Source organism: Musca domestica, unplaced genomic scaffold (genome assembly GCF_030504385.1).
Source record: "Musca domestica strain aabys unplaced genomic scaffold, Musca_domestica.polishedcontigs.V.1.1 29, whole genome shotgun sequence".
In the NCBI taxonomy this organism is placed as follows: Eukaryota; Metazoa; Arthropoda; class Insecta; order Diptera; family Muscidae; genus Musca; species Musca domestica.
This window is the reverse complement of record NW_026712296.1, coordinates 4,183,592-4,255,680: the sequence shown is the minus strand read 5'-3', so window position 1 is coordinate 4,255,680 and position 72,089 is coordinate 4,183,592. Positions and strand designations below refer to the sequence as shown.

At 36.1% G+C, this 72,089-nt stretch overlaps 4 protein-coding genes across 4 annotated transcripts; 2 read left to right on the top strand and 2 right to left on the bottom strand.

Annotated features, from left to right (window-relative positions):
- The first annotated feature begins 16,028 nt into the window (after window positions 1-16,028).
- On the top strand, window positions 16,029-16,966 carry LOC101895908 (pupal cuticle protein Edg-78E). The gene is made up of 2 exons (XM_005184939.4): window positions 16,029-16,211; window positions 16,308-16,966. Exons 1-2 carry the CDS (start codon window positions 16,200-16,202, stop codon window positions 16,719-16,721), a joined length of 426 nt encoding a protein of 141 aa, XP_005184996.2. The 5' UTR covers window positions 16,029-16,199; the 3' UTR covers window positions 16,722-16,966.
- Window positions 16,967-33,163: 16,197 nt separating this feature from the next.
- LOC101896074 (SANT and BTB domain regulator of class switch recombination) lies at window positions 33,164-47,758 on the top strand. The gene is made up of 10 exons (XM_005184940.3): window positions 33,164-34,078; window positions 34,149-34,440; window positions 37,324-37,595; window positions 37,663-37,906; window positions 37,958-38,095; window positions 38,157-38,379; window positions 39,306-39,546; window positions 39,615-39,953; window positions 46,073-46,193; window positions 47,131-47,758. The coding sequence occupies exons 1-10, from the start codon at window positions 33,213-33,215 to the stop codon at window positions 47,539-47,541; spliced, it is 3,147 nt and encodes a 1,048-aa protein (XP_005184997.2). The 5' UTR covers window positions 33,164-33,212; the 3' UTR covers window positions 47,542-47,758.
- A 2,512-nt stretch (window positions 47,759-50,270) lies between these two features.
- Window positions 50,271-50,822, bottom strand: LOC101896230 (pupal cuticle protein Edg-78E). Its single transcript, XM_011294817.3, has 2 exons — window positions 50,811-50,822; window positions 50,271-50,753 (listed from the first exon to the last, which is right to left on the bottom strand). Exons 1-2 carry the CDS (start codon window positions 50,820-50,822, stop codon window positions 50,397-50,399), a joined length of 369 nt encoding a protein of 122 aa, XP_011293119.2. The 3' UTR covers window positions 50,271-50,396.
- A 7,442-nt stretch (window positions 50,823-58,264) lies between these two features.
- On the bottom strand, window positions 58,265-58,977 carry LOC101896401 (pupal cuticle protein Edg-78E-like). The gene is made up of 2 exons (XM_005184942.4): window positions 58,822-58,977; window positions 58,265-58,761 (listed from the first exon to the last, which is right to left on the bottom strand). The coding sequence occupies exons 1-2, from the start codon at window positions 58,831-58,833 to the stop codon at window positions 58,405-58,407; spliced, it is 369 nt and encodes a 122-aa protein (XP_005184999.1). The 5' UTR covers window positions 58,834-58,977; the 3' UTR covers window positions 58,265-58,404.
- Window positions 58,978-72,089: the final 13,112 nt, after the last annotated feature.

The following is a 72,089-nucleotide window of genomic DNA, read 5'->3' as shown; positions in this document are numbered from 1 at the left end:
TCTGTCTGTCTGTCTGTCTGTTGTAATCACGCTATCTTTCGAACAAATTGAGATAGAAGGCTAAAATTTTGCACACATGTATATTTTTCCAGTAGGCAGGTTAAGTTCGTAAATGGGTCATGTAGGTCCAAGTTTTCATATAGCCCCCATATAACGGTACCTCTCGATATTCGGTATTTTGATGATTTTAGCGACATTATTCACCGGAATTGTTTCAAATTTGGCATTTGAAGTTCGTAATGGATACTACAGCCTAAGACAGAAAATTATCTGTGCAGGTCCACGTCTTCGTATAGCCCCCATATAACGGTACCCCCCGATATTCGGTATTTTGATGATTTTAGCGACATTATTTAACGGAACCGTTCCAAATTTGGTATTTGAAGTTCGTAATAGATACTGCAGCAGAAAACAGAAAATGGGCCATGTAGGTCCACGTCTTCGTATAGCCCCCATATACCGTACCCCCCGATATTCGGTATTTTGATGATTTTAGCGACATTATTTAACGGAACCGTTCCAAATTTGGTATTTGAAGTTCGTAATAGATACTGCAGCAGAAAACAGAAAATGGACCATGTAGGTCCACGTCTTCGTATTGGCCCCATATACCGTACCCCCCGATATTCGGTATTTTGATGATTTTAGCGACATTATTTACCGGGATTGTTTTAAATTTCGCATTTGAAGTTCGTAATGGATATTTCAGCCCATGCCATAAAATTGTCTGTGCAGGTCCACGTCTTGGTATAGCCCCCATATAACGGTACCCCCTATATTCGGTATTTTGATGATTTTAGCTACTTTATAAACAAATTTTTCTTCATGTTTCGCATTTAAATGTTGTAATAACTTATGACAAAAGTTGCCTATGCATCTATACGTCGTCGTATAGACATTCGGTATTTTTAAGATTTTAACAGAATTTTTAAAGGATTTTTTTATTTTATTTATTTATTTATTTTATTTTTTTGGAAATTGCCAAATTTGTACCAAATGGTGGAGGGTATTAAAAGTTCGGCCCGGCCGAACTTACAGCTTTTTTACTTGTTTTTTTTGGAAATTTCCAAATTCGTTCCGAATGCTGGAGGGTATTCAAAGTTCGGCCCGGCCGAACTTACTGATTTTTAACTTATTTTATTTGATTTCTTTGTAGGACAGATGGACACATAACAATCCCTTTTCAAAACATTATATGGATCTACGTTTTTCTGTAGCTCCCATACAACGACACCTCCCAATATTCGGGATTCTGATTAGGGCATATTAACTTTGTCATTCCGTTTGTAACATCCCTAAATATTCGTCGCAGACCCCATAAAGCACATATATTTGACGTAAAGCTACAAAATTTGAAAGAACAATTTTTAATGTGTTTAGATACTGGGTGTATGTTTTGGAATAACCCTCATATGACGGTACCTCCCGATATTCGGTATTTTGATTATTTTTCCACATTTTTTTACGGGTTTGTCCAAAAATTGGCATTTGTAGTTCGTGATGGGTTTTAGCTTCTGTGGCGGAACATAGTATATATAGGTCCACGTTTTCGTATAGCCTCCATAAATTGTACCTCCCGATATTCAGTATTTTGAAGATTTTTGCTGCATTTTTTCTAAAAATTGGTATTTGTAGTTCATAATGTGTTCTAGCTCCGATGGCAGAACTTTGAATATTTAGGTCTGTATCTGTATCTGAATATTTAGGTCTGTATTTTGATATTCCTAGTCACATTTACCCACGAAATTGTTTTAAATTTGGAATTTTAGATTATTTGGTAGATGAAAATCCTTGGAGTATAAAATTGTCTATAGAGGTTCCCGTTTTGGTATGGCTCCTATATAACGACCTAACCTATTTTATGGCTTTCTGAATAGTTTAACAGCATTATGCAAACGGTCTTGCTGGTATTTCTAGTTTAAAGTGGAACACGTTTGAATTCAAATACATTTATATAAAAATGTTTTCTTTACCCGAAAATGGAAGGTATTAAAAGTTCGGCCCGGCCGAAATTAATATTTTTTTTTTTACTTGTTTTTCAATAAAATTGTTTTTATATTTGCAGATGTTTTGCCTGTGTAATTTATCATCTTATGGTATTTTGAAGACCTTTACTGCAATTTCCTACCGATAAAACTGAAATTCGCTCGAATATCTAATCCCGAGAAATTAATTTTTAAAGGTGAAGGAAATTAAAAGCTCGGCCGGCCATTCTATTCGATTGCTTTATAAAATTGAAAAGTTTTTTTTTTCACACGGGAAGACACACATTATTGTAAAACAAATATCTATATAAAACAGTAGCTGATTCAGACAAAATTTTTTGAAATTTGGTGCGTAGGCGTGTAATGAGGCTGGGTAGCAGAGCTCCCGTAACAAAAAAGTTTATACTGGGAATTTATTTAAAGTGGAGCATACCATCTATGAAGAAAATAACTTTCCTGTATAGTGCATGATATGATTTCGATAAGGATTATATTAAAAAATATTTATTGGAACAATATATGTACCGGACCGAGTTTCGAGCTGATATTGAGCAATAACCATTGAATCGGATGAAGATGTATATCGAAGCTATATAAAAATCTGAACCGATCTCGATTAAATTTGGGAGGTATTGGGTATTTTCGGGCAGTATCAGATGCCCGGTATAAAATATGCTTGCTGTGGAGTGCATATTACGCATGTGAGGGACCTTAGCATGAAATCGGATGAAACGTATATATGGAAGATATAGCTATATCTGAACCGATTTTCACCAAAATTCAGTCCATTTGAGCTAATGCTAGACATTTGGATTTAAACCTGAAATCGGATAAAGATATATACAGGGTGAAATAAAAAAAATTCATTCGCCATAATTTTTATTTTTTTAATTTTTTTTTGAATGAAAGTCGGAAATAGCATCAAATTTTAGAATAAGTTTAGATTTGTTCGAATTGGTCAGCTTTGGCCTTTAAACGGCCATTGAAACCGTCACACGCTGCCCGAATGTTGCTACGCGGTATTTTGGCACGTTCCCAACGAAGCGATTGCTTAAGGTGACCAACACTTTGGTATTTTTTAGAGTCAACCATGCTTTCCAAAATACTCCAGACACAATAATCCAACGGATTGGTATCCGGAGATTTTGGTGATCATTGTGCACTGGAAATGAAGCGAGGAACCTCATTTTGTAACCATTCTTGGGTGGCGCGTGCTGATTGCGAAGGTGCTGAGTTCTGTTGGAATGTCCAAGGTCTGCGGCCAAAATGTTTGCGTGCCCAAGGCTTTAATACACCCTCCAGAATATTTTCGCGATAACATTCGCCATTTATTCTGATGCCATGGTCGATTAATACAAGCGGCTTGAACTTGATACCATGGCTTGAACTTGAGTTCTGGTGGCCAACCGAAGGTGAACATTTTCAGCTGGCCTCTTTGGTAAGTAAACACGATCATTTTGTTTGTTTACAAACTACTGGACAACAAATGTTTTCTCATCGGAGAAAAGCAAATCCGGCCACTTTTGCCGCAACTTCACCACTCTTTAGCTCTTTTGAGTCTATTTTCTTTCTGTTGCGGTGTAAGTTCTTGCACTTTTTGGAATTTCAATGGCTTTACCCCGAGCTTATTTTTCAATATTTGCCGAATGGAATATTGTGATATGTCCGGCTCACGATCCATTTTTGGGCCACTGTGACGTGGGTTTCGATCAACTTTCTTCTTTACTTTTCGAATCATTTCGGTTAATGTTGCTGTTTTCTTCCGTCAAACTTCCTTGACGTCAGGCTACGCTACCAATATCACGGTGACGAGCGATGTTACGAGAAACAAAAGATTTATTCACATTTAAATGCTGTAGTGCTCTAACGATAGCCACTTGTGGTTTTCCAGCCAAATACAATGAAATACTTATTTCAGAGCTGTATCTGATATCTTGTACCAAAGATCTTTGTTGTGGAGTGCATATTACGCATGTGAGGGACTTAAACATGAAATTGGATAAACCATAGATATGGGTGATATAGCTATATCTCAACCGATTTTCACCAAATTTGATGTACTTGCTTTTAGACTGAATTCAATCGGATGTGCCAACATTCATGTTATTTGGACTGATATTGGCCATTTGGTGCACAATTAACCCGAAAACGTTTAAAGATATATATGGGAGCTATATCAAAACTTAAACCGATTCTTACCAATTTCAAAAGGATTTGTCATTGGCCCAAACAAATATTGTTTGGAAAATGTTTTCTCAATCATATAATAAATGCGACCTGCAAATGAACAGACGGACGGATTGAGAGACTGAAATGCATAAATCGACTCAGAAAGTGATTTTATAAAGATCCCCAAAAGTAACTATGAGTCTATCTCGCTTCCTTCTCCATGTTACAAACAAATGCACAAAGATAAAAATACATATATATATCGCTTCGAATTTATCAAAGAAGGACAAAACTCAGAGCTGGGAACTGGGGAGTTGAAGTCCAACGTGACTGTAAATGGAAATGCCACTTTACATTAATTCAGCATGTTTTGATCCTGATAAGTAAGCGACAACTTAAATAAGAAGCACTTAAAAAGTAAGTACAAATATAGGAATTCAAAACTTTATTGTTTCCAATATTTGCACAATTTTGTTGGACACTTTTTATCGTGAACATAAAACAAAAAAAAGCAGAGACAAAATCGCACGAATATCCCAAGGAAAGAGGTAAGCCTAACTTCCTGGAATCTCTCTCAGTATACATTTTTTATTGGAAATAAATGACTTTATCTCCGTTTAATCTCTTCTACACCGCTGTCATTAAATCCTTGATGGCTACCTTTGGCAATAAAAATCGAAAGTAAACCAACAAACACTTTTATTAATTCTCAAATATTACGATTACCCATAAACACCTTCTTTCCGCGAATAATAAAATACAAATGAGCGGCAATTACCCATTTATATCAGCAACATCAACAACAGATAGATTTATGAATGAATGAATGATGGAATAATAAAACCCCCTCAAGCCATTTGAAATAATCGTTTAATTTCTCATATTACCAGGCGTACGGATGGATGGCAACTTTTTCGGGAAGATGCCAAGGCAGACAAATAAAACTGCCTGCCTGAGCTGGAAGGCTAAACGTTTTGTATATGAAATTTAAATGTCTAATTAATCGAGAAATGTTTTTAATCCAATTCGACATTTCCCAGTTTTACAGGCATTGACTTATAATGTCTAACTAATTATGGGGTATCAGCTTCAATTAAGCCAATTGCCAACCGAGAAAATTGAAGGTAAAACAAAGAGTTTTTATTCGAACCGAAAGAAAGGAGAATGTTTCAAACAGTTGAAATACCGAAACATAAAAATGAATGAAACGACTCAAGACCCCCCCCCCCCTCGAATGAAAAGGTTGCTGCGAAAATGTATGCCAATGTTGGTGAGTGAAAATCCATTAAAAACCGAAACAATGTACAGAACTATGTGAGAGCTGCAGATGGCTGATAAATGGTATCTGACCATGGCATTCGACCGGCAGTAATGATGATGATGAGAAATCGAAGATGTTAATGAATGATGATGGCATATTGAAATTGTATGTCAATAAAATTGAAAGTAAATAGCAGAGATGGAAACGCGATTTTTCTCCATGTGGGGGAGATGTGGCAATACAATCTCGGGGAGAAATACAGAAAAGGTGTATTTTTCGAAAATTAATGAGAAAATTACTGCTTTAGAATCTCTGCCATGGGAAACCTTAAATTATATCCAAAACGTTTGGATATTAATTCTAAAACTTAAAAAATGTTTCAAATATGAAGTAACCGTTACCTGAGTGATAGGTCGAAACTTACACAGGTCTCATAACACGGTGCAACACAAAAAATCATTACATGGAAAATCTAGCAGATTATGAAAGTAAAGCTAAACAGGTTATATGAAATCAGTCGGTATTGCCCTCAACCAATTTTCGGTTAATTAAATATATTTTGACTTGCGTTATGATTATTCAAACCCTTCATAGGAGAGGTTCCAAAGGAGTGGACCAATGTTTTTCATTTTGTATCTGACATAAGTCTCATAAAAATATTAGAACGTATCAGATTTGGATTAATATTTCGAAAAGTTCGCGTTTTATGAGAGTTATAATTATTTAAAATTTTGACCCGTTGTGGGGGAGGTACCAGAAGGAGTATTCCGATATTGTCTATCTTCACAACACATCTTGTGTTTAGGATGTGTCGAGTTTGAAAGTAATCGGATGCTTATTTCGTGTTTTATGTGCTTAATGATTATTCCGAATTTTGACCCTTTGTGAGGAAGTTACTAGAAGGAGTGGTCCGTTCAATCCGTTCTTCATCCTTTTGTTAGTGGAAATATTGAAGTGCGCAAAATTTGAAGATAATCGGACTCTTAGTTAAAATTTTATAAACGTTGTAATTATTCAAAATTTGGACCTTTCGTGTGGGAGGGACCAGAAGGAGTGGACCGATATATCCCATCTTCACACCAGATCTTGGGCAAATAAAAATATTTTGATGTGTGCAATTTGAAGACAATCGGACTCTTGCATCACATTTTAAAAGAGTTATAATTATTCAAAATGTTGGCCCTTTGTGGGGGACGTACTTGATGGAGTGGACCATTTTCTCACCTGACTTAGCGGTAATGTAAATATTTCGATTTGTATAGTTGGAGCAAAATCGGATTATCCTTTCTCTTGCTGTACAATATTTTTTTTTTCTTCTTTTTGTAGGAAAAAAGTGGATCGATGTTTCCCATCTCCAAACTCGATCTAAGTTTGATAATAATATTACGATGTACCAAGTTTGTATCAAATCAGATACTCCCTTCCCACAACCATTTGGAAGAAATTGCAAAATTTTAAAAAATTATGTTGAAATCTGCGCATATATTTTTAAAAAATTCATTTATCTGCCAGAGAAGGTGACATGCAAATACTTGAATTTATGTGGGCTCTTTTCTGTCATAGCGGTAACCACAGCGAACTCCAAATTTGAAATAATGCTGGTTAAAAGTGTGAAAAACATCATCAAAATGTCATATTGAGAATTTTCCAGAAAAAAAGTTATTCGTGATGGAATTCCATCGTGATTTCTTTATATTTACCTGGAAAACCACAAGTAGCTATCGTTAGAGCACTCCAGCAATATTCCATTCGGCAAATATTGAAAAATGAGCCATTGAAATTCCAAAAAGTGCAAGAACTTACACCGCAACAGAAAGAAAATAGACTCAAACGAGCTAAAGAGTTGCTTCGCTTGGGCGAAAGTGGTGAACTGCCGAATTTGGTTTTCTCCGATGAGAAAACATTCGTTGTCCAGTGGTTTGTAAACAAACAAAATGATCGTGTTTACTTGCCAAAGAGGTCAGCTGAAAATGTGCACCTTCGATTGGCCACAATAACTCAAGCGGCCATGGTGATGGTGTGGGCCGCCATAACAGCCGATGGTCGCTTTCCACTCGTTTTAATCGGCCGTGACATCAGAATGAAAGCCGAATATTATCGCGAAAATATTCTGGAGGGTATATTAAGGCCTTGGGCATGCAAATATTTTGGCCGCAGACCTTGGTCATTGCAACAGGACTCAGCACCATCGCCATCAGCACGCACCACCCAAGAATGGTTACAAAATGAGGTTCCTCGCTTCATTTCCAGAGCACAATGGCCACCAAAATTGCCGGATACCAATCCGTTGGGCTATTGTGTCTGGAGTATTTTGGAAAACAAGGTTGGCACTATAGTTTACCGCAATCAAGCGCTTCGCTGGTAATTGACCACAATACCACAGATCAGCATTCGGGCAGCGTGTGACGGTTTCATTCGTCGTTTGAAGGCCACAATTCGTGCCAAAGGTGACCACTTCGAACAAATCTAAACTTATTCTAAAATTTGATGCTATTTCCGACACTCTTTGCTTTCATTCAATAAAATCTAAAAAAAATGTAAAAATTATGGCGTTTGACTTTGTTGCAGTAGTTTTTTCTCACCATGACGGACGGACGGGCGGAGCTAAATCGTCTTAGAATTTTACGCTGATCAAGAATGTATACTTTGTTATGTATACAATTATTATTTCGATGAGTTACAAACGGAATTACGAACTTAATATACCCTCCATACTATGTATGGTGAAGGATACAAAAAGTATTCGTTGCCTTGTCCATACCCACCTTGCATATGTTATTATCTAGTGTAGGAACATCTAGTTCTTATCACTGAAGCAATCGGATGCACGCTTTAAAGGAAAATATGCCACAATCTATTATCCCAATGCTTCCTTTGACAATATTACCCCCAAATAATAGCTAACCACGTCCCTGCCTATGATCTATAAATAGTAATGAACTTTCAACTTGCCACTAAAACAAATTTGAAACCATGTCAAAAAAAAAGAAACCAACAAAAAATGACAATGACTAACTACCACACACAGACTGTTTGAATGAGTTTTAACGATGTTTCAGTTAATTTACGAAAATATTATTACTTTTTTTTTCTTCGAAATTTTGTTGTGTGTCTCATTTGCACCCACCAATTAAAATAACAAATCATTTCGATGTTGTTGGTGGCGGTGGTGTTAAGTTTTAAGGGTAAAATAAACGTAACATAATCGTTCATTGATTTGTTTTACTTTATTTTTTGTCTAACTTGCGTTTTTGGTAGACCAAAATACGAGAATATGCCAAACATTGAATTAGTGGTGAAATATCGTTGAAAGGAAGGAAGCTGATATAAAAGAGCAACATTTTCGACTGACATTGTCGTTGCTGTGGTTGTTGTTGTGTTTGTTCGTTCATGTGGCTTTGCTTAAAGTTTAAGCGGGGATTATTAGTTCAAGCAATAAATGCAATAAAAAGGGGGTTAGTGTTAAAAATGGGGTTTACTTTGTTTTTTTTTTCTCCACCATACTATGGAGGGTATATCAACTTTGTCATTTCGTTTGGAACTCTTCGAAATACTCATGTCAGACCCAACAAAGTATATATATTCTTGATGAACGTAAAATTCGAAGTCAATTTAGCGATGTTTGTCTGTCTGTCCGTTTGACTGTTGCACTTATGCTATATTTGGAAAGAATTGAGATAGAAGTCTAAAATTTTGCACAAATGTGTATTTTGCCAGTATGAACTGAATTTCACCAAATTTGATACGATTTCTTCCAGGCTGAAGTCGGTCGTATGTGCCAAAAACGATTCAATTTCGGCTAATATTTACCATTTGGTGCACAATAAACTTTAAATCGGTTAAAGATATTAATGGGAACTATATCTAAATCTGAACCGATTTTGATAAAATTTGGCAAAGGAATTTCTGAGCTGTTTTTAATATCTTTTCCCGAATATCTTTGCTATGGTGTTAATATTACGGCTGTGAGAGTAAAAAATGACAAATCGGATGAACAATATATATGGTAGCTATAGCTATATCTGAACCGATTTTCATCAACTTTGATATACTTCGTTCTTTGGTAAATTTAGTTGCATGTGCCGAATTTCAATTTATTTGGGCTAATATTACGCATTTGGTGCACAATAAAAAACAAATCGGACAAGAGATATATCGAAGCTATATCTTAATATTGACTGATTATCTGCAATATCAAAAGGTGAAAATGATCATCTCTGTCGGGCAATAAATGCGACTCCTTGTTTTAACGCCTCGCAATTACAGGTATCCTAATAACAAAATTCAAAATGCCAGCTATTTCCCATGCTATACTCAAATTTAGTACCATTTAGTACTTTTCGAGCACCAATTGTACGCATTTCTAGAACGACCGTTTTCTATATCAAATTTCAATATGTAACCTTTCTGCATTCACCCAAAACCATATTGCACCAAATTTATTACAATTTAGTATAGTTCTTACACTTAGTACCCATTTCCAAAAATACCTCAACCCTACTTTTAAAACTGAATTTTCATATAAAATTTGAATATCTTACCTCTGTCTCATCATTATGCCATTACGAATTGCACCAAATTTAGTGTATTTTACTACTTTTGGTACACTTATTATGTAGCCAATTCCAAATTTCAGATTCCAATCTCAAATTTAGTACTCCTTGTACATTTTAGTATCAAGCCAAATATCAAGCCTAGATACCAACCGAGACCCTTATGATAAATTTCAGATTTTAAGATAAACGTTCACCCAATATACCAATTGTAGTACGATATAGTACTTTTCATATAAGTGTAGTACGCATTTTCAAAATTACCTCCATATCTCTATACCAGATACCAACAGGGACCTCAATATCAATTTTCGGGATTCCAGCCCTATTCCATCAACCAATGCCCAATTGAGTACCGTTTAGTACTTTTCGTACAAATATGATACAAATTTCCAAAACTACCTCCATATCCCAAATACAGATACCAACAGAGACCTCAATATTAAATTTCCGGATCAGCCCTACACATTAGTCCAATACCAAAAGTAGTATAATTTAGTACTTTTCATACAAATATAGGACACATTTCCAACCCACTGCCAAATCTCAATCACACATACCATCAGCGATTTAGATATTAAATTTCAGAATTGTATCTCTATCCCTTCGCCCAGTATCAAATTTAGTACTTTTCGTGAAATTATAGTACACATTTCCAAACCACCGCCAAGTACAGATAACATCGGTAATCTAAATATCAAATTTCAGAATTGTATCTCGATCCATTCAACCAATACCAAATTTAGTACCATTTAGTACTTTTCGAACAATTATAGTACATATTTCCAAAAACTACCTCCATATCTTAACCGCAGGTACCAACAGTGACATTTAAGGATTTCAGCTCTATATTTCTTCACCTAATACCAAATTTAGCACTGTTTAGTACTTTTCGTACAAATATTGTACACATTTCCAAAACCACCTCAATTTCAAATAACAACAGAGACTTTAATATAAAATTTAGGGATTCCATTAAGTACTTCTATTATTATATATATAATTATACAATTATAGTACACATTTCCGATACCACCTCCATATGTTCAACCTACACATGAACAGAAACCTTGATACTAAAGTTAAGATTTAAAACACTAACTGTTCACCCAATACCAAATGTAGTACTATTTGTTCGTACACTTGTTAAACACATTCTTTAAAACCACCTCTAAATCTCAACATCAGACACCAAATATAAAATTGCAGAATTTTACATCTATTCATTTACCCAGTACCAAATATAGTACCATTCAGTACTTTGCTTAGTACACATTTCGGAAACCACCTCCACGTGTCCAGGCTGGGTATGATGAGCGACCCTAATGTCATATTTAAGATTTCAAGCACTTTCCGTTTACCAAATCCAAATTGTAGTAAATATAGTACTATTTAGTACTTTTCGTACAGTTATAATTACCACAGCCAATCTCAACTGCAAATACCCACACACACTTCCTAACCACCGCCAAATCTCAAACAATGATACCATCAACAATTTAAGTATTAAATTTCAAAATATTACCAGTATTCCTTCTCCTAATGTCAAGTATAGATTTCCAAACCAAACCGCCAAATCTCAAACACAGATGCCATCAATGATCTAAATATCAAATTTTAAAATGTTATTTCTATCCCTTTACCTAATATCAAATATAGTTTCATTATCAACACTATCTCTTAGTTCAATACCAAATATAGTACTATTTAGTACTTTTCGTGCACTTGTGGTACACATTTCCAAAACCACCTCTTTATTACACACCAACCACCAAAAGGGACCCAAATACAAAATTGCAAATGCAAATTCGAGCTTCACACTTAACCAAACTGTTCCAAATTGAGAACCATTCAGTAAAGTATTTACACTTAGTACGCATTACAAAAACCACCTTCATACATCAAAGTTACTTTTCAACCTTGAGCTAAACTTCTTGAGGTAAAAACTTGGAGTTTGGTATGAAAACTTCAAGTTTTTAGCTCTATCCGTTCATCCAATACCCAATTTAGTACCATATTAGAAGTTTAGTACCATTTTAGAACTTTTTAAGACTCTAAGTTCTACTTTTCGAAATCCCTTTGGTACGTTTATTCTGCATTACATCAGTGACTCTCATTCCAAATTTGTGGATTCTTCGTAATTCCGTTTCTTCTACGCACCAAGACCAACATGGAGAAGAAGGCGAGATAGACCCTTAGTAACTTTTGAGGATCTTTATAGAATCACTTTCTAATTCGATTTATAAATGTCAGTCCGTCCTTCCGTCTGTCCATTTATATTTGTGAACAAAATGCAGGTCGCATTTATTAACCGATCGAGATGAAAATTTCAAAACAATATTTGTTTAGCCCGAGGACGAGCCCTATATAACTCCCATATATATCTTTATCCGATTTCGGGTTAATAGGGCACCAAATAGGCAATATCAGTCCAAATGGCCTGAATTTCGACACATCCGACCAAACTTAGTCTAGAAGCAAGTACATCAAATTTAGTAAAAATCCGTTCAGACATAGCCATAGTTCCCATAGATATGTTTCATCCGATTTTGGGGGTTTAAGTCCCCCACGTTCGTAATATGCATTCCACAATAATGATATTTTGTATCAGATATCAGATACAGACTAGAAATAACTCTGCCAAATTTTATCAAGATCGGTTCCGATTTGGATATAGCTCCCATATACATCTTCAACCGATTTCAGGTTTATTTTGCACCAAATGGCTAATATCAGTCCAAATGACCTGACTATTGGCAATTTCGACTGAATTCATCCTAGAAACAAGTACTTCAAGTTCAGATATAGCTTTAGCTCCCATAGTTATGTTTCATCCGATTTTGAGATTTTTAAGTCCCCCACATTCGTAATATGCATTTCACAAGAATTATATTTGTTATCAGATACAGACGAGAAATAACTCTGCCAAAGTTTATCAAGATCGGTTCCGATTTGAATATAGCTCCCATATATACCTTTGTCCGATTTCAGGTTTACTTTGCATTAAATGGCTAATATCAGCCTAAATGAATTGAATTGTGGAACTTCCGACCGAATTTAGTCTAAAAGTAAGTACTTCAAATTTGGTGAAAATCGGTTCAGATATAGCTATAGCTCCCATGTATATGTTTTAACCGATTTGGTGTTAAAGTCCCTCACATGCGTAATATGCACTCCACAACAATGATATTTGATACCGGGCATCAGATGCTGCTCGAAATGACCTCTGCCAAATTTTATCGAGCTCGGTTCAGATTTTCATATACCTTCGATATACATCTTCATCCGGTTTTATGGTTATTTTCCACAATATACAGTGGTGGCCACAAATTTAAAACATGACATTTCATTTACATATATAAGACAATTTTTAAATCTTTTTAAAAAAATAGGTCCATGTTACTTTTTTTTAAGATCCTTGTAATGTAATGAAATAAATTTCACAATGGTTTGTTACCTCCATTTCGATAGAAATTTTTATTTACATTTTATACAGCTTAATACAAGTTTAGCCTGGCCACGAATTTAGGACATAGGCAAAATAAAAGAAAAATTAAAAATTAAAATAAAAACTCAACTTAGTAAAGAAACTTTAGTATTTAGTTGGGAACCCTTTATTTTGGATCACAGCTGCACATCTCCTTGGTAAACTTTCAACTAATGCCATACAACGTTCCTTTGGAATCTCATACCAAGCCTTTTGGATTTCTTCCCATAAATCATTAAAATTTTTTGGTTTTACTGCACGTACATGTCTCTCAACATCATTCCACAAGTTCTCAATTGGATTGAGGTCTGGAGATTGAGCTGGCCACTTTAGAACTTTGATATTGTTGTCACCTAAGCAACTCTTCACTAGGCGTGAAGTGTGCTTAGGGTCATTATCGTGCATAAATCTCCACATTAGAGGCATGTTTTCTTCAGCGAATGGCATCATTATGCTTGTCAATATGTTTTTGTAAATGTACTGATCCATTTTAGTGTTATGCTTGTGAATGGGTCCCACGCCATGCCAAGAAAATGCTGCCCACACCATAACATTCCCACCTCCATACTTAACCGTTTTAAGGGTATACTTTGGATGATGCTGTAGGTTTGGAGGACGCCATACGTATTGTTTTCCATCAGAACCAAATCTGCAAAACTTCGACTCGTCGCTCCAAAGTACATTTTTCCAAAACGTCATCGGTTTTTTAAGATGTTCCCTTGAAAAAGCTAGACGAGATTTAATATTCTTTTTTTGACACAAGTGGTTTACGTTGTGCTATACACCCATGTAAGTTTTTCTCATTCAGACGTCTTCGTATTGTTCTGGACGATATATTGATGCAATAATCCGATGATATTTCTTTTTTTATTTTACCAGAACTTGTGAAAGGTTCTTTAACAACTACTTTATATATTAAGCTATCCTCCCTGGGTGTAGTTTTTCGGGCTCAAGGGCGCTGTTTGACATTTTTCGTTGTACCAAGTTGCTTTATATGTTCCAGGGCGTTGTAAATTTTAGATCTTGAACATTTCAATATATTAGAAATCTCCAGAATTGTTTTCCCATCAGTTTTCATTTGGTGGATTAGTTTTCGATCGGACTCCGAACTCCAAGTACCTTTTGCCATTTCTAACTAAATATGTTGATCTATTACAACATAAAATTACTAAAAACATTCTTAATTTACCAATTACCTTCAAAAAACTCTAAACAATTAATTAAAAAACAAAAACTTCTAGATGTTTTAAATTCGTGGCCAGCTTCAAAAGCACGTTTTTACAATATATAACAAAAAAAGCAACAATATGTTAAAAATAACAACATCAAATAACGGTACTTTTTCTTAACATCACAGGGTGCACAGAAAAAATTAGAAAATGTTATTTCATATAACAGGGTTGTCAAAATTATCATAACAAAAGTCACTAGATGTCGTGTCTTAAATTCGTGGCCACTACTGTATGTAATATCAGTCCATATTGAATAGATTTGTTCGTATTTTTTGGTACATTTTTTATTGTTATTTGGTACTAGAGGTACAAAAGCCTCGCCCAAATTTATTGAAAATGGATTCAGAGTTGGATATAGTTCCCAAATTGTGACTACGCATTAAAATATGGTTCATAGTTTTTTTGTTACGGGAGACCTACTATATAGGTGTAGTTGTGTAGGGTATCATATAGTCGGCCCCGCCCGACTTTTAACCTTACCTTACTGGTTTATATATATAACAACAACAACATATACTAGGAAGTATTTACTTTAAATGACATCCCAGATTAAAAATAATGACTTTTTGATCGATTAGTAAGCAGTTAAGTGCTATAGTTACTCATTACTAGGTAAAGAGTAAAATAAGTTATATCACCTTGAGAAATCTTAAACAGACAATTCATTATTCTACCATCTCCTGGTAATGCAAAATTTAGTCTCCTTACATTACGTTTTGACGATCCCCTCTTGAGGCTCTCAAATTTTTGCTGGGCTACATGATTGGGATAATCTAAAGACCATTCTATCGAAAAATATACAATTCTGGAAAGATTAATTCATCCATTAAAAATTCCTCTTTCAGATACATAATTCGCATACAACCCTCGTAGTTAAATGAATATCGCAAAATATGATAATTTTGTAATGACTGTCGTTTGTAGGTTTCTAGTGTAAATAATAATTATTATTGGATGTTAAATTATTCAACGGCATGTGGATGTGTTGGCTTTTACACCAGGCCGGGCCGTTCGAACCCAACATCATCATCAGCATCTGCGTCGCCGTCTTCATGAGCAATAAGCAAAATCCGATCATCTACATCATGTTCATCTCTTTAAAAATTGTTAATTTTTTCGTCACAGTGCGTTAAACCGACAGATTGCTTTGCCCTCCTTCAGCACACCTCATCGAAATTTGCTTAGCAACAACAACAACAACCCACTGTACCCGCTTAACGGTAACTAACAGCTATGAGTCTACAATTACGTTGTCAGTTCCAAAGAAAACCAAGTCAAAAATTATTTTTGGTTATGTCGCTGTCACTGTTGTTGTTTTTGTTTTTTTTTTTTTTTATTTGAGTCAGTTGCTTCCAACTATTAGTGGGGGGGGCTTTTTGGGGAACTGCAATTAAATTCTTCGCATATAAATATTCGGAGGTTTGCCACAAATGAACTATACTCACTTTAGATCTTTAAGATTTAACAACTACTTCTAGGAAAGCATCTACAACCAACCCAAGCCCAACAAAAATGTTCAAATTTGTAAGTCCGAGGATTAAACGATTGCAGGATATTTGCAATTAGCCGACATGGCTCACCGCATCGGCCTCATTTTCCTTTATTTGTGTGTCTTTACAGTTCGTAGTGTCTGTTGCCATTTGCGGTCTTGCCATGGCTGCCGATTACCAGGCCGAGGTACGCAGCTACGTTAATGAAATCAAGGGGGACGGTAGCTACAATTATCAATTCGATACCACCAACGGCATCGCCCAACAGGAATCGGGTGTTGGTGGCCACTACGCCACCGGCTCGTCCCAATTCTACACCCCCGAGGGAGAATTGATTCAATTAACCTACACTGCCGATGCTAATGGCTTCCAACCTCAAGGTGCTCATTTGCCCACACCCCCACCAATCCCAGAAGCCATCCTCAAGTCTTTGGAATACATCCGCACCCATCCCTACCACGAGGAAGAGCACCAGGAACAATATCGCCATCAAGCCGCCGCTGCTGCCAAGCAACAACAACAAGGTCCCTACCGTAAATTCTAATGGAACGATGTAACAATTGGACGTGATTGCGATACTGTGATGCCATTTCTCTCCTTCAATCGCAACACAATTTGTTGTTATCAGTTTCATCTTTGCCTTTGTTACCATCATCAACCGTCGCCTCCTTCTCCTTCTTCTCACATCGCTCATTGGAATTCAATGGTGGATTCATTTATTGTTGACTATTAGTAATTCAGTTGATTCGTTCGCGCTTTTTTACGTTGGCAGAACAACAGTGAAAAATTCCGAACATATTTTTAAATTTTTTTTTTTTGTTAAATAAAATTTAAAGAAAAATGTATAAAAAATGTTTTTAATTTTCCAAAAAGAAAGAAACTTTGAAATAACTGAAATTAGGAGGTATGTGCTGTATTCCGAAACTTGGACTTACAATGAAAAATTTTTGCCTGGAACTGTTTTACAATCTGAGAAACATACGAAGACCTGGACCTCCATATGCACATCCAATTAAAAGTACAAGCTTTAATACAATTCCGGTGAATAATGTCGCTAATATGGTGGCTATGTAAAGACGAGGACCTCTATGGGCAATTTTCTGTCATAGGATGTAGTACCTATCATGAACTTTAAATTCCAAATGGTACATAGAATACCGAAAATCTGTAGGTACATGGGGACTATACCAAAACATAAACCTATATTAACAGTATTATGCAGGGATATTTCTTACGTAATGGGAACACATGCTGCCAGTCTACAGCAAATGCTGGCTAAAATTGTTACTAAAACACCCGAAACCCTTCAAATCTGTCGGTACCTTCGTATGTGGGTATACCAAAACGTGGGCCTATTTAGCCCTGCCGACTTAAAACATATCATCCTACTTCATATCGTTCGGAATCTAGAGTGATTTCCACAAATGGACGGATATAGCTAAATCGACCTAGAATTTTACACTGATCAAGAATATATACAGGGTGAGATAAAACAAAACTGCAACAAAGACAAACGACATAATTTTCACATTTTTTTTTATTTTTGTTTTTTATTTTATAAATGTTATTATAAATGTTATTAAATTTAAGAATAACTTTAGATTTGTTCGTATTGGTTACCTTTGGCCTTCAAACGGCCACTGAAACCATCACACGCTGCCAGAATGTTGCTCTGCGGTATTTCCTGGCGAAACGCTTGCTTGAGGTAATCGACATCTTGGTATTTTTTAGTGCCAACCTTGCTTTCCAAAATACGCCAGACACAATAGTCCAACAGATTGGTATCCGGAGATTTTGGTGGCCATTGTGCGCTGAAAATGAAGTGAGGAACCTCAATTTGTAACCATTCTTGGGTGACACGTGCTGAGTGCGATGGTGCTGAGTCCTGTTGGAATGTCCAAGGTCTGCGGCCAAAATGTGTGCGTGCCCAAGGCTTTAATACACCCTCCAGAATATTTTCGCGATAATATTCGGCATTTATTCAGATGCCACCGTCGATTAATACGAGCGGAGAGCGACCATTGGCTGTTATGGCGGCCCACACCATCACCATTGCCGGCGCTTGATTTCTGGTGGCCAACTGAAGGTGCACATTCTCAGCTGAACTCTTTGGCAAGTATACACGATCATTTTGTTTGTTTACAAATTGCTGGACACCGAATGGTTTCTCATCGGAGAAACCCCAATTCGACAGTTCACCACTTTCGGCTATCGCTTCGCTTGGTGAAATAGAAAATAGCTCTTTTGAGTCTATTTTTTTCTGTTGTGGTGTAAGTTCTTGCACTTTTTGGAATTTCAATGGCTTTACCCCGAGCTCATTTTTCAATATTTGTCAAATTGAATATTACGATATGTTCAGCTCACGAGCCCTTTTCCGGCCACTGCGACGCGGGTTTCGACCAAGTCGCTTCTTTACTTTTCGAACCACTTCCGCTGGTGTTGCTGTTTTCTTCCGTGTACTTCCTTGACGTCGGGCTACGCTACCAGTATCACGGTAACGAGCGATAGTACGAGACACAAAAGATTTATTCACATTTAAATGCTGGAAGTGCTCTAACGATAGCCACTTGTGGTTTTCCAGTCAAATATAAAGAAATCACACTATCACGCTTGAATTCCTTCACGAATATATTTTTTTCTGGAAAATTCTCACCAAAATGCTTTTGTACGCTTTCAAACAATATAATGAACTGTCAATGGGATAATTTCAACAGTTGTCTGACGAGTGGCTTAGAAATGACAGCAGTCTGAAGTTGGTTGCAGTTTTTTCATCTCGCCCTGCAAGTATTGGAAATTGTGACCCTTTGTGGGTGAGGTACTAGAAGGCTTTCGCAGATATATATCATCTCCAGAACACATCTTGTGTTGGCAAAAATATTTGGAAGTGCGAAATTTGAACAGAGTTGGATGCTTATTTCGCTTTCTTTGAGAGTTTTGTTTTCCAAAAGTGGTGATCCCTATATGTGGAAGAAACCAGAAGAAATGGTCAGATCTGTACCATATTTATGACAGATCTTGTGTTTATGGAAGTATTGAGATGTACCAAGTCTGAATGGAGTCGGATATTAATTTCGTGTTTTATGAGCTTCATGTATATTCAAAATGTTGACCCTTTGCGGTAGGACTGGACCAGACCTTGGCTTAATAAAAAAAATTGCGATGTGTGTAATTTGAAGAGAATTAAATGCATATTTGAAATGTTTACCCTTTGTGGGGAAGGTACTTGATGGAGTGGACCGATATGGTTGATTTTCACACTGATGCAAATATTAGGATTTGCGAAGTTGGAACAAAATCGGATTATCCTTTCTCTTTCCGTGCAGTAAATTATTTTCTTTGAAAATGTTGACATTTTGTGGGGGAGGTATCAGAAGTAGTGGACCGATATTGGCTATCTCCGAACTCGATTTAAGTTTGACAATAATAATACAATGTACCAAGTTTGGATCAAATTGGATATTCCCTTCAGGAGTTATTGTGCGCACCAGCCAGACAGACAGACAGACATTCTAGATCGACTCGAAATTTCCTGAAACGGATTTGGTCCTCAGAGACCTAGGGTCCCAAAACCCTTATTTCAATGAGGCACGTTTTGGCCGTGTCAAAATATATTTATACCCTCTCTAGCCATGTGGATGAGGGTATAATGAATCGAAATTAAACTAACTTAACCCAAAACTCCTCTACTCCCTTTACGAAGAAGTAAACCCATTAAAATATAGGTTTTCCTCAAAATTAGTATATTCCTCGATACTGGAGGTTTCAAATAAACTATCTGAAATTATGAAATTATTATTCCCTTTAAGAATCGCTTCACATCCTGAGAAGTGCGATTTTTTACATTTACTGCAGTATCATAAAATATATATAGCAACAAATTCAACCATGTCTGCTTTCCATTAAATTGAATTGTTTAAATAATTAATTTATCTCTGTTGTTGAATAGAGCCAATTGAGTGGAAAATTGTAAACATTCAAACATCCATAACAAAATTTTGTATTCAATACTTGAAGAATAAAACGTTGGCAAGCATGCCTTCATTCAATGTAATTATAATTACCATTGAATATTTTTTGTTTGTCTGCAAATGTTATCATTGGCACTAGAATTAGCATCGTAACAAAAAAATATAGGTTGTCATACTAAGGAGTGAGGCTTGAAAATGGCAAAATATTGGAAAAAAAATGGACGTGTACCCCACCCTATTTCCGTTTATTAAAAAAAATATGTACAGGGTGAGATAAAAACACTGCAACAAAGTCAAACTCCATAATTTTTACATTTTTTAGTTCTATTGAATGGAAGCAAAAAATGTCGGAAATACCATAAGATTTTAGAAGTTTCCCGGCAGAGCGCTTTTTTTGAGACGATCGAAACTTAAGTTCTTGCACTTTTTGGAATTTCAATGGCTCATTTTTCAATATTTGCTGAATGGAATGCGATATGTTCAGCTCACGAGCCATTTTTCGGACACTGCGACGCGGGTTTCGATCAAGTCGCTTCTTTACTTTTCGAACCATTTCTGCTGCTGTTGCTGTTTTCTTCCGTCCACTTCCTTGACATCGGGCTACGCTACCAGTATCACGGTAACGATACGATAGCCACTTGTGGTTTTCCAGCCAAATATAAAGAAATCATGCTATCACGCTTGAACTCCATCAGGAATAACTTTTTTCTGGAAAATGCTCACCAAAATGCTTTTGTACGCTGGTGAACAATGTAATGAGCTGACACTGAAATAATTTTAACAGCTGTCGGACGAGTGGCTTAGAAATGACAGCAGTCTGACGTTGGTTGCAGTTTTTTCATCTCACTCTGTAAATGTAATGCATTTTTACCACTTAATTTAAACAAGCTTTGCAAAAAAGGAGTTTTTGGCATTGGTTTTGAGAGCCATGCTATTTTTCGCAAACCTTGAAAAGGTAGAATGGTAAAGACAATAAATTTTGATCCATTGAGAATTGTTCTTAATGATGCACCAAGGTCAATGCCGAGCGAATGTCTTATACCACCGAGACACAAAATCAAGCCTGGGGTTGAGGATAATAGTCCTTTGAGAGTATATTAATATGTTGTCAGATCTTTTAGCGTCTTTCACTACTACCTACTCTCTGCATTGCATGACACAATGCTTATTTTAATTAATAACAGCGGCACAGAATGAGTACGTCTCACAGCAAAGCCTGAGTAATTGAAAGTCGCCAAAGAAAAAACCAGTAAAGAATGTCCTAAAGCCGGGTGGGGCCGACTTTATGATACCCTACACCACTTTGCTAATGTAGTAGAGCTCCACATAACAATTAAAAGTTTTTATGTGAGAATTCAATCATACACGATATGATTATAATTATAATTTAAAGTTGAAAGGACTAAATATGCCGAAGCATTTGTATCTTTTAAATTCGGACTTGTATTGCCCATTTGGTGCAAAATTAATTTGAAATCAGATATAGATATATATGAGAGCTATGTCCAAATCTGAACCGATCTCGAAAAAATTTTGCAAAGATATTTCTGAGCTGTATTTGATATATTTCCCTGAATATCGTTGTTACGGCGTGCATATTACGCCTGTGGGTAACAAATACAATAAATCGGATGGTGCACAATAAAAGGCAAATCGGACGAAGTTATATGTGGGAGCTATATAATAAATGCGATCCGCATTTTGTTCACAAGAATACATGGACGGACTGACATACATAAATCGACTCAGAAAATGATTCTATATAGATTCTCAAAAAAAAAAACTATGTGTCTATCACGCTTCCTTCTCCATGTTACAAGCAAATCTCCATACCCAAAGATTGCACGAGCGCATACATTTAAGTCCAACTCAACCTCATATCCGTTTCCATTAAGTTCTCTGGGTAGTAGGATGTTGCGGCCTCGAATATGGCATGCTACATTATGTGCGCTAATTCGATTAATGTATGCTGATGACTGCCTTTGCCATGCCATATCCTTGTATTATGTCATGGCCTGTTAAATTTATTAATCAGAAGCTTTTAACTCTCCTTGAGCGAATTATTAATCATTGCCTTGTTCAGCTGGAAATACATTTCTTGCCTACGTGGGGTACGTAGGCCTCTTCATGTGGAAGTAACCTTGAAAATGGACTGCTCAACATTCATGCGTAAGAATGCCACTTTAGAAGATGGGAAGAAGCTCTTGGACGTTATATGTGTTTGATGCAGCCTGCCCACACGCTAAGTGGAGATGATGTATTTATGAACCCTAAATAATACGTGAATTGCAACGGTACCAAATGCACAGCATCAAACAAGACATTGGTGTGCGTGAAAAGGTTTAAATCTTAAATTACCAAAAAAAAGTTAAAAAGTAGCTGTCGGTTTTGTCGCCAGATATATAAATATGGGAAATTGTGAATATTTGTGGGGGAGATACAGGAAGGGGTAGGCCGATATATAGCATCTTCACACCAGATCTTTTGTCAGCAGAAATATTGGGATGTGTGAAATTTGAAGCAAATCGGAAGCTTACCAGGCATTTATAAGCGTTTTGGTTATTAAAAATTTTTACCATTTGTGAGGAAGTACCAGAAGAAGTGGACCGATATATCCCATCTTCACATCTGATTATATGTTTATAGAAATATTGGGATGTGTCAAATTTGAAGAGAATCGGGTGCTCATTTTGCGTTTTATGAGCTTTATAGTTATTTAAAAATTTGACCCCTTTGTAGGGGAGGTAACAGAAGGAGTGGACCGATATATTTCATCTTCACACCAGGTCTGGTGTTAGTAAAAATATTGGAATGTGGGAAATTTGAAGGGAATCCGATGCTTATTTCGTATTTTATAAAAGTTATAATTATTCAAAATTTTGACCCTTTGTGGGGGGAGGTTTCAGAAAGAGTGAACCAATATATTCCGTCGTCCACCAGGTATTGTATTGTTAGAAATACTGGGATATGTGAAATATGAAGAGAACCTGGTGCTTATTTTGGATTTTATGATCGTGTTGGTTATTCCAAACGTTGACCCTTTGTGGGGGAGGTACCAGAAGAAATAGTCCGATCTCTACCATCTTTATAACAGAACTTGATGGAAATATTGAGATGTACCAAGTCGGAATGAAATCGAATGTTAATGTAACGTTTTATGAGCTTCATAGATATTCAAAATTTTGACCCTTTGTGGGGGAGGTACTGAAAGGAGTGGACCGATATATTCCATCTTTGCACCACACCTTGGGATAATAAAAATAGTGAGGTGTATAATTTGAAATTGCAAATATTTTGAACTTTTGTGGGGGAGGTACCAGAAGGTGTGGATCTATGTTGCCCATCCCCGAATTTGATCATAGTTTTACAATAACATTACGTTGTACGAAGTTTGAATAAAATTTGATGCTTCCTTCGAGGGTTATGATACGCACCAACCAGCCAGACCGACTTACGGACGGACACCTTTAGATCGACACCAAATGTCCTAAAATCGATTTGGTCCAAAGGGACCTATGCTCTAAATCCGTTATTTCGATGAGGCTCGTTTTGCTCTCTCTAACCATATGACTAAAGATATAAAAAACATTAAAAATTTGGATAAATTTCGAATGCAGGAAGCAGCCGATTTTTAGAAAGTTTTGAGAGGGTTATACCCCTTATATACTCCAAATGCCAAAAGGTCGATCAATTGCCCATATTTTTGGGCGTTAAGTCGTAAAAAGCACACCCGTAGTATCATTTAAAATACTCTGCTACCAAAACTAGGCAACCCAATGATTTTGTGCATCAGTCGTCCTGCTTTGGGCTTAACGAAATTATTGAAATAATATATTCTGTCTGCTTCCAACCGCAACATAAGTTACGCAATGCCAGAACATGTTTAACATCACCACGTAACAAAAAGTATTCTACATTTACTGAGAAAAAAAAAACACACACACATACCCACATGCCCGTTTACAAGCTAGACTTTTAAACGCCAGCATATCGATTACCTGCAAAACTTTTGTATTTTGTTTTAGCCAGTTTCGCAGTTTCGTATCATCTTCATACGATTCAATTCAAACCCAAACACATGGGGGGAAAAAAGTTACTTCCAGCATGACCTTGCAGCCGGCTAAAACAATGACTGTGTTCGTTTGCAGCATTCATCCTCATCGGATGGCTGTCCACACACACACACACGGAGGGATATAAACAACAATGATTCTCGACAGGTGAAGTTTAACAACTTTTATTTTTTCTTTTAACTGCCGTAACTTGCACAAACTTTCAGGCAGCACAGCATGCAAAATTTGTCCTCCGCCGAGCTTTCCTCTACCCTCCTCGATTGTGTGACATAATTTGCAAAGAGGTAACTTGCAATTTATTCTTCGTTAAACATGAAATGCCAGCGAAAAAGGAAAATAACACGTGAGTTATTTTTAAATTCAAAGGATTTAGGGTAAGTAGAATTCTAGAGTAGTTTTTAAAATTTTGTGACTTAAGGCTATGCAATTACACATCAGGTCAGTAAATCAAACATCAGTGAATAATACTGGGCAACACAAAAAATAATTACGGGGAAAATCCAGAAGATTATTAACCTAACAAAGAAGACACGTGTATCGGCGTTTTGAAACCTTACATTGAATAGTAACCTAAATAGAGGGCACGATCTACCACCCCCCCCCCCTCTCCCAACCTTTTGGACATTTTCAGATTAAGATTTCTGAGAATCCCTGCATTTTAAGTATATAGTGCCTTCGACAATGTTGCTGATAAAGGTCGAGGAATCTCAATCCGAAAATTTAAAAAGTGTTGATGAGGGGTTAAATTGCGCGGGTAATTTTAGTTACTTTTCAATTTAAACTTTCAAAAACGCCGATACACCTGACTTTTTGGCTCTAATTTTATAATCTGCTGGATTTTCCCCCTAATTATTGACAAAAAAAGAATTTTGTCGAACAGTGTAATTTTTTATTTAAAACAAGTAAAATTCCCTCCACCATTTCCAAGGAATTTGAAATTTTCAAAAAAAACTGTTGAAAAATACTGCTAAAATCGTTAAACTATCGAGTTGTCGTTATATTGAAGCCTATACGAAGACGTGAACCTGTATACGCATTAAGCCATTCAAATACTAAACATGTTCATTAAAGTTCCGAATATAGAAAGGTGCCGTTATATAGAAGCTATACGTAGACTTGAACATGTAATTTTCTGTCAAAGACTCTAGTACACATTAAGAAGTTAAAATGCAATACATTTGAAACGATTCCGGTGAACAATGTCGCTAAAATCATTAAAATTCCGAATATAGGGAGGTACCCTTATACGGGGGCTTTACGAAGGCGTGGACTTCCTAAGGACATTTTCTATCACAGACGGTAGTACCCAGTGGGAACTTCAAAAACAAAATTTAATATAATTCCGGTTAATAATGTCGCTTAAGTAATTAAAATACCAAATATAGGGAGGTACTGTTATATGGGACCAATACGAAGACAATTTTGTGTCGTAGGTTGTAGCATCCATTACGAACTTAAAATACGATATTTGAGAAAATTTCGTCACTAAAATCATTAAAATACCGAATATAGGGACGTGCTGTTATATGGGGGCTATGTGAAGACGTGTAATAACCATTAGAAACTTCAAATTCGGTATATATTGATAGTTCTATGTAAAATTATTTTAAACATAAGTTGTTTCTTACATTCGAATTAACATTCTGTCTAAAACACCCAAAACCTCTTGACTCTGCTAGTACAGTTATATGAGAGCTATACCAAAACGTGGGCCTGCATAGCCCATTTTCAGTACCACAAGTCCTGCAGACCTAACACACGCTTGGGTTACTTCGTACTTCATTTCGTTCGGAAGCTAGAATGATTTCCATAGACGGACGCCGTAATTTTTATATTATTTTTTTATTTTTTTATTTTTATTGAATGAAAGCAAAAAATGTCGGAAATAGCATCAAATTTTAGAATAAGTTTAGATTTGTTCGAATTGGTCACCTTTGGCACGAATTTTGGCTTTCAAACGGTCAATGAAACGTCACTCGCTGCGCGAATGTTGCTTTGCGGTATTTTGGCCCATTCCTGGCGAAGCCCTTGCTTGAGATGATCGACACTTTGGTATTTTTTAGTGCCATAATTGCTTTCCAAAAAACTCCAGATACAATAGTCCAACGGTTGCAGGTTTTTCATCTCACCCTGTATATAGATGTTTTTATACCCTACACCACAGGGTATTATGTATTTGTGCATTTGTTTGTAACAGGCAAAAGGAAACGAGATAGACCCATAGTTCCTTTTGATGATCTGCATAGAATCACATTCTGAATCGATTTATGCACGTCCGTCTGTCCGTCCGTCTGTCCATGTATTTTTGTAAACAAAGTACAGTTCGCATTTATTGTCCTATCCAGATGAAATTTTGCACAAATCATTTGTTTGGCCCAAGGACGAACCCTATTGAAATTGGAGATAATCGGTAAAAATTTAGATATAGCTCCCATATATATCTTCGTCCGATTTGCCTTTTACTGTGCACCAAACGTGTAATATTAGTCCGAATAGTATGAAATTTTGCACATACAACCAAATTAGGCCTGAAAATAAGTATGCCAAAATTGATCGAAATCAGATGTAGCTATAGCACCCATATATATTGTTCATCCGATTTCACTCATCACTCTGTAACAACAATATTTGGGGAAATATATCAAATATAGCTCAGAAATACGTTTGCTAAATTTTATCGAAATCGGTTCAGGTTTAGATATAGCTCCCATATATAACTTCGTCCGATTTACCTTGGATTATGCACCAAACGTCTAATATTTGCCCAAATTGGATGAAATTTGGCACTTACGACCGAATTCTAGAAGCTAGTATGTCAAATTTTGTGAATATCGGTTCAGATAAAGCTATAGCTCCCATATATACTGTTCATCCGATTTGTTATATTTGTTATCCACAGCCGTAATATGCACTCCGTAACAACGATATTCAGGGAAATATATCAAATACAGCTCAGAAATATCTTTGCCAAATTTTATCGAGATCGGTTCCGATTTGGATATAGCTTCCATATATATTTATATCCGATTTCAAATTAATTGTGCACTAAATGGGCAATACAAGTCTGAATTTAAAAGATACAAATGCTTCGGCATATTTTGTCCTTTGAATTTTAAATTATAATTATAATCATAGCGTGTATGATTGAATTCTCCCATAAAAACTTTTAATTGTTATGCGGAGCTCTACTAAATTAGCAAAGTTGTGTAGAGTATCATAAAGTCGGCCCCGCCCGACTTTAAGACTCTCTTTACTGGTTTTACCCTAATGTGGGGGGTTTTTTAAGTTCGGCCCGCCGAACTTAATGTTTTTAGTTGTCTTTTTAAAAGGGATGCCAATTTTCAGGCTGAAGCGTGAAGGGCCAACATCACCCGATCTTAATACATTTATCTTGCATCTCTTTTTCGCCTGTATTAAAATAATTGGTCAATATACATTTTCCCGATACAAATTATAGCACCGCCAAATTTGATTGACCTTTTGAAGATTTCATCGTTTATCAATTTTTTTTTTTCGAAAGCAATGCAGCTATCCATCAATGTTAATTGATCTCTCGCTTGTTTGCGATGATAAATTATGATGAAAATAGTGAATGGAAGACAACTCAACTTTCGGTTCGAGCCTCGTCTTCTTCCACTGTTGCTAAGGCCACGAAAGTTTAAAATTCAGATCAGCGTGACCTAAATTTTAGGCGGCGACTGCAAAGAACACAGTTTCGAAATGGAAAAGAACATAACAGAGTAGGAAGATATTAAGGATGCCATAATTTAGCGTTGCTTTATGTGAAACCGGAAAAATGTATGGAACGAAGAACAACAATCACTTATGTCTGATGCTTAATTTTTTTGGTGTTCACAGGCTATCCAGAGCGACAGCGAGTTGACAACAGTTTTCGATATCAGAAGACTTCCTCTTCATTATTAGCAACATTAAAATTATTTAGCCGAAATTTTGAGATTTTTCATATCGAAGCCGCCAGCAAATAACATTGTAGCAGATAATCATTATCAAGGTTATTGTACCATCTCATCGAACGCGAAACATGACTGAACTACTTGCTTTTCTACAACACGTTGTGAACTTATTTTGGACAAAACCATGTTCATCGCTCGCATCTTCGACGGGAATGATCATAAATGTGGATCATTATGGTTTGAGGGTTTTTATTTTTATTTTCCGTTTCTCATTTTTTTTTTTGTTAAGCAAATTTTGTTACATTTATTTCATTCATTTATTTCTGTTTCTGCTTTTGTTGACCACAATAAAAATAACTCTTAATTTACATATCATCTCCGCACAAACATTGGCTGTTGTAAACCATGAGTCGCACTGTTGTCTGTTAGTCTGCCGGTTCGACTCATATGCAAATTATACGTAAGCGAAGTGATTTTCAATACACTTTGCTTTTTAAACGTTTTTGAGGCAATATTTTATTGGAACTTATTATCGGTTAATTTATTTATGAATGTCATGTAAGACAAGTGTGAAAACAATAAATTATTATTTCAATTGCCAATAAGCTTTAATGGCCACAACACGGATCCACTGAATTTATATTTTGAACTTTAATGCATGTGGAGAAAAAACCTCACAGTGCTTTCAAAAATACACGAAGATAGATTTGGAAGGCATATACAATTCTGAATCGATTTTCAATTGTTTTCACTTGACGGATCCTATATACCAAATAACATTACTATAGAGTGCATAATATCACTTCGTGAAGGATATAAAAAAATATATCGGAATGGAAACGTAAGACCCGAAATTCACTCTATTTGGGTTGATATTAGCCATTATTTGCACAATAAACTTAAAATCGGACTAAGGATATATGAGAGCTAAATCCAAATCTGAGCCGATCCCGATAAAATTTGGCAGAGGTATTTTCGAGTTTTATAAGATATCTGGTACCAAATATCATTGTTGTCGAATGCATATTACGAATGTGAGGAACTTAAAAATTCAGGTCATTTGGTGCACAATTAACCCTATATCGGTTGAAGATATAAGGGAGCTATATCTAAATCTGATCCGATTATCACCAATTTCAATTGGGTTCGTCCTTGGGCCAAACAAATATTGTTTGGAGAATTTCATCTCAATCGGATAATAAATGCGACCTGCATTTTAAATCATAAATCGACTCAGAAATTGATTCTATGAAGATCCTCAAATGTAACTATGGGTCTATTTAGCTTCATTCCCCATGTTACAAACAAATGCACAAAGACATAATACCCATCCCACTATGTGGAGTAGGGAATATAAAGTGCTTCAAAAATTGAAACGATGTAATGGACACCATTAATTCTTCACTTCAATTTAAAAATCTGTCTGAACTCGAATACTAACATTTTTGTATTCACCTCAACTTAATCTATCCTTAATTTCTTATGAAAGGATGACAGGTTCACCATAGTATAGGGTATATTAAGTATATATATTCTTAATTAGCATAAAATTCAACGTCGAATTGTACTCAAATGTTTACTTTTGGTATTGCAAATGGGCATTTTGGTACAGCCCCATATAACTGTACCGAAAGATTAAATGTTTTTCGATTGGAACAGTGATGGCTTGTTTGTTCGGGATGCCATAGTATTTAGTTGTTGCAAAATGGTCAGGCTTAATCCCTTTATTGTTTTTTTTTTTTATAAAAACAACGTTTGTTTATTAATGGAGAACGATGGTAAAGTTTACCGGGGGTTAAGGCAGGGAATATCTAGGTTTCGAAAAGAGCCACCAATCCTCATCAGTTCCCTTGCTTTTTGTCTGGGATATTCTCTCTAGAAGTTATTTTAAAAATAACTTCTACGACAAAAAACTTGTTTTGACCAAGTGACGAGATCGTAAGCTCAATAGAAGAGGAACCAAAGAATAACATGAAACTAAAATTCTTTTGGAAAACCTTCAAAATCTTACAACCGCATTTATAAACACTTTCATCTTTCTCCTCTGTTCTGCATTTAGTGAAAATTTTAATCCTGATCTGGTGCAAATTTGCTCCATATGTTCCCGTTATATAAGAAACAGAAACGGCCAAAACGTGCCTCATCGTCTCTTTCGACCAAATCGGTTTCAGGACATTTGGAGCCGATCTAGAAATGTCCGTCCTACCGTCTGCCTGTCTGTCTGGTTTGCTGGTGCGCACGTTAACTCTCAAAGGGAGTATCCGATTTGGTCCAAACTTGATACATCGCAATATTATTATCAAACTTAGATCGAGTTCGGAGGTGGGCAATATCGATCCTCTCCTTCTGGCACCTGCCCCACAAAATGTCGAAATTTTCAAAAAAATATATTTTTCTGCACAGAAAGAGCAATGATAATCCAATTTTGCTCCAACTTTTCAAATCCTAATATTTGCATCAGTGCTAGGTCAGGAGCGTACCTCCCCCACAAAGGTTCAAAATTTTGAATATTCATGAAGTTCATAAAACACGAAATTAACATCCGATTCCATTCAAACTTGGCACGTCTCAAAATTTCCATCAACACAAGATCTTTTATAAAGATGGTAGAGATTCGACCATTCCTTCTTATAACTTTCCCTTAAAGTGTCGAAGTTTTTAATAACCAAAACGATCATAAAATCCGAAATTAGTATCCTGTTCTCTTCAAATTTCACACATTCCATTATTTCTACTAACACAAGATCTGCTATGAAGATGGAAAATATCGGACCACTCCTTCTGGTACTTCCCCCCACAAAACGTCAAAATTTTTAATATCCTGAGTCTCACAAAACATGAAATTAACATCCGATTCTATTCAGACTTGATGCATTTCAATATTTCCATCAACATCAGATCCGTTATAAAGATGGTAAAGATCGGACCATTTCATCTGGTACCTCCCCCACATAGGGTTCAAGGTTTTGAAAAACAAAACGCTCAAAAAAAGCGAAATAAGCATCCAACTCTCTTCAAATTTCACATCTGAAAACATTTGTGATAACACAAGATCTCTTGTCAAGATGATATATATCTGGGAACACCTTCTGGTACATGAGCCCCAAAGGTCACAATTTCCCAACATTTGTCTGTCATAACTTGCGCAACAAGTCAGCGATTCGTTAAAACTTGTGTATCTAAATATTTATTTCAACCAGAAAACTGAGATGAATATGGAGTTTATCGGATTTTATAATTTCACATAAAATTGTATATAAATGTTCGATTTTCTTGTAATTTTGCCCATACCAATTTTTTTTATCTTTATTAGATGAAATATAACAAGTAAAAAAGCTGTAAGTTCGGCCGGGCCGAACTTTGAATACCCTCCACCATTTGGTACAAATTTGGCAATTTTCAAAAACAAAATATAATCCGATAAAAACTCTGTAAAATCTTAAAAATACCGAATGTTGCCGTATATTAGGGCCTGTACGACGACGTGGACCTGCATAGACTACTTTTGTCACAAGCTATTACAATATTTAAATGCGAAACTTGAAAAAAATCTGTTTATAATGTAGCTAAAATCATCAAAATTCCGAATATAGGGAGGAACCATGGTAGTTGTAAAACGTGGACCTGCACGTACAATTTTTTGTCATAGGCTGTAACATCCATTACGAACTTCAAATACAAAATTTGAAACAATTCCGGTGAATAATGACGCTAAAATCACTAAAATAACGAATATAGGGAGGTACCGTTATATAGGACCTGCACAGACAATTTTCTGTCTTAGGCTGTAGTATCCACTGCGAACTTCAAATACCAAATTTTAAATAATTCCGGTTAATAATGTCGCTAAAAGCATCAAAGTACCTACTAAATTTGAAACAATTCCGGTGAATAGTGTGGCTAAAATCATAAAAATACCGAATATCGGGAGGTCCGTTATATGGGGGCTATATGAAAACGTGGGCCTACATGGCCCATTTATGAACTTAACCTGCCTACTGAAAAAATAAACATGAGTGCAAAATTGTAGCCTTCTATCGCAATTCGTTCGGAAGATAGCGTGATTACAACAGACAGACGGACAGACAGACAGACGGACGGACATCGACTTAGAATTTTACGCCGATCAAGAATATATATACTTTGTGGGGTCTGACATGAGTATTTCGTGGAGTTACAAACGGAATGACAAAGTTAATATACCCTCCATAGTATGGTGGAGGGTATAAAAATACCAAAGTGTCGATCACTTCGAACAAGCGCTTCGCCGGGAATGGTCCAAAATACTGCAGAGCAACATTCGGGCAACGTGTGATGGTGCCAAAGGTGACCAATTCTAACAAATCCAAACTTATTCTAAAATTTGATGCTATTTCCGACATTTTTTGCTTTCATTCAAAAAAATTTAAAACAAAAATGTATAAATTATGACGTTTGACTTTGTTGCAGTTTTTATCTCACCCTGTATATCATATAAAATGAAGGAAGTAACCAATATAGTCCACACCTGGCTCGTCGCAATATTTATATAATGTTTATTTAGTTCAGATACGAAATGGACAATATTGGCCCATTCCTTCGGAACCTACTCCGTAGAGGGTCAATTATTTGAATAATTATAACAGAAGTCAAAATATATTTAAATAATCGAACATTGCCTGAGGGCATATACATCTGTCGGCAAAACCGATTGATGCTTTTTTGCTTATTGCATATAACTGTGAAAAATTCTGACAAGAAGCGGGCATAGCCTCAGGGCTTTATTTCTGTAGTTTTACGAAGCTGTTCTACCTCCTTATTACACCATGCTTGTACAAATATTAAGGTCAACAACACTATAATTTATTGCTTTATTTGCCCATCAAATGATTAAATTCCAAACAAATATGCTAATGATTACTCACACTGAGTTGCTTTTGTTATTCTGCCCACTAGCAGTGACAAGAACCTTATTACATGGTTACCGTTGCCAAGCAGTGGAACATTTGTTTATTTCGAATCCTTTTTATCTACAGATTTTTATTTTCGCTAGTGCTTTTCTCACAATAGAATACATTTGTGCTCCATTAAATCCACGAAAATGTCCTCAAATAATAATAAAAATTATGATAGTAATTCCCAGATTCCGCCACCACCAACAACAACAACAACGGGTAACATTCAATGTGAAAATAAAGCTGGCAGTCCTGAAAAGACAATAAATCTAAATGACTTTTTGGATTTTTTAAATTTGTCATGTCATGTCAATGACATGATTTCTCAGACATCAACACAAACACATTTCGGCAAGGATACTGGTCACACTCATCATCAACATCATCATGTGGCTGGAAAGAGTGGAAGCAACCATGTCACCAACACAGGTGCCGTTCCCAAGTCCCATGGTTCGCAAAAGCCTTTGGATTTCCAACAATTGGCCAACAACCGTTTGGTAAATGATTTATTTGGCTATCGCAACAGTCCAAAGTCAACAAATATGCCAGATGAGCTGACAGATAGTGGACCGAGTACTGGGAGTAGTGGTGGCGCCGGTGAGGTAAATCGATTGCGCCGTCACAATTCGATAGTTTTGCCCAAATCGAAGCAAGGCAGCAATACCGGTGGCGGTGATGGAATATTGCATCCAAAGTTAAATGAAAAATTGGATTTTATACTCAACGAAGGGATATTGGATGCGGTATTGCCGTTTATATGTCCGGTGCCATTGCCGGCGAATTACAATAATCGTTTGAAACCGAAAACCAAAGAAACCACATCAAAAGTTTCCTCAACAACGGTTTCATCGGCCACCAATGCCGCTGATAATGAAGCTGAGCCTTCGGCCGCAACAACAGCTACTAAAGACATTAATAGCAGTGCCACAAAAACCTCGGGCAAAACTCCTACCTCATTGAGCGTGGCTAAGACCTTAACAACTATCCAGTCGGGTTCCACTACAAAACGGGAGTAAGATTTCCATTAAACGAGATGCGAATTATTAATTTTCTTATTGTTGTTGTTTACCATTCCCTGCTAGACCCGAAGTCATCATTCATGTCTGCGATGAGGTTAAAAATACATCTAAAGATTTCCTTTGTCCTCAGAGTTTGTTAGTCAGCAAGATGGGCTATTTTGCCGATGTTACTGCCGGTCAAAAATTAGAGGACATGGATATATCCGTCCATTGCGACATTCAAATATTCGATTGGCTAATGAAATGGGTAAAATCCGAATCAACATCGTCAAGTGCTATGGATCCATCGGAGGGGCCGCCAAACTTGAATGTAAACAATGTGGTACCCATCCTGGTATCGGCAAGTTTTTTACAGGTAAGGAAATTCAATGAAAACAAGTTAAAAAGTATCTATCGTTTTTTGCCGACAGATGTATACCCTCAGTCAATGTTCGACTATTAAAATTTATTTCGACTTCTGTTATGATTATACAAATTGTTGACCCTCTTTAGGGTCGGTTCCGACGTGCCAGGTTTGGACTATAATCGACTACTTCTGTCACTTTAAATGATATAATTTTTAGAAAATGTTAAAATGTGCGTCGACCGTAGTATACCATTTTCATCCTGCATCTAATACAGATACGCGAAACCATGTATTCCATATTCATCTCAGGTTTCTGGATGAGAGAAATATTTAGATATAGCAAGTTGTAAAGAATCGCTGACTTGTCTCGCAAGTTGTGACAGACAAAAGTATTGAAAATTATGACCCGTTTTGGGTGAGGTACCAGAAGGGATTCGCAAATATATGTATGTATATATCTTTACAACAGATCTTGTGTTAGCATGTTTATGTGTGTTGAAACTCGAAGAGTTTTGGATGCTTATTTCGCTTTTCAAAATCTTGAACCCTATGTTGGGGAGGTACCAAAAAAATGGTCCAATCCAATCTTTGTTCTGATGGAAATGTTTAGATGTGCCAAGTCCGGAAGGAATCAGATGTTAATTTGTGTTGATAGAAATATTGAAATGTGCCAAGTCCAAATGGAATCGGATGTTAATTTCGTGTTTTATAAGCTTCATGGATATTCAAAACTTTGACCCTCTATGGGGGAGGTACTAGAAGGAATAGTTCGATCGCTACCATATCTATAACAGATCTTGTTTTTATGGAAATGTTGAGATGTACCAAGTCCTAATGGAATCAGATGTTAATTTCGCCTTTTATGAGCTGCATGAGTATTCAAAATTGTAACCCTTTGTGGGGGAGGTACCAGAGGGAATGAACCGGTATATCCCTTCTTCACAGCACATATTGTGTTAGTAGAAATAATGGGATGTGTGAAATATGAAGAGAACCGGATGATTATTTCGGATTTTATGATCGTTTTGATTATTCTAAATTTTGACCCTTTTTAAGGGAAGTTCTTGATGGAGTGGACATCAGACTTTGGGTTAATAAAAATATTGTGATGTGGACTGATATTGCTCATCTTCGAACTCGATCTATGTTTGACAATATTATTACGATGTACCAAGTTTGAACCGAATCGGATACTCCATTCGAGAGGCATCGTGCGCACCAGCCAGACAGACGGACGGACGGACGTCGCCAGATCGACCCCAAATGTCCTGAAACCGATTTGGTCCAAAGAGACCTAGGGTCTAATCTCCTTATTTCGTTGAGGCACGTTTTGGCCGAATCGTATGATATATACCCTCTGTGGCTGGGGATATAAAATAGAGAGGCTCATAACTCCATGCATAATTTCTTACTTCCGAAGTTCGAGTATCGATCATATGTATACGCATCTTCTGATACCTGTACAAATAACAAAATTATTTTATTCCCTTCAGGGTAACGTCTAGCGGCTCACAGGGCATAAAGCATTTGACATAGCCAAAATGTGCTCGATAAAAAAAAATTTAAGATCCCAAGCTTCTTTCTACAAAATCCGCTTCAGGATATTTACAGGCGAAATAGCCATTTCCATCCAACTGTCTAGTTGTTTGGGAAACTGGTTACCACATTAACTCTCTAAAGAAAAATCCAGAACATTTTTATAAAAATTAAATCAAGTTAGAATATTGACAATATCGTTCCGCCTTCTTTGACAGAAGAGAAGAAGAGAGTATCCGATATAGTCCAAACTTGGGACTTGCTACAAATGTGATTTAGAGCAACAGTATAATATATTAAGCCATCCTTCTCATATTCCCAAAGCCCCCCTACCCAAAAAAAAGTTGAAAATACTCGACAAAATTAAATCCTCCGTATAAATCGGAAGTATTCGATTTTATAGGAAAACAAGATCAGTTAACTTCCTCTTATACCTTCCACATCAAGGATCTTACAAATATTATATTTTATGCGCTCCACGTTGGGCGCCATATTATTACATGCCACATGATATGCTGTTATTCTCTAATATTCTTTGTAAATATGTAGACCCGTTGGATATTTGATGTTACGTTTCCCGCCTTTTAACTTTAACATTTAGATGATATTGTGTCATGAAGGACAATCTATGAAACCATGTCTAGCTCGCTGAGAATTCCAAGCGATTTTTTGTTGATGTATGGCGGACTTTTTCGAAATTATTGTATGGTTCTTTTTCCACTTTATAGAGGGCATGTACATGCATTGGTTCGTTCATAATGGATGGCAGTACTAATTCGATTTTATACTTGCGAAGTTGCGCACACAATCTCCAAGCACACCTCTTTTAATAGTTCTTGATACAATTATTGTGTTGGGGACACCACAAACATTGAGTAAACAATTTTTTTTTCTAAAATTCGTTTTGTATTCGAAACGGTCTTCTTTAGCTTGGGCCTCATAAAATTTATGTCAGGAAAAAGGCGTCAATGGATCGAGTTGACCCTTGTTTGCCCTCAAGTAAGTCTCGTATTGCTTCGAAACACGCGCGCCTTGTTTCAAATATCTCTGTTAACCCATATTTCAAAGATTTCAATTACCAATACTTTCGGACATATGCTGAAACCAGCACAATTCCTGGGTTGGTCCAGAAACGAGGATATGAAATTCATTGAGGAAAGTTTCGGTAAATAAAATCTTCCACCGCTGAGATATTGGGTCTTCCTGAAAAGTTTATACCAAAATGATCTACTTTTAGCAAATTTGTATGACAATATCGCTGCACTCCTAACGAAAGACTTTCTAACTAACAAAGACAATAAATTATAGCTCTCTATTCAATAAAATAAAACAATATATTGCCTTTAAATGATGCAGATGGAACCATTGCTATTGGATTGTCTGAGCTTTTGTCATTCCCGTTTGGGTGAAGTTGTGAAGGCCTCTACGAATCTCTCCTGTCTCAACGATTCGATTATTACCCGATTGGCTGATATGTTTACAAATGTCGAACTGGAAATGGTGCGTGACAAAAAGGATCGTCTGTTACCACGCCTATGGACAAAGCTCATACAGAGTTTATGCGAACCCGAACCGGAGGCCCTGAGAGGACACTACTATAGTTTGGCAGGATTGTTTCGGTGTTGCAAGTAATTGCAATTATTTTCTCTACAATTGATGGATGGTAATATGTAAATATTTAAAACTGCATTTCAGATGCAATCGCTGCCTGACCAACACCATGAAATCCTATGTCCAGTGTGTCCAGGGCAATGTGCGTCTAAATCGTTGGGGTCAATTGGTTAGTCACCATGTCCGCGATACCATGTGGGACCTGAATCTGTACATTGCCCAGTTGTTTAAGGAATTTAAATCGTGGCGTCGTGTCTACTGGAAACTCTGGGGTCATGCCCATTATTTGTATTGTTGTTTGTGTGAAATGTATTTTCCGGTGTATCAGGTAAGGATGTTAGATTACATATCGACCGATATTGGAAAATATGTCTTTCAGATGTCTTGGTGCCGTTATCATCCTGAAGCACCCACATTTCTTGGGCCAGTCACAGATGGTCGTACAACAGGTGCTGCTGGACGTTATCCTTGTTGTGGGCAGCAGGCATTTCGATTTGAGACCCTACCGGGACCAAATGTGAGTTTTAATATTTGGAATTATGTTGATATATTTTCATGTTTATTTTCGTATCTTTTAGGGTTGCCAGTTTCGTGAACATAGCGTTTTGGTGGAAACTGATCGAGAGCGCTCGATTTTGTCCATTGTTCAATTGGCCACCGAAGGTCATGCATTGGGTGATTGCCCCCCTCCAAAGATGTTGGAAACAATGACCAGCGGAGAAAGTGAATCACGCTGGATGCTTTTGTCGCTAATGCCACAGCGATGTCGCCAGGGCTTATTGCCTATCTTAAATCCGGATGGTAAGGAAATAAAAAATATAAATTAGGAAACACATTAGAAAATATTGCAGTGAAGCAGGGATTATGAAAAATTACACTGTGCAACACAAAAAATAATAAGAGGAAAAACTCAATAGATTATGAAAGTAGAACTAAAAATAAAATGAAAAGTGTATCGGTCTTTTAAAAGTTTACGTTGTAAAGTAACCTAAACAGAGGGGTAATTTATACCCTCTTCCAATTTTTGGGAATTTTTGGTCTAAGAACCCCAAACTGAATATATCAGCCCACAGTTTCGAATAACAAAACCGATTATAAAATCCGAAATAAGCATCCGATTTTCTTCATATTTCACACATCCCATTACTTCTACTAACACAAGATCTGCTGTGAACATGGGTTATATCGGTCCACTCCTTCTGGTACCTCCCCAAAGGGTCAATATTTTAAATACCTATGAGACGTAAAATTCACATCCGATATCACTCAGACTTGGCACAACTCAATATTTTTATAAACACAAGATGGTAGAGATCGGACCATTTCCCCCACAAAAGGGCAAACTTTTGAATAAGCAAAACTATTATAAAATGCGAAATAAGCATCCGGTTCATATTTCACACATTCCATTATTTCTACTAACACAATATCTGCTGTGAAGATGGGTCCACTTGCCCATACCAATATTTTTATCTGTATTAGACTATATTTGGTACCTCACGCACATTAATTAATTCGAATTAAAAAGGAAATTACTCGAAATTAAAGTTGAATGTTACGAGTAACAAATGGAATTCTCGAATTACAATTAAAATGTTATGAATTACGAAATATAAAATGTTTGAATGGGTACATCTGAAAAAGGTGTAGTAGATTCTTGCAGGTTCTGGAACTGAGCATAAATCATCAATCAATTTTATAAAAAAAAACAATTTCTTTCATTGAAGAATCCCATAGCCGCATTGCCCGGCGCGTTCGTCCAGCATCTTCAAGATTTTTTGCTGACTCCAGTACCGAAACCGAAAGTACCGATAACACTTTGGAAAACCTACGGGCTACTTCTCGTAAATTTGGATTGGGTGACTATGGCAGCAGTTTGTCGACCAGCAGCAGTGATGGCTGTGAATCGTCCGATAGCAAAATAATGATTCCCAAAAAGAGTTACAACAAGAAGCATCATCGCAAGAGGTAGGACACTAAACAAAAGAAGAGGGAGTCTTGCAAATTGAGCAAATCTTTTTCTTTCTTCTTTTTAGCAAACAACCTCTAAATCCCGGTCGCTATTGGTCGGGCGAGTTGTCGGCCCGCAGCAATCAAGACAACCAGCGTGAATTCGAAGAGAAGGTAATGAAACAAGTTATAGCGTTGGTGCGAAAAAAGAATGGCACAGACATCAATGTCAACAAACCGGCTCGACCTTTGGGTGGAACCTATGTCAAACTGGAACAGGAATGGAAGGAACAACTGAAGCAACGTTTCTACAACACCGCGTCTGCGAACAACTCCAGTTCCCAGGCGAATGGTGGTAACTGCGGCGGCAGCAGTATGACATCATTGTCGGTAAAGGCATCACGTAAGAAGCCCGACAATGGCCAGTGAAATGGCCAAGAGTCTAAATAAATATATGCATGATAATGAAAACAAAACTAAATTTAATTACAGAATATCCATAAATAAATATATAACGTCATTCAGAATCAAATTGTCTATGTAGCACAGCAAAAATCCTAGGACAGTGGATGAAACCATTCATTCGATATAAATTTGAAATGTTTACCAGATATGTATAATTAGGCACAAGTAATAGTATCGATCGTTTTGAGCTTTCAATTTCATTTAAAAAATATTTTTTATACCCTACCTACCACAGGGTATTATATTTGTTTGTAGCATGGGGAACAAAGCGAGATAGACCTATAATTTTTTTGGATGATCTGCATAGAATCACATTCTGAGACGATTTATGCATGCCCGTCCGTCTGTGCATGTATTTTTGTACACAAAGTACAGGTCACATTTATTGTCTGATTTATTTATTGAAATCAGTTCTTGGACCCCATTGAAATTGTTAATAATCGGTCCAAATTTAGATATAGCTCCCATATATATCTTCAACCGATTTCAATTTTTTTTTTTTTGTGCGCCAAATGTGTAAATAAGATGTGTTTCAGCACATCCGACAGAATTCAGCCTGGAAACAAGAACTTTCAATTTGGAGAAAATCGGTTCAGAATTAGCTATAGCTCCCAAATATATATGTTTCATCCGACCCGCATTTTGTAACTTCCAACTGAACTCATCCTTGCAACAAATACTTCAAATTTGGTGAAAATCGAAAATCCCATATATATATTTTATCCGATAATATTTGGTACCAGATATCAGATATAGTTCAGAAATAAGTGCCTTGAATTTGGTAAGATCGGGATAGATTTGGGTATCGCTCATGTCAGCCCAAATGGACTGAATCTTGGCAATTCTGACTGAATTTATCCTAGCAACGTGAGGAGAATAGCTGAAGGTATACATCCGTCGGAAAAAATCGACTAATACTTTTTAACTTGTTTAATATAATTCTTATCGAAGTCATATCATGCACCATACAGCAATGAGGTCCAATAGTTTATATAGTTTCCAAATTGTGGCTACACTAAAGCCATGATACACATTGAAATAAAGTTTATAGTTGGTCTGATCTACTTCATATAAATTCCCAATAAAAACTTTTTCTGTTACGGGAACTCCAAAAAATACTCTTAGTGGAGCAGGGTATCATATAGTCGGTCCCGCCCGACTTTTGACCTTTCCTTAATGCCTTAACTTGTTTTGTTGAAACTTTTTTACGAACAATTAAATAATTTGCAACATTTAAGAAACTAAACTCCGACATCAATGACGACCCATTCCAACTTGTCGAAGGCTAAAACATCAACATTTTCAAATCGTTCAAAATTAAATTACTTTAATTTTCCCCAATGAAACTTTTAATTTTATTTCGAATAATTTCTAACAATGACTCAGCATGGCATTTGGTGGGTTCACGTCAAAGAAGTTTTTTGTTTTGTTTGAAATTGGAATTTTTGTTTCAATTTTAATTAATTTCTGATGAATTTAAAGCACTCCCCCAATGTTGGTAAAATAAAAATAATAAAATCAACGAAAACTATCAGAACGAATTGTTAAAGTTCACTGAATTCTCTGATGGAATTCAACAAATTATCATAGCAACAAATTGATTTCGTTATGACACATCAAAAGAAGATAAATTATTCAGCAATTATGCAAAACACGAGCGATAAACAACGCATGTAGAAATCGAAAGTTTCGATTGTTTTTTTTTTTCTTCTTCGTTTTTGCCATTTCCAGTGTGATAAAGTGTTTTGGGATTTGTTTTTTGTTGTTAGCGGTAAAATATGAAATGTTAATTATTTTGCAAACATTTATGCTTTAAATGGCAAATGAACCGTGAAATGTAACAACAAAGCTGTGTAGACCTGGTAAAGGGTTGCAGAATTTTTAGATAGGTAACTAAAAATTGATTCTATTTGAAATGTTTGTCAGAAAAGCTCATATTTTCCAAAGATATTCATAGGCAACATTTTATATTCTCGGCTATTCAGAACAGGCCAGGTCAAAACGTAACGAAAAATGGAGTCATCGATTAAGCTGAGGACAAAAATAGATATCAGCGTTTAAAATGTCTCCGAACAAAATATAGTGTCATTTTTATAACCTCAGCCATATGGCTAGAGAGGATATCAATCATTTGATACGGCCAAAACGTGCCTCATCGAAATAATTATGCACGACCCTAGGTCTTTTTGGTCCAGATCCGTTTCAGGACATTTGGAGTACATATGTCTGGCTGATGCTCACGATAACTCTCCAAGGGAGTACCCGATTTGATCCAAATTTGGTACATCGTTATATTATTGCCAAACTTAGATCAACTTCTGATATGGGGAAAAACGTCAAAATTTTCACAGAAAGCTTTCAAAAAGCATCAGTCGGTTTTGCCGACAGATGTATACTCTCAGCAAATGTTCGATTATTTAAATATATTTTGACTTCTATAATGATTATTGAAATTGTTGACCCTCTATGGAGTAGGTTCCGAAGGATTGGAATTTACATATATGAGATGTGTGATAATATTTAGAAAAATGTTAAACTGTGCATAAGGTACCAGATATAGTCGATGGAAGTATTCCATTTTCATACTTCAGATAAAAATACTGGTATGGGCTAAATTACAAGAAAATCGAACATCTATGTATATTCAATTTTATGCGGAATCATAAATTCCATATTCATCTCAGATTTCTGGATAAGGGAAATATTTAGATACATCAAGTTGTTGACTTGTTTCGCACCTTATGACAGAAAATTGTCAACCTTTGTGGGTGAGTTACCAGAAGGGGTTCGCAGATATATATAGCAATAATGTTTGTATGTGTAAAATTTGGAGAGGGTTGGAGGGTGATTTTGCTTTTTTGAGCGTTTTGTTTTTCAACATTTTGAACCCTATGTGGGAAGGTATCTGAAGAAATGGTCCGATCTCTACCATCTCTATAACAGACTAGCTGAACCCGGTGCGCTTCGCTACCACTTTTGATTTTGTATGCCTTCAAAATTTTATAAACGAATATATGCTGGCTTAAAAAATAAAACAATTTCAAAAATAAAAAAAATAGTAATACTGCTATGAGTAAATAAACAAATAGCTCGATCTACCAACGCGTGAACATGACAGGAACAGCTGACCATGAGAAGGCGGACAAAATTTGGCATGTTCTTGCTTTTCTCATGGTCAACTGTTCCTGTCATGTTCACGCGTTGGTAGACCGAGCTATTTGTTTATTTATTTGTTTGTCCTTCGGATTTATTAATTTAATAGCAAATGCCAAGCGTGCAGGAAACTGAAATCTTTAGAAGTTGAGTGGCATTTCTGTTGCAATAAGGAATTCGTGGTAGCAACATACTTCCCCTTAATAATCGTATGCTCAATTAAATTGTTGTGTAGTTTTATAATGTTAGCCTATTGTAAAGGCGTTGTAAGTCAATGCTTCCTAATAAAATCGTATTCCAATCTAAACCGATTTCAAAATAATTTGACTAATTTATTTGTGAACCAAATTTAGGCACTCATGCCGAATTTCATTGGACTTGGGCATGCGTATCGTGTTTTGTGCATCAAATACATGAAATCGGCCAAAAATATATATGGGAGCTATATCCAAATCTGTAATATATTTGTAATATATTTCAATATAATTTGAGTAATTTATTTTGTGATCAAAATTTCTATACACATTCCAAATTTCATTGGAATCGAACATACATATCGTGTTTGGTGCATCAAATTAACGAAATCGGTCGAAAATATATATGAGAGCTATTATTTGGCAAAATAATTTTCCAGACAAATTCCATCACGCTTTCCAAATTTCATTGAAATGTGGCGTAAACAGCGTGTTTAATGCATCAAATACATGAAATCAAATTAAATCAAATACATGAAAAATATATATGGGAGCTACATGCAAATCTGAACCGATTTCAATATAATTTGGCAAATATATTTTTGTTTCAAATTCCGTTACGCATTTCAAATATGGAGACTCTATCTGTAACCTATCAATAGATCTGTGCATATAAAATCTAAATTTTTGGGAGGTACCTCCGATTCTGATGCTATATCTCCAGATCCAAGTGGAATTTCAAAATTTTATATATCTTATGTTACTTTCAGGCGATGTTTAGCGGTTTTCAAGTCCATAAATTACAAACAAACATATAAACATTTTCCTCTTTTATAGATATAAATCTTGTGTTGATGGAAATATTTAGATGTACCACGTTTGAATGCAATCAGACGTTAATTTCGCGTTTTATGAGGTTCATCGATATTAAAATTTTTAACCCTTTTGTGGGGGGGAGGTACCAGAAGGATTGGACCGATATATTCCATCTTCACAGCCGATCTTCTGTTGGTAGAAATAGTGGGATGTGTGGAATATGATGTGATAGAAATATATTGATGTGCCAAGTCTGAATGGAATCGGATGTTAATGTCGTGTTCTACGAGTTTCATTGATATCCAAAATGTTGACTCTTTGTCGGGGAGGTATCAGAAGGAGTGGACCGATATATATTCCATTTTCACACCAGACCTTTGGTTAATAAAAATATTGTGATGTGTGCAATTTGACGACAATCGGGCACTTACATTAAATTTTATAAGAGTTATAATCATTTAAAATTTTGATCCTTTGTGGGGGAGGTACTGGATCGAGTGGACCGATATTGTCTATTGCACCTGAACTGATGCAAATATTAGGATTTGCAAAGGTGGAGCTAAATTGTATTATCCTTACTCTTTCTGTGCAGTAAATTAGTTTCTTTGAAAATTTTGACATTTTGTGTAGGAGGTAACTGAAGGAGTGGACCGATATTGCCCATCTCCGAACTGGATCTAAGTTTGAGAATAATATTATGATGTACCAAGTTTGGATCAAATCGGATCCAAAGCCAGACAGACAGACGGGCGGTCGAACGGACATCCCTAGATTAGCTCCAAATGTCCTGGAACAGATTTGATCCAAAGAGACCTAGGGTCTAAAACCGCTATTTCGATTAGGCACGTTTTGGGCGTATCAAATGATATATAGCTATCCATGATTCGGCCAAAATGTGTCCCATAACTTGAGAATTTTCAAAGAAGGTAGGCCTTAACATAAAACCACATACATTTTTTCAAAGATTTCAAATTGCACTTTTTTCTACATTATTTCTAAACTTTGATTCGCGAAGCCTGTTTTGAACATACCGAAGCGGGATAAAAGGGACAATATCCAGCCGCTTCTTCCAGAAAGAAGAAAGGGAAAGAAGAAAGGACCACTCCTGCTGGCACCTTCCCCACGGAAATGAGCGGAACACCCTAAAATTTCCATCAATACAGGATCTCGTGTGGAGATGGGATACATAGGCCCTTCCGGCCCCACCCCACAAAGCCTTTACATTTTGAATAATCATAATCATATCATGGTACAATAAAAAGGTAAGGTAGAGCTACCAGCTGACTACATTTTTTTCTAAGTGTGCCCGACCTCTGCCAATTTTGGTTTGCATTTACTATTTTGAAAAAATAAAAAAACTAAATATTTTGTAAATCAATGATTGGAAGAAACGCACATTGCAGCACGCAAATAAAGGGTAATAACCATTTTTACCATGGAATTGAAATTTTGGCATTTCATTCATCTTTCATGCTTTTTAATCAATATTCAAAATAAGGAAAAATATTAAATTAATTAAAAAAAAAAACTGTTGATTCTAATTTTGAACAATTCTGACAGAAAGCGGACATACCTCCAGGGATGTATTTATGTACTTTTACGAAGTGGTTCTACCTCATTATTGTACCATGAATCATAGTTAGTCTCATTCCAAATATCAGAATTTTAGCTCCTTCAATTTGTCCAATGCAAAATGTTTGGTACATTTTAGTAATTTTTGTATCTTTTTCGTACGAATTTTTAAAAATCCTACTCAATCACACGCCTACGCACCTAGACTGACTGCAAACTTTTAAGATTCTAGCTTCAGCCATTTTGTTTGGGCGTTGATTCTCGGTCAGTCAGTTTTTTTCACTACCTACGACTGACCCATTGTTTGCTGCAAAAATATTTTTGTTTTCTTTTTGGGAGTATAGAATTCTATCGATTACTGAATTGAAACAATTAATTTACAAGACCAGCCTAAGCTCTCTGCATGAGCTAGTTACCGGTTTAGTTCAAAACCACATAAACGTACACCCATACATACCTATGAATGTATGTAATTTTTCACAAAATCTCCTTACGAACTGCTGGATACGTTAATAAGCTCCACATATCATCCTTAATGGTAACTCATAGTGTTTAACACTCAAGCTTACCAAAGAAGCGGGAATCAAACAGCAATTCTCACTCGATCGAAATAAGAAAATACGCACAGGTTCCAAAACCGCACTCATTGTTCGAATACAAAAAAATGATTGTAAGTTTCTTAACAATGGACCATAAAACTTTATGAGAGCTACCAAATGCTGGCGAGTAAAATTGCCAAAAAAAAAATTAACAACAAATCAAGATTCCCATAAGCCTAGCCCAAATTTAGCATCTTCCATTCAAAACAAAAAAAATGTAGCAGCCGCAACAGCTATGACAACCGGTAGACCATAAAGTGACTCAAATTTGTTGTTGGAGAGGAAACAAACTGATATCACAACAACAAACTAAGAGATGGCCCCGAATGCTGTAAACTGCCATCAATGAAGAACGAATGAATGGCTGGCTCTCTGACTGACTGAGTGGCTGCCTTTCATTGACCACAGTCCCATTGAATTGGAGTATAAATTGTTCGATCGCATCAATGTTCGATATTAATTCTTAACCGAATCTAAAAGAGGAAACACCTCAGCCACACCAACTTATCGCAGAAATCATAAACCAACAACCACAACATGGCCAAATTGGTAAGTATCGATTTGTTTGTTGCCGACAATGGCAGCCATAAACGAGCAACGAATATTCGACCACAAAATGCAAACAAGAAAATACAGAACACGGTCGCATCACAATGCTTTGAGATGTAGATTGACACTGGCATTGTGTCGAATATTTGTTTGGCAACACACAAAAGGCTTCTTTGTTTGAGGTTTTTGGATTCTCATTCATTCTGTTACACTTGTCATTCTATTTTGTGTCTTCCTCGCCCCTCTCCTACCAGTTCATTTGCTGTCTTGCCGCTTTGTGCGCCGTTGCTGTAGCCCGACCCGATCAGTACGATGCTGCTGCGGAGACTCGCAGCTACAGCAGTGACCTTAAGGAGGATGGCAGCTATCAATTTCAATTTGACACCACAAATGGCATTGCGGCTCAGGAGTCTGGGGTAGGCGGTTACTATGCCAGCGGTTCATCGGCCTACTATGCTCCCGACGGCCAACTAATCACATTGACCTACACGGCTGACGAGAACGGTTTCCACCCGGCCGGTGACCATTTGCCCACCCCACCACCAATTCCCACTGCTATCCTCAAGGCCTTGGAATACATTCGCACTCATCCCCACGAAGAGGAAAGACAAGGTGGTGCTGCCAAAGTAAAGCACGTGCTACAAGACAAGCGTTATCATCATTAAGTTATTGTGTGGTGACCCAGCGGTGTCCTCTGATTAGATTTAGGGTTTCCTTTTTCTAATTTTAAGTGTTTTCCCCCAAACCCATGCCATCCCGTTTGAACTCCCGCCCCATCCATCCATCCATACCCACAGACCACCAACACCATCCAATCAAAAATCCCTAATTGCCCAGCTATTGTTAAATGTTATGAAAGAATGAAACAACAAAAGAAAGAAATGAAAAGAAAAGGAAATAAAACAAAAGTATTATAGAAATAAAAAATATTTGAATTAAAAAATTAATTTGTTTATACATCGGCAATTTTGAAGTTGATCTGATCAAGAAGATCTGATTAGAATATTTGAAAAAAGTAAGGAAAGAAAATCATTTTCTGTCAAAATTTTGACCTTTTGTGGCTGAGGTACCAGAAGGAGTGGGCCGATTTTGTCCATCTCCAAACTCGACAGAGAACGAACTTTTCTTGTCGTTGCTAAGAACATGTGTGCGGGAAGGCCTACCATTCTGAATTTCTTTGGAATCGAACATACATATCGTGTTTGGTGCATCAGATATGTGAAATTGGCCGAAAATATATATGGTAGCTATATCCAAATCTGAAACGATTTCAATACAATTTGGCAAATTTATTTTTATTCCGTTATTAGACACTGTATATGTAATCGATCAATAGATATATGCACAAAAAAACTAAATTGTTGGGAGGTACCTCTGATTCTGATGCTATATCTCCAGTTCTAAGTGGAATTTCAAAAATGTATATAGCCTATGTTACTTTCAGGCAATGCTGCAGTATATTTCGAAATTTTCAGGAAAATCTGTTCAGCGGTTTTTAAATTACAAAAAGACAAACAATCAAACGTACAAACATTTTCCTCTTGTATAAAAATAGGTAGCGTTAAGTTTAATTATACCCTCAGTCATCATTTGATACGGTAAAAACGAAATAATGGTTTTAGACCCTAGGTCTCTTTGGACCAAATCCATTACAGTACATTTGGGTCGATCTAGCGATGTCCGTCCGTCCTTATGTATGTCTGACTGGTGCGCCGATACTTCTCGAAAGGAGTATCCGATTTGATCCAAACTTGGTACATCGTAATATTATTATCAAACTTAGATCGAGTTCAAAGATAGGCAATGCCGGTCCACTACTTCTTGTACCTCCCCCACAGGGAGACAAAATATTCATTTTATTTTTCTTATAGAACAAGAAAGGAAAATCCCACATCACTTCTAGGTCAGGTGCTAAAATGGAAAATGTCGAGCCACTCCAACATGACCTCAAACACAAAGTGTCAAAATTTCGAATAATTATAGCTCTTATAAAATGCGAAGTAATCATCCGATTCTCTTCAAATTTCAGATATCACAACAATTTTTTTTTATTTTATATCTATTATTATTAGGATCTGGTGTGAATATGAAAAATGTCGGTCCACTCCTTTGGTACCTTCCCCACAAAGGGTCAACATTTTGAATAATTTTATTGAATTCAAGCAAAAATGTCGGAAATAGCATCAAATTTTAGAATAAGTTTAGATTTGTTCGAATTGGTCACCTTTGGCACGAATTATGCCTTTCAAACGCCAATGAAACCGTCACACGCTGCCCGAATGTTGCTCTGCGGAATTTTGGCGCATTCCCGGCGAAGCGCTTGCTTGCGGTGAACGACATTTTGGTATTTTTTAGTGCCAACCTTGCTTTCCAAAATACTCCTGACGCAATAGTCCAAAGGATTGCGATGGTGCTTAGTCCTGGCTTTAATACTCCCTCCAGAATATTTTCGCGATAATGTTCGGCATTTATTCTAATGCCACGGTCGATTAATACGAGCGGAGAACGAACATCGGCTGTTATGGCGGCACATATCATTACCATGGCCGGCGCTTGAGTTCTGGTGCCAACCGAAGGTGCACACTTTCAGCTGACCTCTTTGGCAAGTAAACACGATAATTTTTTTGTTTACAAACTGCTGGACAACGATTGTTTTCTCATCGGAGAAAACCAAATTCTGCACTTCACCACATTCGGTCAAGCGACGCAACTCTTTAGCTCTTTTTAGTATAATTTCTTTCTGTTGCGGTGTAAGTTCTTGCACTTTTTGGAATTTCAAAGGCTTTACCCAGAGCTCATTTTTCAACATTTGCCGAATGGAATATTGCGATATGTTCAGCTCACGAGCCATTTTTCGGCCACTGCGACACGGGTTTCGATCAAGTCACTTCTTTACTTTTCGAACCATTTCTGCTGATGTTGCTGTTTTCTTCCGTCAAACTTCCTTGGCGTCGTGTTGGTACGAGGCACAAAAGATTTATTCATATTAAAATGCTGGAGTGCTCTAACGATAGCCACTTGTGGTTTTCCTGCCAAATATAAAGAAATCACACTATCACGCTTGAATCCCACCACGAATAACTTTTTTTCTCAAAAATTCTCACCAAAATGCTTTTGTACGCTTGTAAACAATATAATGAGCTGTCACTGGAATAATTTTAACAGCTGTCGGACGAGTGGCATAGAAATGACAGCAGTCTGAAGTTTGTTGCAGTTATTTCATCTTACCCCGCATAGCGTTTTGTTCAAGTTTAAAAATGTTTCTCCTACAAAAAAATATTCCGAATGCTTTTCCATAACTCTTTGAAGGTAAGGTGTAGAATACTATTGAGAAAACCTTCTTACTATCTTCTATAGGGAAAAGGCGGTTAAATTTCAAATAAGTGTGTATCTTAAATTCTAAATAATTTATTCTTACTATGATTTAAAATTCAACCTTAATTATTTTTAATAATAATTATTTTCTACTGCTACCATCTGTAGCCCTCTCGTACAGCAATACTGTTTAATGTTCTCCTCATTACTCCTCTTTTTGTGGATGGGTGCGGATATATTCAATGGATTTTAAAATGGCAGCTGGTATTGGATGAGGTTTTGGTAAATGTTCACCGGTAGGATGGAAACCTAGCTCATCAGCCTTATATGACAGCTGATACAATGCTTGATCGTCTGAATAGTAGGCAAAACCGCCTTTAGCATAATGACCACCCTCACCTTCCTCCTCGGCAGTAATACCATTTGAGGTTTCGTAGTGATATTTGTATTTACCATCGTGATCGATGTCGTTTGTGAAACGTATGATCTCTGCATGAGCATCCTCACCATCGGCAATGATACCGCAAGCCAGGCAGGCGATGATGATAATGGCACTGCCGAACTAAAAAAATTTCGATTTTTATTACGAGTCCACATTTTGGTATTACCCTCAACTTACAATTGATTTCATTCTGATTTCTGTGTTCTATCTGGAGTGTCTTATGCGTGCTAGATATACAGAGTCTACGATATCCATAAACAACTAAGCTGGTTTTTATAGATTCGGGGAACATAAGTTTCGAGCAGCATGTATATGCATCTATCCCTATCAGAAAACTAGAATACTACATTTATAACATGCCAAATAGAACCAGTGATACAACGATCCGGTTTCATTAGACGCATTTTAATTTGTAGTTTTTTTTTTTCTGGATGACATTAACTAATAATCACCAGTGAAACTTAAAACAAACTTGTGTTTAGTTATTAATTTCTTAAATTGCGATTATGAACATTTCACAACTACGTAAATATATCTCAACTGTCTTTACTGTGTTGTGACAATAAATCAGGCAGTTAACTAGCTTTGACTATGGACAAAGTTGATCTTAATATATGTAATATATATCTATAAAAGAATCGAATCTATATCTATAAAAGAGGAAAATGTATACTACAACATCGCCTGAAAGTAACATAGGCTATATACATTTTTGGAATTCCGCTTGGAACTGCAGATATAGCATCAGAATCGGAAGTACCTTCCAAATATGTAAATTTTATATGCACACATCGATTACAAACACAGTCTCCATATTTGAAATGCGTAATGGAATTTGGAACAAAAATAAATTTGCCAAATTATATTGAATTCGGTTCGGATTTGGATATAGCTCACATATATATTTTCGGCGATTTCATGCATGCATAAAACACGCTGTGTACGCCACATTTCAATGACATTTAGATTGTATGATGGAATTTGTTTGGCAAATTATATTGAAATCTGTTCAGATTTGGATATAGCTTCCATATACATTTTCGACCGATTTCGTTTATTTGATGCACTCAACGCGATATGTATGTCTAATGAAATTCAAAATGTGTGGCGGAATTTGGTACAGAAATAAATTTTGCATATTATATTGAGATCGATGAAGATTTAAATATAGCTCCCATATATATTTTCGGCGGATTTCACATATTTGATGCTTCAAACAAAATGGGTTTGTCTAATTGCAATGAAATTTGGAATAAAGGAAGGAATTTAATACATAAAATTGTCAAATCGTTTTGAAATCGGTTCGGATTTGGACATAGGTTCCATATATATATTTTGACCGATTTCATGTATTTTTTGCACCGAACACGATGTGTATGTCCGATTCCAATGAAATTCAGAATGTGTGGCAAAAGTGACGGAATTTAGTACAAAGAAGATCCAAATTATGTTGAAAGGTTTAAATATAGCTCCTATATATTTTTTTCTGCCGATTTCACATATTTAATGCAGCAAACACGATTCCAATGAAATTCGGAATAAGTGAATATCAGAATGTGTTGTGGAATAAAAATTATTTTTCAAATTATATTAAAAGTGTTTAAGGTTCGGATATACCCCCATATATATACATTCGGTATATTTCGTATATTTAATCAAAAATAATTACCAATTTCAATGATATATGGAAGGCGTGACGTAATTTGGTCCAAAAATAAATTTTGTCAAATTATATTGAAATCGGTTCAGTTTGGGATATGATTTTGTCCCACAACGCATTTGCTATTGTATTAGACTAACAATAAACCAGTAAAGAAAGTCTTCAAGTCGGGCGGGGCCGACTTTATGATACCCTACACCACTTTGCTAATTAAGTAGAGCTCCACATAACAATTAAAAGTTTCTATGGGAGAATCCAATCATACACGCTATGATTATAATTATAATTTAAAGTTCAAAGGACTAAATATGCCGAAGCATTTGTATCTTTTAAATTCGGAATTGTATTGCCCATTTGGTGCACAATTAACTTGAAATCGGATAAAGATATATATGGGAGCTATATCCAAATCTGAACCGATCTCGATAAAATTTGGCAAAGATATTTCTGAGCTGTATTTGATATATTTCCCTGAATATCTTTGTTACGGAGTGCATATTACGGTTGTGGGTAACAAATATAACAAATCGGATGAATAATATATATGGAAGCTATAGCTATATCTGAACCGATCTTCACCAAATTTGACATACTAGCTTCTAGACTCAATTCGGTCGTAAGTGCCAAATTCCATCCCATTTGGACCAATATTAGACGTTTGGTGCACAATAAAAGGTAAATCGGACGAAGTTATATAAGGGAGCTATATCCAAATCTGAACCGATCTCGATAAAATTTAGCAAATGTATTTCTGAGCTGTATTTGATATATTTCCCCAAATATTGTTGTTGCATAGTGCATATTACGGCGGCGGTGGACAAAAATAACAAATCGGATGAACAATATATATGGGAGCTATAGCTATATCTGAACCGATTTCGATCAAATCTGGCATACATATTTTCAGGCTTAATTTGGGTGTATATGCAAAATTCCATAAGATTCGGGCTGATATTACACGTTGTTTGTTTACAAACAAATACATGGACAGACGGACAGACGGACGGACGGACATGCATAAATCGACTCAGAATGTGATTCTATGCAGATCATCAAAAGGAACTATGGGTCTATCTCGTTTACTTTTGCCTGTTACAAACAAATGCACAAAGACATAATACCCTGACCACCTTGTGGTGTTGGGTATAATAAATTGTGTGTTGATGGAAATATTGAGATTCAATAATTTTATCTGTCATAACTTGCGAAACAAGTCAGCGATTCCTTACAACTTGCTATATCTAAATATTTCTCTGAAGCAGAAACCTGAGATGAATATGGAATTTATGATTTCGCATAAAATTGGATATAAATTTTCGATCTGCTTGTAATTTTGCCCATACCAATATTTTTATCTGTATTAAATGCAGAATGAAAATGGAATACTTTATCGACTATATCTGGTACCTCACGCACGTTTTAACCTTTTCTAAAAGTTATCACATACTTCATACAATGTGAAGAAAGTAACCAATATAGTTCAAATCTGACATGTCGCAATATTTATATAACATTTATTTAGGTCCGATACGAAATGGATAATATTGGCCAATACCTTCGGTATTCAAAGAGGGTCAACAATTTGAATAATGATAACAGAAGTCAATATAAATTTTCAATATTATTTTATACATAATTCGAAACAATACATACACAAACTCTGTGTATTTTTATACCCTCCACACCTCGAAATACTCATGATAGACCATACAAAATATATATATATATTCTGGATCAGTGTAAAATACTTATTTAATTTAGTGATGTCCGTCTGGCTGCTGTAATCTTTCGAATGAATCGAGATATAAAGCTAAAATTTTGCTCACGTATGTATTTTGCCAGTAGGCAGGTTTAGTTCGTAAATCGGCCATGTCGGTCCATGTTTTCTTATATCCCCCATATTACGCTACCTACCGATATTCGGATTTTAGCGACATAATTCACCGAAATTGTTTCAAATTTCGTATTGGAAAATCCTAATGGGTACAACAGCCTATGACAAGAAATTACATATGCCATACGAAGACGTGGGATCCCCATATCAGGTTTTAATTCAAGTGGTGATTTTCAGATTTTTTTTTTTAAATTTTCAAGTTTTTTCTATTCATTTGCTTTTTTACTTGTTCCTCTTTGAATAGACTGCACTTAACATTATATTTTATATTAGTTTTCATAATCATACGTGCTATCTAAACTATTTCAATATTTTAAGTCTCAGAAATCACATTCTGTCTACGAAACATGCCATGTATGCATTTCAAATAAAACATAAACACTTATGTATGTTGAATCATGCATTTCGACGAATTAAATAACATGCTGGGTGTCCATTCATAAATGTTTAGTTAGCATATTTTATGAATAATTCATAACTAAATAACACACTTAACTTCTTTGCGGAGAAGAAACTACTATAGGAATTTACAATACGAGTTCTTCAAAAAAAATATTTATTGTTCTACAATAATATTGTCTTGAACTTGATATTGAAACAAAAAAATGTCATATTGCCATAACCAAAACAAAACACCAATTTCGTCAAAGCGTATTATGTCCGGTCTGACATTCAGGTTGTATGGAAATGACGTGAACCTGAATCGACACATTCTAAGTAGAAATCATCGTTTTCATATTCTCTCAAAAGAAGATCATCATCCATGGCAGAAGAATACAGGTAGATGCATCAACGCTTGGGAGCATTGATATGTCAAAAAAATTTAAATGTTTTTTCAAATATAAGTGGATTGTTATATGTTTTCTTATACTACGTCATACGGAGGCTATTATAATTCGCGTTTTTCAATAATTTTTACAAATTTAAATAATTTTTCATTCTACATTTTCAATTCCAAAATTGGTTTGACAGTTCATTGTCCCAGCAGCTGTGTCGACGCGTCTACCTATATTCTTCTACCATGTCATCATCTAAGCGAAACATCGATCGTTGTAACATTTTCTGTACATGCAACAGAAGAAGTTCTGACTTAATACATTTGTTGTGTTCCCACACTTTTGTAAAACTAGTACAAGTGAGAATTGCTAATTATCCAGTATCATCACCATGGTAGAAGAATAGATGTAGACGGTATTTTCATCAACGTATGGGATTTCAAAACTAAGTAGATTTTTATAAGTTTGCTTATACGATACCATTCGGAGATCGTTATGATATCAATTTTTCAATAATTTTTAATTTAAAACTTTAATTCCAAAATGGTTATGATCATCACCCTGTAGGAACCTCTCTCCCCCTGTAGGAACCCTCTATGAAAACAGTTTTGTTTATAAATTGTGGGACACTGTCAACACTTTGTCTACAAGTTTTAATTTTCTCCGAATAAGAAGAAACGTAAACAATGACAGCTGATAAGCTCTGCTTCTTCTTTTTTTATACCTTCCACCATACATAGCGTGGAGGGTACATAAAGTTCGTAATTCTGTTTGTAACTCATCGAAATAAAAATTTTAGACATTCTTGATCCGCGTAAAATTCAAAGACGGTTTAGTCCTGTCCGTCCGTCTGTCTATTGTAATCACGCAAACAAATTAAGATAAGTCCTAAAATTTTGCACATATCAGTCTTTTGTGTGCAGGCAGGTTAAGTCAAGAAGATGGGCTATATCGGTCCAAGATATCGAATGGTCCCCATATTACGGTACCTCCCGATACTCGGTATTCTGATGATTTTAGCCACATTTTCAATGGAATTGTCTAAAATTCTATCCAAGGAGTTCTTCGTGACTACTTTAATCTGATAAAAATTGTTTATATAGGTCCACGATATCGAATGTGGCCCCCCCCCATATTTGATATTTTGATGATTTTAGCCATATTTTTCAATGGTATAGTCTGAAAATCCATAAAAGTAGTTCTCACTGAGTACTTTACCCCCTGGAAAAGAATTGTCTGTATAGGTCTACGTTTTAGTATAGCACCCATATAACACTAGCCCGAGATATTCGGTATTTCCAGGATTTTCGCAACATTATTCACCGGAATTGCATAAAAATTCGAATTTGAAGTACGTAATGGGAATTAAAACCTTTGCCGGAATATTGTCTATGCAGGTCTACGCCAGAAAATTGTCTATGCTAGTTCAGGTCTTTGTATAGGCCCCATATATCAGTTGTATATAGATTATACTCTTCCAGGGGATAAAGTATGCACAAGGAACTGCTTTTGTGGATTTTCAGACAATTTCATTGAAAGATTTCATTGAATCTTTATTCGTTTTGACTCTAACGTGATTACAACAGGACAGACGGAAGGACGGACGTAGCTAAATCGACACAGAATTTTATGCAGATCAAGAATATATATACTTTGTGGGGTCTAAAATGTATATTTCGATAAGTTACAAACGGAATGAGGAACTTAATATACCCTATGTATGGCGGAGGGTATAAAAATATCCATAAGACCCCTCATGGATTGACTGACACTGGTTTCTTTGTCTCCATATGACCCCCTATGATCTACTGACTTTCTATAGACAACGTCACTAGTAACTTTCGAATGGCAAGCACATGCATAATGTCTATAGGAAGAAGGCATTGCTTGTCTACACTGTGTCAGTAGTACTGGCGAAACAGTCAATAGTAAGTCAGTAGTTATGCACCATTGACGTTCCCTACCGGGCAATTTAATCGTAACCCAATTTTTTAATAATTGTACCAGACGACGCGCCACGCAAATGATATATCAGTCAACGATCTTTACAGCGAATTTTGGTACAAGATTTGAAGATGTTTCCGTACAAATTCCAGATAGTGCATCAGCTGTTAGCTTCTGACCGCCAATCACATATAACATACCGTCAGTCCATCCTTAATCGCCACCAAGAAAAAAATAATGTTTCATCAAAAATAATCTTGAGTACCAACTTAGTGGGTACGTAAATAAGCAAAATTTACGCTTCTGGGACACCGAAAATCCGCGCGTTACCCTCGAAGATCAATTACACCCGCTCAAAGTCACTGTATGGTGTGCTGTTTTCGATGGAGGAGTCATCGGACCTTTTTTCTTCGAAGACGTCACGGGCGAAACAGTTAATGTGAATGGTGAGCGCTACAAAGCAATGATAAACGACTACCGAGGCAACGGCACACAATGCACGTACCACAGTCGATGTGCGGAAGGATACATTTCGCGGGCGCCTAATCTCCCGTTTTGGCGATTTGCACTGAATATCAAGATCACCTGATTTGCCCAACCCAGACTTCTTTTTGTGGGGCTTTTCGACGTCTCGTGTTTATGTTAACAAGCCTCATACTCTTTCAGCTCTTAAAGACAATATCCGTCAAGAATGTGATGACCTATCTCCGGAAGTCTTGGTCAAAAGTGATGGAAAATGCCATGAAAAGGGCTCAAATGTCAATAAATTGTGGCCGCGGCCATTTCCATGACATGACATTCTCGGCTTGATGTAAAAACAACTAAAAGACGAAATAAAAATAAGAATCAAAGTTTTTAATTATTTTTTAATTACAGCCAAACAACATCGAAATTTTACTTTTGCGCCACCTTTTAAAATATGTGTCTTTTACGCATACACAACTCCGACTTAGATAAATAAAGGTAAAAATACACAAAACGCTTTTTTTACTGGCTTAAGTCGTCGGCTGGCTTCTTCGTAGAGGAACAAAGGAATTTTAGGTTGACTTAGTTCTACGAAGAAGCCAGCCGATGACTTAAGCCAGTCAAAAAAGCTTTTTATGTATTCTCACCTTAAGGGCGGAGTTTCTACCTCCAAATTCACCAATTTTTTAATTCCTTCATCTCTTATCATTAAACCTCTTCTCTGGGAAGTTTGCTAGTTCAGAATAGGTCAACACTTTGCAAGCTCACGACTTGACACTGATTTGGAAGTTCCTTTAAAGTTTGTTGTATGTTAAAGTTCAGGAGTTCACACTGTGAGAACATTTAAAACTCTAACCAGTATTCAATCTAGGTGAGTGTTCCGATGTGTCAAGAGATTAAAAATTCTCTCCGTTATGGATGATTTATTCACTCATAATAAATATTTAAATACACGTAGGTATATATTAACTTTTAAGCATTTTCAATTTGAAAATGTCGAGCTCTCTCCCTCTCTCGTAGCGTTCTTCTCTTCTAGTATTCCGGCTGATAGAAATGCGTTCTTTGGTATTCAATCGATTTTATTATGTCAGCTGGAATTGGTGGTGGTGTTGGCAGATGACTGCCGCTGGGATGGAAACCACTGGCATCGGCTGTATACGCAAGCTGTATTAATTCCTGTTCGGGTGATTGGTAGGCAAAACCACCTTTAACGGCTTGGCCGGCGGTACCCTCCTCTTGGACAGTAATTCCATTCGATATTTCAAAGTTGTAACTGTATTTGCCATCTTTTTCAATATTGCTCACATAGTGCACAGTTTCAGCATGGGCATCTGGAGTTTCGGCAAATACACCGCAGGCGGCGACCACAACAACAACAGCCAACGTCAGCTAAGAATTTAATCATATTTATGAGTTTCCAATCCAGTGGCGTTTTAGACAACTACTTACGAATTTATGCATTTCTACCAAAAAAAAAATAATTTCTCTATCTAAAATCTATTGAAATTCCTTTATCGAGTATCAAAATGGTCTGCATCTTTGAATTGGATGCTCTTTGATTTTTATAGAATTCTGGAAATTGCAATAATTGCCACAACTTGACTGAGCATAAATAACAACACAAGAATAGGTACTAAATATTTAAATCCGGTTTCCATTTGGCAGAATTCAAATTATATTGTTTGGACCAAATGTTAAACAATTGTCTCAATGGTGGTATAATTTCGAAAAGCAAGCAAGAACATAATTGAAATTATTCTACGTAGCCAGCCGGTATATATTCAAATAAAATTGTATGGAATTTTATGACCAAAACGAATTAAATCTTTAACACCCGTGTGACATAAATAACACATCAATGTGAAGAAATTCACAGTGGATAAACGTATTTTTATTCTATTCTAGCCAATGGCTAGAGAGGGTATATGTCATTTGAGACGGCCAAAAGTGACTCATCGAAATAACGGTTTCAGATTCTAGGTCTCTTTGAACCAAATCCGTTTCAGGACATTTGGAGTCGATCTAGTGATGTCCGTCCGTCCGTCCGTCTGTCCGGCTGGTGCACACGATAACTCTCGAAGGGAGTATCCGGTTTGGTCCAAACTTGGTACATCGGAATATTATTATCAAACTTAGATCGAGTTCGGAGAAGAGCAATGTCGGTCTACACCTTGTGGTACCTCCCCCACAAAAGGTCGAAATTTTCAAAAAAAAAAAAAAAAAACAACTTAAAAAGTATTAGTCGGGTTTGCCGACTGATGTATACCCTCGATTATTATAACCTCAGCCATATGGCTAGAGAGGGTATACAGGGTGAGATGAAAGAACTGCAACCAACTTCAGACTGCTGTCATTTCTAAGCCACTCGTCCGACAACTGTTAAAATTTTTCCAGGGACAACTTATTATATTACAAGCGTACAAAAGCATTTAGGTGAGAATTTTGCAGAAAAAAAGTTATTCGTGATGGAATTCTAGCGTGATAGTGTGCTTTCTTTATATTTGGCTGGAAACCAAAAGTGGCTATCCAGCATTTGAATGTGAATACATTTTTTGTGTCTCGTACCATCGCTCGTTACCGTGATAATGGTAGCGTAGTCCGACGTCGAGGAAGTGGACGGAAGAAGAAATGGTTCGAAAAGTAAAGAAGCAACTTGATCGACCCCGCGTCGCAGTGGCCGAAAAATGGCTCGCGAGCTGAACATATCGCAATATTCCATTCGGCAAATATTGAAAAATAAGCTCGGGGTAAAACCATTGAATTTCCAAAAGTGCAAGAACTTACACCGCAACAGAAAGAAAATAGACTCAAAAGAGATAAAGAGTTGCTTCGCTTGGCCGAAAGTGGTGATCTGCCGAATTTGGTTTTCTCCGATGAGAAAACATTCGTTGTCCAGAAGTTTGTAAACAAACAAAATGATCGTGTTTACTTGCCAAAGAGGCCAGCTTAAAATGTGCACATTCGGTTGGCCACCAGGACTCAAGCGCCGGCCATGGTGATAGTGTGGGTTGCCACAACAGCCGATGGTCGCCCTCCGCTCGTATGAATCGACCGTTGCATCAGAATAAATGCCGAATATTATCGCGAAAATATTCAGGAGAGTGTATGAAGCCTTGACCACGCAAACAACAGGACTGAGCACCATCGCACGCAGCACGCGCCACCCAATAATGGTTACAAAATGAGGTTCCTCGCTTCATTTCCAGCACACAATGGCCACCAAAATCTCCGGATACCAATCCGTTGGACTATTGATTCTGGAGTATTTTGGAGAGCAAGGTTGGCAATAAATAAAATTCATTCAATAAAATTTAAAAAATTTAAAAATTATGGCTTTTACTTTGTTGCATTTTATTATCTCACCCTGTACAGGTCCACGTTTTGGTATAGCCCTCATTTAACGTTAACTCCCGATATTCGGTGTTTTGATGATTTTTGTCACATATTTTTACAGATTTCTCCACAAATTTGTATTTGTAGTTCGTAATGGATTTTAGCTCCTGTAGCGGAACATAGTATGTATAGGTCTACGTTTTCACTATATATTCAGTATTTTGGTGATTTTTCCACGAATTTATATAAACATTGGTATTTGTAGTTCATAATGGGTCGAGCTCCGCTGACAGAACATTGAATATTTAGGTCCAAGTTTCCCTATAACGCATACGATAACCCCCGATATTCGGTATTTTGACAATCCTAGTCAAATTTACCCATGAAATTGTTTCAAATTTGGTATTTAAGAAGATTAGGTAGATGACAATCCTTGAAGTATACAATTTTCTATAGAGGTTCCCGTTTTGGTATGGCCCCATATAACGGCCTCACCCACTTTATGGTTTTTTGAAAAGTTTAACAGCATTATCAAACCGGTCTTACTGGTATTTGTAGTTTAAAGTGGAACACGTTTGAAGTCAGATATTTTTATATAAAAATGTTTTCTTTACCCAAAGGTGGAGGGTATTCATTTTGATGATCTGCATAAAATCACATTCTGAGTCGATTTATGCATGTCCGTCCGTCTGTCCATGTATTTTTGTAAACAAAGTAGAGTTCGCATTTATTGCCCTATCCAGATGAAATTTTGCACAAATCATTTGTTTGGCCCAAGGACGAACCCTATTGAAATTGAAGATAATCGGTAAAAATTTAGATATAGCTCCCATATATATCTTCCTCCGATTTGCTTTTTATTGTGCACCAAACGTGTAATATCAGTCCGAATAGTATGGAATTTTGCACGTACGATCAGATTGGACCAGATATAGCTATAGCTCCCATATATATTGTTCATCCGATTTGTTATTTTAGTCCTCCGAAGCCGTAATATGCACTCTGTAACAACAATATTTGAAGAAATATACCAAATACAGCTCAGAAATACATTTGCTAAATTTTATCGAGATCGGTTCAGATTTGGATATAGCTCCCATATATAACTTCGTCCGATTTACCTTTTATTGTGCACCAAACGTCTAATATTTGCCCAAATTTGATGACATTTGGCACTTACGACCAAATTGAGTCTAGAAGCTAGTATGTCAAATTTGGTGAAGATCGGTTGAGATATTGCTATAGCTGCCATATATACTGTTCATCCGATTTGTCATATTTGTTACCCACAGCCGTAATATGCACTCCGTAACAACGATATTCAAGGAAATATATCAAATACAGCTCGGAAATATCTTTGCCAAATTTTATCGAGATCGGTTCCTATTTGGATATAGCTCCCATATATATTTTTATCCGATTTCAAATTAATTTTACACCAAATGGGCAATACAAGTCCGAATTTAAAAGATACAAATGCTTCGGCATATTTAGTCCTTTGAACTTTAAATTATAGTTATAATCAAAGCGTGTATGATTGAATTCCCCCTAAAAAAATTTTTAATTGTTATGTGAAGCTCTACTAATTTAGCAAAGTGGTATGGGGTATCATAAAGTCGGCCCCGCCTGACTTTAAGACTTTATTTACTGGGTTTTTACTTGTTTTTAGCTCTACTTGCATAGCTTGCTGGATTTTTTCTTAAAATTATTTCTTGTGTTGTACATAACTATCGAACATCATTTTACAGGCTATTCGGTTATCGTACACACCTGCGCATATATATAAAAAAACTTTAAATAGCTAATACCTTCAATATTCTCTGTCCACAATGAGAAATAGTCTTTAGGAACGACGAATGTCATACATATTTTGAATTTAGAATTAATAAGACATTCCCACGTTTGATATTTTAGAGCTAAGTGATAAAACCACAATTTTTAGCATAAATTAGTTATTCATTAATCAAAATAGACGTTTAACATTTAAGAGTGTTAATAAATATAACATTAACTAAATAGTTTGTGTTAATTTGTAATTTTTTTTCTACATTTCATCAAGCGTGTTAAGCGTGCATTAATTTTGAACTAAAAAACCGATTTTTAACAAAACCATGGTAGAATTTGTCTTTTTTTTCAAAATTATATATTTGACAACATTTCATATGGTCTTTTCCAGAAGTGCAAGAATGTTAAACTTCTTTCTACGATATCCGGTGTTCCCTTTATGATATCGAAGAAAATTGCAATATTTGTAGATTTTTTCAGGTACTGGAACAGAGCAATTGTAAAAATATATATTCATAAATCCATTGTATTTTCACAAATCAGAGATGGAAACCGTTTTTCTATTCAGCTAAATTTAACAAGGTATATTAATGAAACTACTGTCTATGCTTATTTGAAATGACTACCTTCTTAATTTCACCATGGACATAACATTTAATTTTCATAACCTGATGGAAATCTTCAAAATCAATAACTTGTCCAAAATAACCTTGGCAGAATTAATAAGGTAACCTTATTTTAAATCAGCTCGTCCAACTCTACATTTTCTGTGCTTTACCTTGACAAATAAACTGAATAGAAAAATATGTCCCCCTCTTCAATTTTTGTATACACAATAAATTTATGTTGTTAATATGTTATCAAATGTATAATTTTAACAAGTAAAAAAACTCTAAGTTCGGCCGGACCGAACCTTTGAATACCCTCCACCATTTGGAACGAATTTGGTAATTTTCAAAAAAAAGGTAATCCGTTAATTAAATCTTAAAAATACCAAATGTAGCCGTCATATTAAGGTCTAAACGACGACGTGGACCTGCAGAGGCAACTTTGGCATAAGCCATTACAATATTAAATTGCGAAACTTGAAAAAAAAATCGGTGAATAATGTAGCTAAAATCATCAAAATACCGAATATGGGGAGGTACTGTTATATGGGGCTATACGAAGACGTGGACCTGCACAGACAAATTTCTGTCTTAGGCTGAAGTATCCATTACTAACTTCAAATCCCAAATTTGAAATTCCGGTGAATAATGTCGCTAAAATCATCAACATACCGAATATCGGGAGGTAACGTTGTATTGAGGCTATACGAAGACGTGGACCTGCACAGCAATTTTCTGTCTTAGGCTGTAGAATCCGTTACGAACATCAAATACCAAATTTGAAACAATTCCGGTGAATAATGTCGCTAAAATCATCAAAATACCGAATATCGGGGTTATACGAAGACGTGAACCTGCACACCCAATTTTCTGTCTTAGGCTGTAGAATCCGTTACCATCATCAAATACAATATTTGAAACAATTGCGGTGAATAATGTCAATACCGTTGTATTGAGGCTATACGAAGACGTGGACCTTCACAGACAATTTTCTGTCTTAGGCTGTACTATCCATTACGAACTCTAAATACCAAATTTGAAACAATTCCGGTGAATAAATTCGCTAGAATCACCAAAATACCAAATATCGGGAGGTGCCGTTATATGGGGGCTATATGAAAAGGTGGACCTGCACAGACAATTTTCTGTCTTAGGCTGTAGTATCCGTTACGAACATCAAATACCAAATTTGAAACAATTCCGGTGAATAATGTCGCTAAAATCATCAAAATACCGAATATCGGGGCTATACGAAGACGTGGACCTGTACAGCCAAATTTCTGTCTTAGGCTGTAGTATCCGTTACGAACATCAAATACCAAATTTGAAACAATTGCGGTGAATAATGTCGCTTAAACACATAAAAATACCAAAAATAGGTAGATACCGTTATATGGGGCTATACCAAAACGCCCATTTGCAATACCAAATACTATGTCAAATTTCAATGCATAAAAAACAGTTTCCATCTATGATTTTGGATGTATACAATGGATTTATGAATATAGATTTTGACAATGAGATGTTGTCAAATGTATAAATTTGAAAAAATTTTTAACATATGATTACATGACTTTACCTTCTTAATTCTACCATGGATAGGACTATTCCCGTTCACTTTTCTCTTATTAACAATTCTGGGGAACATCTAAAAGTATGCTATAAAAATGCTCAGATAATTGTGGAAAATCACTTTACATATAACTCTAACATCATGTGTAAGCCAGCCTTAAGATATTATTTCGATGATCTACTAATAGAATCATAAACTTGATAAAGCGGATGTCTGGTTACCCAAATATTTAAAAAAAGTTTGTAAATTGTCGGTCACTTTTCCTGTCAGAATTGTCCAGCAACTTCTTTCTGAAAATATGGGTTAGTTTTATTCTCATTTGGTCAAAAAGTAAACAGCCGGAATCCCTGCAAAAACTTGAGCTGAATTTTCGAAACGAAACAATATGTCCGCCATAAAAACTGAATCACCATAAACTTAAAAATGTGCCAAAAAAACAAAGCCATTTTCCTTGTGATGTCCAAAAATAAGATTTTTTTTTTTTAAATTTGTTGCTCAAATATAATTCACCGGAAGAAGAAAAAGAATTGCAAATGTTCTTTCAGTTATTAAAAATGTTAACCCATTATGGGGGGTAGCAGAAAGAATGACCCGATCTCTACCATTTTTATAACAGATCTTGTGGTGATAGAAATATTGGGATGTGCCAAGTCTGAATGGACTCGGATGTTAATCTCGTGTTCTATGGCCTTCATGGATATTCAAACTTTTGACCCTTTGTGGGGGAGGTACCAAAGCGAGTGAAGCGTTAGTAGAAATAGTGGAATGTGTGAAATATATAGAGAACCGGATGCCTTTTTCGGTTTTTATAATCCATTTGGTTATTCAAAACTCTGATCCTTTGTGGGGGAGGTCCAAGAAAGAATGGCCCGATCTCTTCCATCTTTATAACAGATCTTGAGTTGATGGAAATATTGAGATGTACTATGTCTGAATGGAATCGGATGTTACTTTCGTGTTTTATGGCCTTCATGGTTATTCAAAATGTTGACCCTTTGTGGGGAGGTATCAGAAGGAGTGGAGAGATATTTCCCATCTTCACAGCAGATCTTGTCTTAGTAGAAATAATGGAATGTGTGAAATATGATGTACCCCATTCAAACTTTGTACATCCTACTTATATTTATAGTCTATGTCATTTTGTTAAACAGCATTGCTAATTTATACAGACCCTAATTAAAAACTTGTTCAAAATTAAAATTCAGATAATAAACTATTTCATCTAAGAAGCATCGTTGCTATATAAAGCTAATAAAATTGGGAGAAACGCGCCACTATAACTATTATTCCCAACTTGCTGTAGACAGAAAGGAGACAAAGACATCTACTCAAAAGGATTACAATCGAGAAATTCGGGGATATTAAAATTGCAAAGGTAATCGAATGCCATTTCCCTCAGACGCACTATTGGAGATAAGTCTTTGTTGCAGCAGCTCCTACTGCTCTGTTCGTTCTAATTCATTTCAATACATGTTCGTGGACATTCGTCGTCTACCTCTCTCCTAATATTGTGTCCTGCAGATTTTTGATCAGTATTAATTCAAATCTCGTGAATATCTGAATTGATTGTTTTCTGTGGTTTTGGGAGAGATATTTTTTCCCCATGTTTTTAATTGCTACCATATTTTCCCTCCCTTCTCTTTAAAAATGCAGTATATTTGAATTGTTCGAAATTAATTTTTTCGATGAACTATGCAACTTCAATCTGTTTGGGTTTTTTATTTGTATCCATCCACATCATTAGCTTTTTGACATTAAAAATATATCGATTTCAAACAATATATCAAGCTCTTAAAAAATACTAGTTACTTGCTGTCACACAATTTCAGGGAGTCTATGAAAACATGTTCTTAATGAGTTCCCTTTCCAAATGCATTATGCAAAACTTAAAAACACCTAACCGGGTTTACGCTACAGGTTCTGGATATCATAACATCTAAAAGAGTATTTTTAAGATGTGATACCATTTTAGAAACAATCAACATGGATTTACTGAATCTGGTTGACATACAATTGGTAATACTCATACAATCAACTCCGTATTGCTGCAGAGTCATTAAAAAATAACAACGGTTTTAATTTCTGCCTTGATAGGACATGCATTTTTGAATATTTTTACATTAGACTTAATTTTGGCAGAAATATTCCTCGCTTTATATGTCATTTACTGTTATACTATAAGCTATGTGGCTAGAGAGGGTACAAATCATTTGATATGGCCAAAACGTGCTTCATCGAAATGACGGTTTTAGACCCTAGGTCTCTTTGGACCAAATCCGTTTCAGGACATCTAGCGATGTCCATCCGACCGTCCGTCTGATGCACACGATAACTCTCGAAGGGCGTATCCGATTTGGTACTTCGGAATATTGTTATCAAACTCAGTTCGAGTTCAGAGATGGGCAATATCGGTCCACTCATTACCTCTCCCACAAAAGGGCAATATGTTAAAAGAAAATATTTTACTGCACAGAAAGAGAAGTGATAATCCGATTTCGATCCAACTTTGAAATTCCTAATATTTTTATCCGTGCTAGGTCAGGGGCGAAAACTAACAATATTGGTTCACTCCATCAAGTACCTTCCTCACATGGGATAAAAATGTTGAGTAATTATAACTCTTATATAATGTTATGTAAGAGTCCGATTGTCTTCAAATTACACAAATCACAATATTTTTATTTATCGTGGTGAGAAGATGGAATATATGGGTTCACTCATTCTGATACCTCCCCCACAAAGGTTAAAATTTTTGAATATTCATAAAGCTCATAAAACGCCAAATCAATACCCTATTCCATTCAGACTTGGCACATCTCAATATTTCCGAAACGATTATAAAATCTGAAATAAGCGTCCGTTTCTCTTCATATTTCACGCATCCCATTATTTCTGCGAACACAAGATCTGCTGTGAAGATGGAATATATCGCTCCACTCCTTCTGTTACCTCCCCACAAACGGTCAAAATTTCGAATGTCCATGATGCTCATAAAACACGAGATTAACATCCGAGTCCATTCAGACTTGGCACATCTCAATATTTCTATCACCACGAGATCTATTAAAAAATGGTAGAGATCGGGCCATTCCTTCTGCTACCCCCCACATAAGGTCAAAGTTTTTAATAACTAAAATCCGAAATAAGCGTCCTGTTCTCTTCATATTTCACGCATGCCATTATTTCTGCTAACACAAGATCTGCTGTGAAGAAGGAATATATCGCTCCACTCCTTATGTTACCTCACCCACAAAGGGTCACAATTTATATTACTTATATCTGTCATAACTTGCGAAACGTGTTTGCTATATCTAAATATTTCTCTTAATCAGAAATCTGATATGAACATGTAATTTATCGGAATTTATGATTTCGCATAAAATTGGATATAAATGTTCGATATCTTTTAAAGTTTGTGCATACCAATATTTTTATCTGTATTCGATGAAGTGGAATATTTCTGTCCGCTATACCATGTACCTCACGCATATTTCCACATTTTCCAAAAAAAATCTGATGTAAGGTATAGGAAGTAGACGATATAATCCAAATATGGCACGTCAGATACGAATTGGACAATATTGACCCATTCCTCCCCCATTAAGGATCAACAGTAATTATAACTCAAGGCTAGGGGTATACATCTGTCGGCCAAACCGACTGATACTATTTAACTTGTTATTCAAAATGTTAAGTATATGTTCGTGTGTGGCACCTGTGGCATGGTGCAATGAAATCAAGGTAAGGCATAGCTACCAATTGATTTTCATTTGGATTGATATGAGCACCAGAGATATGATATTATTACATAACTTTACCTTCTTAATTCTATTATGGACAATCTATAGGCTTAGGGAGTTGAACTTTCTCAAAGTGAGAGTACTTAAACGGCTTTTTTGACTGGCTTAAGTCATCGGCTGGCTTCTCCGCAAAAGAACAAAGATTAATGAGTTATATCAAATTTGGAACAAATTTTTAGTCAGGTAAACTGGATGATTGAAGCTCACTTGAGAAAGATTCATAGGAAGAAACAACTAAATCTAAATTGCTCCAAATCTTTTGATACCAAATTTGACAACGACTTAGGCCGTTTTTGACTGACTTAAGTCATCGGCTGGCTTCTTTGGAAAAGGACAAAGGGGTGTAGGGCCAAAATCGAACTAAGTCAATCTAAAACTCCTTAGTTCCTCTACGAAGAAGCCAGCCGAAGACTTAAGCCAGTCAAAAATGTCTTTTATATACTCTTACCTTTACTCAAACTGGGTAATAAAAACATGTACTAATTGTAACATAATTCGAGGCTACCTGATAAACTATCAAAAAAATGACCCGTTTCGGAAATCACGGGTTTTTTTAGTCTCCTACTACAAAGAGCTGTGCCTGGAGGATTAATATATATGTACACTGTGTTATACGTGAATTTCAAAAACTTCACTAAAGATATAATTTTTGTTTTTGTCATTCCGTTTGTAACATCCCAAGTATTCGTATATAAGTACGTAGAGCTTCAAAATTTGGCAGAACAATTTGTATAAAGTTTATAAGTACGTAGATCTTCAAAATTTGGCAGAACAATTTGTATTGTGTTTAGGATGGTTGGTATTGAAAATGAGATATATCGGTCCACGTTTTGGGATAGCCCTCATATAACGGCAATTCCCGATATTCGTTTTTTCAAAAATTTGTCTAAAATTGGTATTTTGTAGGTCATTATGGGTTCTAGCTCCTGTGGCTAAACATTGTATGTATAGGTTCACGTTTTTGTATAGCCTCCATATGGTATCTCCCGATGTTCCGTGTTTTTTACCACATTTCTCCTCGTATTTGTCTAAAAATTGGTATTTGTAGGTCATAATGGGTTCTAGCTGCTATGGCTAAACATTGTATGTATAGGTCCACGTTTTCGTATAGCCTTCACATAATAGTAGCTCCAGATATTCCGTATTTTGATGACTTTTGCAACATTTTCTCACGGATTTTTTATAAAAATTGGTATTTCTAGTTCATAATGGGTTCTAGCTCCAGTGGCAGAACATTGCACATTAAGGTCCACATTTTCCTATAGAAAATGTTACAACTGGATGGATTTAAAAAAATATAAATCTTACAACGGATTGGGGATTGTGATATTGTCCGTATATCACAAAACATACCACCATAGTGGGGAAGTTGTAATGCTGTTATTTTATTTTCCTTTTTTTTCGAACAAGTCATTCTTAATCTACCAAGGTAACTTATGGTGTGTTTTAATGAAAAATCGTTATCGGGCATAATTGAACAATTACAACAAATTCAACTTATATTTATTTTGATTGGTCAATTTTCAGGGTCAACCCGGACAAAGATTTCTATGCAAAACGTGCTTTTACTGAGTAAATCTTAATGGGAATATAAAAAGGTGTATTTAAATGGTTATTCGATAAAACCAGGTTACCAAGCTTTAAAAGAATCGGTGACTAGTTTCGCAATATAATAACAAGTTAAAAAGCAGTAAGTTCGGCCGGGCCGAACTTTTAATACCCTCCACCATTTACAACGAATTTGGAAATTTTCAAAAAATAAAATCCTTAAAAAATTCTGTTAAAATTTTAAAAATACCGAATATAGCCGTTATGTTGGGGTCTATACGACGTGGACATACATATGCATTGTTTGTCATAAGCCATTACCATATTCAAATTCGAAACTGGACCCGCACCGACAATTTTCTGTCACAGACTGTAGTTCCCATAACGAACTTCAAATATCAAATTTTAAACAATTCCGGTTAATAATGTCGCTAAAATCATCAAAATACCGAACATAGCGAGGTGCCGTTATATGGGGGCAATACGAAGACGTGGACCTGCACAGACAATTTTAAATTTAAAGGGAATCGGATGCTTACTTTGCATTCATAAGCGTTTTGGTTTTTCAAAATTTAGAACCTTTGTGGGAGAGATTCTGAAGGAGTGGACCGATACATTCCATCTTCACACCAGGTCTTGTGTTAGTAGAAATATTGGGATGTGTTAATTTTGAAAAGAATGTAGTGCTTATTTCCCAAATTATAAAAGATATAATTATTCGAAATTTTTACCCGTTGTGGGGGAGGTACCAAAAGGAGCTATCTAATATATATCTTGTTCACGCCTGATTATGTGTTGGGATGTGTGAAATTTGAAGGGAATCGTATGCCTACATCTCATTTATAAGAGTTTTGGTTATTCAAAATTTTGACCCTTTATGGGGGAGGTTCCTGAAGGAGTGGACCGGTACATTCCACCTTCACACCAGGTCTTGTGTTATTTAAAATATTGGGATGTGAGAAGATTTGAAGAGATTCGGATGCTTATTTCGTATTTTAAAAGAGTTATAATTATTCAAAATTTTGACCCACTGTGGGGAAGGTAAACGATGGAGTGGGTCGATATTGTCCAATTTCCCACTTGACATAGCACCAATACAAATATTGGGATTTGCAAAATTTGAACAAAATTGCATGATCCGTGCTTGTTGTATACTGAAAATTATTTTCTTTGAAAATGTTGACCTTTTGTAGGGGAGGTACCAGAAAGCGTGGACCAATATTGCTCATCTTCGAACTCGATTTATATTTTACAATAATATTACGGATACTCCCTTCGAGAGTTATCGTGCGCACCAGCCAGTCAGACAGGAGGACGGACGGACACCTCTAGCTCAACTCCAAATGTCCTGAAATGGAATTGGTCCCAAATCGTTATTTCGATGAGTCACGTTTTGGTCGTATAAAATGATATATGCCTCTCTCTGTAGCCATATGGCTGAGGGTATAAAAACCATGTGTATGTACGCACGGCGAAACCATAGGCCACATTGTAATAGTTACTTTTCTGATGTAATTTGTAAATTTTACATGCGTACGTCACTACACCCTATTTGAGACAAACATTATACTAAGTCGATGATGTTTTAATCCGCACCATAAATATTAGCCTATTTAATGTCGATATCTCACAAATCGCCAGACAATTTAATTAAAAACCAAACCTTAAAACAACCAATTAAAATGTTAATCATTCATTATCACCAAAAGAAGAACAATCGAGACGCAGGCCTAAAAGACCTTGATTTTATTGAAAATCGAAAGATATTGTATCAGCCTATGCTACAAAGTAGAAAGCGAATAATGTGGGGGGCAACAATGGTAGCATAGCAATAAACCGATTCAGTCTTTTGAAAGGTGAAATAGAAAAAAACAAGTAAAAAAACATTAAGTTCGGCCGGGCCAAACTTTTAATACCCTCCACCCTAGGGTAAAAGAACATTAGAAAAAATGTGGCAAAAAACATTAAAATGCGAATATTGGGAGGTACCGTTAAAAAGGGGGCTGCACCAACACGTGCACCTATAATTACAATGTTTCGCCACACGACCTAGGACCCATTATGACCCAC

Bases quoted from the DNA above. Each gene is read 5' to 3' on its own strand.
- LOC101896074 (XM_005184940.3), top strand. From the start codon at position 33,213: ATGTCCTCAAATAATAATAAAAATTATGATAGTAATTCCCAGATTCCG. The intron at 38,096-38,156 runs GTGAGTTTTAAT...CGTATCTTTTAG, and splicing joins AGACCCTACCGGGACCAAAT to GGTTGCCAGTTTCGTGAACA. The intron at 39,954-46,072 runs GTGAAATGGCCA...TTGGGAGTATAG, and splicing joins AAGAAGCCCGACAATGGCCA to AATTCTATCGATTACTGAAT.